At 32.3% G+C, this 72,089-nt stretch overlaps 4 protein-coding genes, 2 long non-coding RNA genes and 1 pseudogene across 8 annotated transcripts in view; 1 reads left to right on the forward strand and 6 right to left on the reverse strand.

Moving 5' to 3' along the window:
• Nucleotides 1-4,806, reverse strand: part of LOC146917274 (uncharacterized) — a 5,313-nt gene extending 507 nt beyond the window's left edge. The window contains exons 1-9 of one of the 3 annotated variants that reach the window (XM_085719069.1): nucleotides 4,382-4,806; nucleotides 4,205-4,268; nucleotides 3,586-3,649; nucleotides 2,658-2,774; nucleotides 1,746-2,110; nucleotides 1,513-1,663; nucleotides 1,120-1,395; nucleotides 925-1,032; nucleotides 1-116 (exon numbers count right to left, since the gene is read on the reverse strand). The exon at nucleotides 1-116 is cut by the window's left edge and continues 507 nt beyond it. In XM_085719069.1, the coding sequence (XP_085575195.1) occupies nucleotides 1-116; nucleotides 925-1,032; nucleotides 1,120-1,395; nucleotides 1,513-1,663; nucleotides 1,746-2,110 (1,016 nt within the window). In that variant the 5' untranslated portion in view covers nucleotides 2,658-2,774; nucleotides 3,586-3,649; nucleotides 4,205-4,268; nucleotides 4,382-4,806. Of the gene's footprint in view, nucleotides 117-924; nucleotides 1,033-1,119; nucleotides 1,396-1,512; nucleotides 1,664-1,745; nucleotides 2,111-2,657; nucleotides 2,775-3,545; nucleotides 3,565-3,585; nucleotides 3,650-4,204; nucleotides 4,269-4,381 lie in introns of those variants that run through there. The other 2 variants (XM_085719071.1, XM_085719070.1) reach the window with 2 other exon arrangements.
• A 2,890-nt stretch (nucleotides 4,807-7,696) lies between these two features.
• Nucleotides 7,697-8,576, reverse strand: LOC146917275 (uncharacterized). Its single transcript, XR_015014145.1, has 2 exons — nucleotides 8,276-8,576; nucleotides 7,697-8,185 (listed from the first exon to the last, which is right to left on the reverse strand). It is a non-coding gene; the product is annotated as an uncharacterized LOC146917275 (long non-coding RNA).
• A 13,224-nt stretch (nucleotides 8,577-21,800) lies between these two features.
• LOC146917276 (homeobox protein knotted-1-like 1) lies at nucleotides 21,801-26,342 on the forward strand. The gene is made up of 3 exons (XM_085719073.1): nucleotides 21,801-22,144; nucleotides 23,217-23,321; nucleotides 25,967-26,342. Exons 1-3 carry the CDS (start codon nucleotides 21,941-21,943, stop codon nucleotides 26,156-26,158), a joined length of 501 nt encoding a protein of 166 aa, XP_085575199.1. The 5' UTR covers nucleotides 21,801-21,940; the 3' UTR covers nucleotides 26,159-26,342.
• A 5,752-nt stretch (nucleotides 26,343-32,094) lies between these two features.
• Nucleotides 32,095-37,895, reverse strand: PYD1 (pyrimidine 1). Its single transcript, XM_085719074.1, has 7 exons — nucleotides 37,503-37,895; nucleotides 35,129-35,392; nucleotides 34,689-34,859; nucleotides 33,780-33,892; nucleotides 33,501-33,687; nucleotides 32,555-32,664; nucleotides 32,095-32,430 (listed from the first exon to the last, which is right to left on the reverse strand). The coding sequence occupies exons 1-7, from the start codon at nucleotides 37,773-37,775 to the stop codon at nucleotides 32,274-32,276; spliced, it is 1,275 nt and encodes a 424-aa protein (XP_085575200.1). The 5' UTR covers nucleotides 37,776-37,895; the 3' UTR covers nucleotides 32,095-32,273.
• Nucleotides 37,896-39,717: 1,822 nt separating this feature from the next.
• LOC146917278 (uncharacterized) lies at nucleotides 39,718-43,869 on the reverse strand (annotated as a pseudogene).
• Nucleotides 43,870-46,669: 2,800 nt separating this feature from the next.
• LOC146917279 (uncharacterized) lies at nucleotides 46,670-48,986 on the reverse strand. The gene is made up of 2 exons (XR_015014146.1): nucleotides 48,882-48,986; nucleotides 46,670-46,972 (listed from the first exon to the last, which is right to left on the reverse strand). It is a non-coding gene; the product is annotated as an uncharacterized LOC146917279 (long non-coding RNA).
• Nucleotides 48,987-66,402: 17,416 nt separating this feature from the next.
• LOC146917280 (mitogen-activated protein kinase kinase 9-like) lies at nucleotides 66,403-67,650 on the reverse strand. The gene has a single exon (XM_085719094.1). It carries the CDS (start codon nucleotides 67,531-67,533, stop codon nucleotides 66,556-66,558), a length of 978 nt encoding a protein of 325 aa, XP_085575220.1. The 5' UTR covers nucleotides 67,534-67,650; the 3' UTR covers nucleotides 66,403-66,555.
• Between the last annotated feature and the right edge of the window lie 4,439 nt (nucleotides 67,651-72,089).

Genomic DNA, 72,089 nt, shown 5'->3' on the forward strand with positions numbered 1-72,089 from the left:
TTTACTCCTCCAACAACATCTAAGAAGATAATGTTGTCACTTTCATGTCTAGAAACATCATCCCCTAGTGCCTCCTCATGTGAATCCCTCTCAATAATTCTTTTTTCAAACTCATCCTGCAAATTAATAATATTTTACTAACAAGTAATAATTTCATACTTCATTCAGTCAACATAAACAACTTTTTTTTTTAAAAAAATATTGAATACATGAATAATTCCAAGTAAGTATATGAAATATTTTGATAACTATTCTCCCCTGGTCTTAAACGGGACATCAAAACAAAGAATAAAACCCCAAGAAAAACCACAGAAACATGTTGTGAGGCCGACGTATACAAGCCATAAACTACCAGCATACTCCTGCCTCACACCCGAACCGGCCACCAAGAACCACACCAGCTAAACAACAAAGTGCTGTAACAACAGAAGCTGCCATTTCAGCACAGAAACTAGCTCAGCAAAAACTCCCTAAGAGGCAGAACCGAAGGCAGCAGGGAAAAAAGGGGAGGGACTCAGCTGAAGGCCTCACAAATAGCCAGCACAGACCGCTATACCAGCAAGAAAACAGCAGCTAACAGCGGCCCAGACTACTGATTTTTACCCGGTATGCTATCCTAAAAACTTATACTGTGTTCACTGCTTGCCTATATCAGTTTCGCAGAAGCATCAAACAAACTAACATTATGATATATCTTTTTGTCAAGACAATTAATTATTTTTCTCAATCTGCTTCTAAAACATACACTTACAGACTGCTACATATCTGCTTAACAATTAGCATCAGTGCAGAACCTCCATAAAAATAGCATCAGTGTATAACTAGTTCCCAACAACTAGCATCAGTGAACAATTATTTCAGCAATATCCCAACAAAATAGACTAAATATTCATCGTTCAATAAGGTCATGAAGTAATAACTTACAGCAATATCCTTTGATTTTGAGGAAACCCACTTGCTTGGATCACCTTTCAATTTGTGTGTGTATTCAAATATTTCCCAAGATGTTGGAGTCACTTCTGGAGATGTTTTCTAAAAACAAAACGGATCAATCAATTTTAATTGAAATTAAAATGCTTAACCTAACAAATACAATTAAACTCAAATTCAATTACTTACTATTCTCTTAGAAATCTCAAATGTTGGAATCGACCCTCCAGTGTGGAGTGGAGCATCAGAAGATTTTCTGTTTTTGCTGTTAGTTTGTGCCTTGCTTTTCCATTCATCCTCACTCCATTTTTCATCCAATTTCTTACGCATTTCAACTGGAATCCAATCACCATCATCTTCCCCTGTTCTGACCCTATACATTGCACTTGAGTATAACTGAGAGGCTTTATGGTCAAATGACTTCTTAATCTCTCCATTAAGTTCAGGTAGCCACTTAAACTTCCTCTACAATATAAAAAATATAGGTTAATAACAGAATAAAGCAATATATTGAGAATAATCTACATGAAAAAAATAAATATAACTAGTAAGATACGTAAATATTCATGAATACTTTCATACATTAAACTCTCTAAACCACATTGCAATCACACTATGTTTCCCGTTTTTTTTTTCTTCAGCCTTTAGTTCTCCATACGTTGTCCAACATCCATCAAACTTTTGCTTCATAATTTTTGTTATCACACGTGTAGGCGCAATAGGAGGGTCAAACCTATTAAAACAATATTGAAGAAATTGTAAGATACGAGTATGATATATTTAAAGTTAAAGGACAAAAAGTAATAAAAGCATACGTGCTCTCTGGTCCTGGACGAATCCAAATACGATCATCAAGAGGGTCCTCACTCCCACTGTTTGGAGATGAATCCACATCATTTGATGATACATGTGGATCAGCAGCAGATGCATTAGATGATGGGATTTGTGGCAAGCTTGTTGATTGAGAAATGGGAGGGCTAGGAGTAGAGTGGGGAACTTGTGTATTTGTTGTTGTATGAGATGTGGAAGGATTTGTTGCTTGCCCAACAATAGAGTGTGATGGAGTAGTGGCAGCCATACCTCTCCCAGATGAAAGTGTGGTACCCCTAACTCCCCTACCTCTACTGATACCTCTACCAGTACCTCTTCCTCCACCCGCCAGAGTATCATTTCCTGCCATCTATATATACATATAAAAAAACATATTTGATTAACACATCAAAATCTGGACACATCTAAAAAACATACAACGCGGATGTCAGAAAGTTCAATTGTTATTTGTAAGAAAAGCTTCTTATCATGACGGTATGAGTATTTTGATCCAGAAATCAACATTTACTTGATGCATCATTTACAATAGAAATAATAAATAAATCTAAATTTCAAACTTTGATCACAACTTTCAAACGAAATGACAGCTGTTTTATGATAATAGTAAAGGACCAAGGTAGTTTTCAATTAGATCTTGGCTAGTAGCACCAAACATGAAAGGTGAAGAAGGAAAATAAAGTAATCAGCAATATTCAGCTATAGCTATAGAAAATATCCTACATATTAAAATTTTAAGCATATTGCTTGAACCAAATTGTAAACATAAGGTAGTCAAGTTTAGCCAAACTAATGCTCTTTACCTTTAAAACAAGGGAAAAAGTAAAAATAATATGATATGACTAAAAAAGAAGCAAAGTCAGAGAGAAAAACACAATAATATGACTAATGCTCTTTACCTTAAGAAAGAAATTTGCTCCTGCCACAAGAAAATTCCTTTAATCTTCGTTGTCAAGACTAACACCAAGTATTTCTTTGAAAAGGTTGGTATACTTGTATGCTCCACCTCCAATAGCCTTCATCACAAAATTAATGCATTAGTCTAGTACCTCATAGCATCAAAGCGGAAGACATACGGAAAAGGGGTCAAAATTAACCATTTTGATAGCTTTCTAAAACAGATAATGTTACAATTAGATATTTTATTTTGAACAGCAATCATATTAACAGCCAAAAATCCTCTCAAGCAGAGAAAGATCATGCGAAACTGAACCATAACACAGGCCCTGAACATGAAAACACTGCAGGGAAAAAACGCAAACAGCAACTCCTACAACTACTGTCAACTGCTGCTAACAGAAGAAGCAAAATACCAATAACAGAAGGCGAAAAAAACAGGCCTAGCCAATGCGCACAGGCTGAAGGCAGCAGCCCCACCCTTACCCCCACAAAAACACCAAGAAAACTAACTCTCCCTATGTTACAATTAGATATATTAATACCAATAACAAATGAAATGAACAGAAAAACCATCGACGTTGGTTTTTAATTACGAGAGGGCAGAGGAGATCAGATATCATTTTTACTGTTGAATTGATAGAAAATATCACATAAGATTAATCACTCTTTAAGGCTCCCTGCACAAAATATCACAGAAAATATCACATAGTCATACATACTCCTTTTCTATTGTCCATTTTTTAAGAACTTTGTTATCATTCATCTTTTTTTTTTTTTAAACAGAAATATTATTAAGGCTCCCTGCACAAGATAAACGAAGGAGACCAAAACTGCGATACAAGGTGCCGTATATAGGCGGCACCGCAACACCCACAGAAAAACAGAACCTGAATAAAAAAGGCCACGCAACTGACAGAAAACACTAACAGAAACTGTGAGGAAACAAAAGCACAAAATCCCCAACCGAAGTAGCAGCACACAAAGCCAGTACCTGCAAAAACAAAGCACAAGACTTCTATCAACACTACAAAACGGTTAGCAGCACCTAAAAGACAGTCATGCTAATATGTGATGTGAGGATAGATTTCAAGAGCATCGTCTTCATATGACTTAGACAGTAAAAGCAAAGTACATAACTCCAAATGTTAGCCATGTAAAACAATAAAAACAAATATCACAAGTAAAAAAATCATACAACATCATCCAAGAAAGGTTGTAAGAATATCCTATTGACCTCAAATGTTCTGAATTTATATAACATAATCTAAAATTTACAAACCCTATAACTCTAAATGTTTTCAACAACATATCATATAACAGAAAAATTTGAACCCAAAATCCAAATGTAAGGTCCCCTTCCCTTCATTTCAACAAGCTTTACTTCAAATATGGCCATGATAAAGATAACAGTGAATATATAAATTAAAACAACATCAGAAAAATAATTATCACAAACATTAACTTCACTGAAGAGAAAAACTATAAAAAAAAATATTAAAAAAATAGTAAAATAATAAATAAATTCTAAGATTGAGAGAGAGGTTACCGTGATGATTTTGGGAGTCAGATTTAGTGAAGATCTACAAATTCAGCTTCAAATTTAGAAGAATCTACAAATTGAACATATATATTAGAAAAATTAGCTTCAAAATCAGAAGTGATGAGAATGGGGAGAAATTTCAAATTGAAACCCTAACAAAGAGAAGAAATCGCTGAAACTGACCGATGATATTTTGGACTGAGAAGGAGAGAGCTTGCGATTCAGAACTGAGAATGGAAAGAGCTTGCAATTGGGAAAATTTGTTCTCTGAGTCGATTCAGTTATATGATATTTGGAAAGAGCTTGATATTTGTTCTAAGATAGTGATTCAGTTTTGAGAGAGTAGATTGGGAAAATTTGTTCATCTGAGAGAAGAGTGAATGAACGTTTGGGGAAAATTTTGGGTTAATTTTATTTTAGGGTTTGGATTCATCTTGAGTTTTTGGGACTGAGAAGTTTTGAAGATGAGTGTTTGGGTTTGTGAGTATTGAGTTCATCTTGAGTTTGTGGGTATAAAATTTGTGGGATAATTATTTTGGGGTTTGTGAGCCAAAAAAAGAGGGGGAATATTTCAGTATGAGAGGAGGGAAACCAAAACGTGAAAAGAAATGAGGGGGAAATAATTTTGTTTTGGCTAATGAATTTAGTGAGACTTTTAGTGAGGGATACCTTAGATAGTGATATGTAATTGATATTAGTGAGGGTTTTAGTGAGGGATACATTAGATAGGGATAAAGTTCATGACAAATTTCGTAACAAACATTCAACTAATGAATTTAGTGAGGGATTTATTGACGGAATTTTTGTGACGGAATTTTTGTGAGGGATATTTAGACAATTCCGTTACTAATGTTTGGCAACTCAACTTTTATGAAAAATACAAAAATCCGTCCCTAAATCCGTCACTATTAGTGAGGGATTGTGTTCCCTCCCTAAAATCCGTCTCTAAATCGCTTTTTTCTAGTAGTGATACACACACATGCATAATGGTATATAAGAAAGCAGCTTCAGCATGATAATAACAATGAAGTTTCTTCCCTTATAACTTGTTGGAAATCATTATTACATATACACTTGGCCACATGCATTTTTTTTTTTTTTTTTGAAACAACTAAATTTATTGAAAGCATACCCAACACAATATGTTAATAGGCAGCACAAAGATTACAGACCTTGGTCACATGCATATGGAATGTATATATATAGTTTATAAATTTATTGAGGATCTCGAGTTTGTGAGGTAAGGATATTGGATCTATGCATGGAGGTGTCCTCTCAGTTTCTCCCAACATTGGAGTTTTTAATTAATCGTACCAATGCACATGCATTATGAAGAAGTGAAGTAGGGGCCTAAGAAGGAAGAGAGAAATAAAATGAAGAAAGTAGCTTTTGATCTATGGCATAAATGGGGAAATACTTCCATGACATAGTTTTGGTGCCATTGGGGAAATCCTGGCCATTGATGTGTGTGGATGTGTGTGGGGATGTGTGTGTGATGTGTGTGTGTGGTGGAGATGCAAGCTATGACACCAATGGCACCAAAGCTATGGCACCAAAGTGCTACTCGCATAAATGTTACAAGTTCATATGCTTGGTTCCAATAGTCCAGTATATTCAAATCGAATATAGTACTATACTGGTTCCACAAACCCCCCAAAAAAAATATCACATTTACAATCTTGTTTAGATTGATTTATTTGAGTTTATCTATCTTTTATGATATTATTTGAGTTAATATATGTACTAACAAAATATTTGAGACTATTTTAATTTGAAGAACTTATGAAAATGTTCATGTTCAAATAATTTATTTTCAACTTATTTTCATAAGAGTTTGACTTTATTTATTTTTTTCTTATAAAAATAATTTATCCATAAGTACTTATATGATAAACATTATACCATAATCACTTAATTAAGTTTTCTTATATAAAAAGAGTCTAATTCAAGCTTCATTTCTTTATCTTATTCTATGATCATAAATTGTTTATTTTAGTTTTTATAAATATGTTTATATGTACAAATACCAATGGTTATTTAACAGTAACTGATCCTTGTAGGGCAACAATTTTCAACAAAACTGGATTCTCTGCATGCAACCTGGTTTCTCCATACGCACGCAAGGGACTACCTTATCTCCTTGTCTTCTGGAGGTACTTAATTCTACTCATTATGTTAATATGATAGCTTAAAATACACGACTTTGGGCTGACTTTTTCATTATCAGTTTTAACTTTCATTTAAACTATTTTATCTACTATTTTATCCTTTAATAATATTATTTTAAGTTTTCATTAAAAAATAAATCTCATTAAAGTATGAAATATCCCACTACAATATGAGCAATATTATATATGAAGGGGGATGAGATTTTGAGCTGAATTTTTTATAATTCCAATTATATCATTAAACAAATTTTCCTATATTAATATTATATTGTTGGTGGTATTAAAAAATATGAGGATTTATAATATATTTTTTAAATATTGTTATCATTGAAAAAAATAAACATGTTTTTTGGGTTTGTTACAATTTGAAAGTCATAAATATTTGAACTTATAATTTTAATCAAAACTAATTTTTTTTTATAAAATATCATTCATAATATACACACGTTAACACAATAAAAAGAGCAGAAAGACGGACACGTGAAATTCCGTTTTTAGTTAGTTATAATAAACCCTAAAATGTTGACATTTGTTTTAAGAAACCTTAATGATTGTTGTTTAATGACCTTTCTAGCTTTCCATATAGCCTAAACACAAGTTACCATTCAAATAAATTAAAGATCCCAATAGATATTGAACATAATCCACAACACTATTCGGTAGGGCACAACGAATATCCAACTAACTCAACACATACTGAAAAAATGATCAGCTCACACATAAATGCTGTGATGTTTACTCTAGTACACACCAATACAAAAATGTGAGTTCAAATTATATCTTCCTCTCAAAGACAATATATCTTATCTAAGACTCAAATCAAATTTGTTCTACAAATAAAGTGAGTTGATCAATAGTTTATTAATAGATGTACATGATTGGTTTCTCATCAGTTGATAGTTATAGTTATGTAACTTTGTATTCATTAATATTTTACTCTTAAATTGTGAACCCTCACTTCATAGAGGCCAAACCCCAATCATATTTGTTGTGAACTTGAACCCTTTGTCAAAACAAATAACGAAGACCAATCATCAAAGAGTCAGAGCATCAACTAGAAACCATGTGTAAAGCTAATTCACAATCAAACTAAACAACAAAAATATTGTTAATATCAGTTCGTCCAAATTTAACCTACATATGCACATGAGCAGCGGCGAAGCTAGCGATAATTCTATGAGGTGGCCACATATAATTTTTTTTTTTAAACTAATCTAATGCAGTAGGCAAAAAAATTCACAATAACTATTACTTATATAAAATGTTCTTAATAAAATATACACTTGATTCAACAAGAACAGATTATACCAAAAAATGCGGCAATAAATTATTTTGTACCAAAAAAGCCACATTAGAATAGCGAATTGTACCAAAAAAGCTACAGCAAAAGAAATAAAGACTAATAGTAGTTATTTATGAAAATTGAACTCGACGGCCCTTCAAAGACTCAAATTCATCCATAATTGCATTTGAGCTAAACTGACTTGCAATGTCCTTTTCAATGTAGATAACCAAGCTATTTGAAAGAAAATCATCACTCATTTTGTTTCTTTGTTTTGTCTTGAGATTTTTCATTGATGAGAAAGCTATCTCTGTTGTCGTTGTGGAGACTGGGAGTGTCAAAACAAGACGAATCAATCTATCAATTAAATGATAGCGCTTTGACTTCCCAGATTCTACTAATTTTTTGCACAACTCAGAGAGTGTTGTTATATTTTGAAAAGACGGAGGTATATCACCAATGTAATGACTTAATTGCAACCTCAAATGAATTCTTTCTTGCTCAGTGAAATCATTAGAATAGTAAGTCTCTGCTAACCTACAAATATAATTAATGTAACATATTAGTAAATAAAAATGAACTCTTTTGTAGTCAATGAAGTCAAGACAATAAAAACAACATGCTAACCGGCAAATATTATCAATGTTGAATTCCTTGTAATTGTTGCTAGGATCCAAAGCAGTACTTAAACTTAGAAGTTCCACAGTTTGTTCATTAGATCTATATACGACACGATTAAATAATTTGAAGTTCAACCGGAAGTTAAATAAAGATAGAAAAAAATTAGTTCACTTAAAATAAAACTTGGGGTAGCTAAATATATATTATTAGGGGTAGCTAAATATAAAAATATACCTACTCACTCAAAAAAATATTTTTTTTTGGGGTAGCAAGGGTTACCCCTCCCTTATACTACCATTCGCCCCTGCAGATGAGAGCAGGTCAAGAATCCACTATGAATAAGTTTTTAGAATAGAAGAGATATAAAGAAGTTAAAATAAATTAGCTGCAAGTGCTCTCAAGAGAAAAGCCTCACTTTTACCCTTTTCTCAAGTCTTTCACAACCCACAATAACATCTCTCTAATGAAATCTCATTATTAAAGGTGTTTAGAAAGTGTTTATGAATAACAAATTCGGTAAGTGTACTAAATCGTTTACAAGTAATAAAGACTAAGTAAGATCATCTCCATATGGATTGTCGTTTCAGCTTGACAACTAGAGTAACTTATTAGATGCAGAAAATAAAAACAATAAAATAAAATAAAAAACTGGTAAGTTTGGGGGGGGTTGCAAGTTTGATTTGATTGCACAAAGTAGTAGTGAGTGAGTAACCTGATTTGATTGCAAAATGTTAGTTGTAGTTAGGATTCTTTGAATCCCCTCTATTCTTATGCTGGATTTAACAAACAACTTTTCATTCAGTTATACGAGAATGGTTCTATTTGATTAAGTTATAAGTTTGTGGGACAGTATGTCCATCCAACAGTCAAGTTTCACCAGCAGATCACTCTAAGGTTATACGCCACGCTAAAGAGTGTAGAGTCATCAGGCCTACATGCGTCAGTAGGCGTACGCAAAGAATATTAGACTAGGGACTTATTCTATCAGGGGTAATTAAAACATAGGTGAATTGGTATTCCTAAATTGTCAGCTAAAGACTCCATCTTCGTCTACGAATCTTAGAAGTTCATCGCATATTCAATATTACCTTAGTAGTTCTACAAATGAGCAACCCTATCTCGTCTATCTTACCAAGGGGGAAGAATAAGATTAATATGCAACGTTCAGAGGAGAGTGTTTGCTCTATTTCTATGTTCAATCACAGGATCTAAGTATGTCACACTCCATAGTCCTAGTGAAAGTATTAAGACTTTTGCATGATAAAATTAAATAGAGATTTTAACATAAGTGAAAAAAATATTGAATTAAAAAGATCCAACAATTAAAAAGAGGTTCATCTCAGAATCTTACCCAATTAGGTTTAGTTACTCATGGTAACCAAAGACAAAATTACAAAAGGATATAGACTAAGGATAAGGAGGGAGACTTCTTCCTTGAAACTACTAGTGTTTGCCTTACCGTTTCATTTTGAATGAGAATTTGGGAATGAGAGGAGTTGTATTTATAGGCTAATTTCTGAGTGGGTTGGGCTAAAAACTTGGTTTTTTCCTCAAACCCGCAGAAGAAAAACAGAAAAAATCTATTTTCATTCGAAGGCGTACGCCCCTCACGCATGTGGAGGCGCGCCTCACGTGGCAGTGAAAAGTTTTCTCACCAGGGACACTCAACAGCACACTCAGGGTGCGCCACCAGCACTTGGCAGTACATTTTTGTCTTTTTCTTGGTCTTTCTGAGTGTTTTCTTCTTTAAATATTGTCTTGAGACTTAAAATAGAATTTCTCCTCTTTGTAATGTCTTTAGAGTTCTCTTGAATTGCCATTCACTGTCTTCCCATAACCTCTTGAGATTCTTTGTTTTACCCATTTGCATGATTTTGCATTGAATTACATCAAAAACATTGAAGAACAACTTGGTTTCGGGAAAACTAGAATTACATGACTCGAAATGAAAACATTACAAATTATCCCAAAAACCATATGCAATTGTTCTAAAACTCCTCTAAATTGGATCAAAATCTAATAAAATGACTGAAAAAAATGTTGAAAATAACGTAAGATGACCTGTCATCAAAACCCTAAACTGTAAATGTTGTTTGCCCTCAAGTAACCAAAAAAAAAATACAAATATCCATATTTTTCAAGGAAAACATACATTTATGAAGAGGTTGCTTAAATCATCATCTTGTCACATTTCCAAACTTGACTAACTTACCACTTCCATGCATGCGAGACAGACTCGGAGAGGATATTTCATACGCTAAGCCACATTCTTGATTATTTTTTTTGTATACCCATATTTTGATATGGTTTATCTACAAGTTTTTATTTTGATAACCAAGTTCTGCTGGTACCCTACCCCAAGCTTAAAATGTTGTTAATTCCAATTAACAACCTCAAACTTAGTTTCAAATCATACCAAGTTATAAATATTCTATCTAACTCCAATAAATCAGATAGATGACATTATAGCTCAGAACTTCTGACATGACTCGTCACTTACTAACAACAAAAGAAATTATTATATGAAGACTCAAATGGGTTAACATATGATAATAATAATAAGGGTGGCTTGAATAATCACAAGGTACCAAATAAAATTGTCTCGTGTGTAATATAAGACCATAAAGTTACCACAAATTCAAGCATAAATAACATTCAAATAGAACATTCAAAATAGAAAGAATTATAGTAGAAGAATGGAATGTATATTTGGCTCAAACTATCACTGGTTATGCTATACATAAAAGAGGTGGTGACTGATTAGTATCTTCTGCAGAAAGCCCTAATAGTAATCGTGTTCTTGATCAAGTATGTTGCAGTGATAAAAAATTCACCTCATAAACTCTTTGGTAACCCAACTCTTAGACCCATGCACCTCACTTGCTCCAAGATGTTATTATCCATGCATTTAGCTGTTGGATTTTTTATGTTATAATTTATTTTAAAGTTAATTACTATATAATTATTATATTAATTAATTATTGTATCAATTGATTTTCTCTATTGACCAAGTCCTACAGCCACGTTTTTTCTACTCCTAGTTTTACCGTTACAAGTTTTGACTAAATAGCAATTACTCTTAGTTATTCTCCTATCTTTCGGTTTCTATTTCCACTTTAATAGGAGGTTCATTTTACATGTATATAGAGCTTTTTACGTGGGTTGTGATAGAGGAGAGGATGAGAGAACATACATGTTAGCTGCATCTCTACGTACTTTTTACTTTCGGTCTCTAATAACAAATATATACTAAGTTCCCATGAGCATCCAAAAGTAGTTCCTGAGACCTTGCTAATTCACGTGCGGTGCTAGCAAGAAGTGATTGTTGTATCCTGGAGAGTATTAGCTATGAGACCTATCGCATCGGGTAACTTATCCGGGGTGGCAAAATACTCTTAAGCCCAGTGCTTTGTGCACGCCTCAGTCAATTATCGATAAGTTTTCTTTTCTCTGTTTAATTTTATTCAGATTCAATTTATTTGTGTTAATATATCTCTTTGATTTATTACTTATAATAATTTTATGTCTAATTTTTCCTACAATCTTAAGAGTATTTCGGCATAGAATTATTATTGTAAAGAATACTTGTTATTAATTCTAATTTCAGAATTCTTTATACCTTTGAATGAGAAATTACTAGCACTGACCCGTTGTGATTATTTTGATGACCAGGAGTTTAATTAGTGAACTTGATGTACATGGAAATGACTAATAAGCATCTACAAATGTTGTTGATTTTGAAAGTCGGGAATGGCGAACATAGAGTATGAATCTTGAAGACATGTTGTGTTATTGTTGCCCTTGATTGAGGAATCCTTTGTAGATGTAGAATTGTCATCAATTTTAGTTTGGAACCAATGGGCTGTTAAACTCAACTGTTGGAGTATGGAGTGATCAAGTTCTTGTAAGTTTAAAAATTTTATCCCCATGAAATCATCCACGAGGGTCAAGGTACATACCCTAATCTCTAAACCTCACACTTTGTTTCTTGTGTGATTGAAACTAAGACGTGAGTTGAATTTTTAATTATCTATTGCCACAAAATTTGTTTGTGATTTATTTTAATAATTATTGACTTATTTTAGAATTGGAGTTTTTCCTTAAGCTTACATGATACCTTTTAATCATGTTGAACATGTTTGTTTCATTTGTTTTAGAATAATTTTTGTTGTCAATATCATGCTTAGTTGTTTTGAAACTATGTCACAACATGCAATTTGAGTATAGACCATTCACAAATTTATTTGAGAATGATAGAGACTTAGTTTACATGACTTATAATTTTAGCAGAAACATGTATGAATTTGCTATTTAATTTGAAGGGATCATTCTTTATTTTATTGATTGATTTTTATATGTTTATGGAATCATAAATTTGTGAAAATTGGATATGAATATGAAATATTAGCAAGTGTCACGTTTTTATAGCTGCACAAATAATGTGATGATTTTATTGTGGGGAAATATATATGTATAATGAGAATTTATTTTGATAACTTGTGTTTATGTCAATATCATGATTTGAGATATTTTATTTCTTGTGAAACAATATTTAATTTTATTGTTGGCTAGCAAACTTGGATTCAGAAATTTATGAAGATATTTGAAAAAAAGTGCAATATTGAGACGTTGTCGCTTAGAAATAATCTAGGTAGACCTGTATATTGTTATGGCACTTGATATAATAATGAAATACTTGAGAGATATCATGTATTATGGGTTAGCCATTGTATTAAAATAATGCAATGATGTTTGATTTATCTATGTGTGGATTTATTTTCCCCAATGTGGGGGTGCCGTCACTTGAAAAATAATTCAAGTAGACTTGAATAAAATTCACACAAGGATTTATATTTACCCAATGTGGGGGCGTTGTCGCTTGAAAAAAAAAAAAAAAAAAAAATTCAAGTAGACCTGTGGAATAAATCTAAATATGTATTAAATTTTCTCCTATGTGGGGGCATTGTTGCTTAGAATTTATTTAAGCAAACCTATGATAATATATCATAGATGATGATTTGATAATATATATGAGATATTGACTGAGAGACGTCTTGGTCAATGTATTATTTGTGATTTGTTGATACAGCTGCTGTATAGTGAAAAATATATATACATCGAAGGGGGATGAATTATGTCCAATACAAAAATTGAGAGTGATGGTAACCCAACATAAATTGTGAAAATTCGCAAGGTTATGTTCATATGGGTAAGAACAAGTCGCTTGTCAATTTGATGAGACACTATCCATTTTATTTTTGAGAGTTCATCCCTATGGTGTAGGATAGTGTATACTACAGCGTTGTAGGTTGAGTTTATAAACTCTTAATAAATCTATAGCTCATATATTTGAGTGGTGTACTTGACTGTGGTGTACACTTGATAGATTTACCTATGTGAGTGTTGGAGGTGGGGCCGCCTCTATGAAAGCTTGGGCAGACTTTCTAGAGCCACTCATGAAATCCAGGCATAGGTGCAAGGCCAAAATGCACCACACCGCGTTGAACAAACTTTGGACGAGAGATCAATGTGAGTGATGAGGTCACTGATTCACATACGGAATGAGGTTCATAGAGGTTATAATCTCACCGACATTCTAGTGGGTCAAATTTCATTTGCTCTATGTGCTAGTTCATAGTCCAAAAGACACTAGTGCTTATGCATTGATTTTTCACGCTCTTGGGAACACCTAAAACTTTAAAATAAATTGTGGGGGATTGTTGGATTTTTTATGTTATAATTTATTTTAAAGTTAATTACTATATAATTATTATATTAATTAATTATTGTATCAATTGATTTTCTCTATTGACCAAGTCCTACAGCCACGTTTTTTCTACTCCTAGTTTTACCGTTACAAGTTTTGACTAAATAGCAATTACTCTTAGTTATTCTCCTATCTTTCGGTTTCTATTTCCACTTTAATAGGAGGTTCATTTTACATGTATATAGAGCTTTTTACGTGGGTTGTGATAGAGGAGAGGATGAGAGAACATACATGTTAGCTGCATCTCTACGTACTTTTTACTTTCGGTCTCTAATAACAAATATATACTAAGTTCCCATGAGCATCCAAAAGTAGTTCCTGAGACCTTGCTAATTCACGTGCGGTGCTAGCAAGAAGTGATTGTTGTATCCTGGAGAGTATTAGCTATGAGACCTATCGCATCGGGTAACTTATCCGGGGTGGCAAAATACTCTTAAGCCCAGTGCTTTGTGCACGCCTCAGTCAATTATCGATAAGTTTTCTTTTCTCTGTTTAATTTTATTCAGATTCAATTTATTTGTGTTAATATATCTCTTTGATTTATTACTTATAATAATTTTATGTCTAATTTTTCCTACATTAGCTAGGTCATTTTATTATGGTGATCTTGCCACAGTCATATACCTCTTAATTCACCATTTCTTGCAAAATACGTCAAACTTCTCTGGAACAAACTCCATACCATTGTCCGTCTGTAAAAATTTAAGTTTAGCTTCCACTTGGTTTTATATAAGAATGTGCCTTTCCTTAAAATTTTCAAAGGTGTCATTTTTATGTTTTATAATATGAACACATACTCTTCTAGAATAATCATCAATCATGGTAAATAATGATGATGATGATGATGATGATGATGATGATGATGATGATGATGATGATGATGATGATGATAATAAGAGCCTCCCCATGAGTGGTCACCTTAAAAGGACCCTAGAAATACAAGTGACTTTACTTAAAAGGCCTACTAGGATGATGCTTGTTACTCCTAAACTTAACCCTATATTCTTTGCCTCATATGCAATTATCAATGAATTCCAATTTCTCCAATTTATTTTTTCCTAGCAAACATGCTTTAGCTAGTTCAACTAAACCCTTTCACTAAGATGCCCTGCCTTTCAATGTCATAATTTGGTTTTAACGTAAGAGTCTTGACTAGCTATAAATGCATGACCAATAATAATAGAACCATCTAAAATGTATAAGCCACACATTTTAAGACCTTTAGTAATTCTTAATGCACCATGTGAAATTCTTAACATGTCATGCTAAATTATGGTGCAATAACCTAATAAATCAAACATACTCATGTAAATTAAATTTTGCTTAAGTTCATATATGTACATAACATTTTGCAAAAGAAACCCACAAGTATGAAACATATTTAGACGAATGGAACTCATATTTTGGACAATACAAGCTTTGTTGCTTTTGAGGTGAATGACTCTGTCCTTTTTCATGTCCAAAGTCTCGACGTATCTAGGTTCATAGTCTCAAAGTATTCTTTGTTTAGACACATGTGATATGAGAAAACATAGGCCATGACCTAGCTTTCCTTTAGTTCCCAACTTCTAACACCTAGTGCACCAACACTTTCATAACCTTTTTCATCTGAGGGAACCGTAACTTTAATGGAAGAACTACCATTTTGCCTTGTCATCTAGTGCACCAACCCTAATTTGTATCGCGCTCTAACGATCATCAATATAGGCGTCTTGTGTAACATCCCAGACTGCTTTTAGGATTGCCGATTGACCCCTCAAACCAACACGAGTCTTTTCAGTGTGTTTTGTCCTCACTCGCACACTTACCGGGAAACTTCCCGGTAGGTCACCCATCCCAAAATTGCTCCAAGTCAAGCACGCTTAACTGTGGAGTTCTTATGGAATGAGCTACCGAAAAGAAGATGCATCTTGTTGATAAGTACCAAACAATTCTTATAAGCCTTCCTTCAACCATGTAGTCTCATACCTACACAGCCTTAGGATCCCTCTCATTCCGATGTGATTCGGTTCCTCTAGAAACTGTCGGGAGCCGCTCATTGTCATGCCTTGTGCACCGGCGATCACTCCCCCTCTCTCGTCAGTCGTGGGTGTTACATCTTGTGCCCATTACTACCCATCTCACAGGTAAGAAAGTGCCTAAAGACACAGTAAAGCTCTGCAAACCCGCCTCGTGGCTAGGACAATGACGAACCAACTTCAAGACTTCCAAACAATTACATTTATAAGATTAAGAGAATGTTGTCATGAATAGAATGGGGGAGTTCAAGAAATTTGACGTCAAAGTGAAGTGAAACACAATACATTTACTGTTCAATCGATTTAAAAAGTTTCAACTTACTTATAACTTAATGAGGTACTAATTTATTTAGGATATCACATTGTTCTCATATTATTTTAATTTCAATATGGGTTTACGAAACAACTTACTGTCCATTTGTCTTCCATTCCCCTCTAATTATTATTAAGGAAAATGTTAATTTGTGCCCAAGGCACAAGTTAATGATTCAAATATAGAAATAATTTATTGAAATGTGTGCAATACATTTAATCTTTAACTTTTTAATCATTTAAATGCACAAAATTTTAGAGAATGTTTCTTCTTTTGGGTTTTGTTTCGTAACATGTGTTCTAAGGGCACAAGTTAACACTACCCATATTATTATCATTTTCAAATTTAATATATAAGCTTTTTGATATGGAACTAATTTTTGTCGGAATAATACATATGCGAAAAGTAATGTTGGGTCTATATACATAATTGGGACTGGTTATTATTACTCCTTACAAGGGCCTAGCCCTAATCCAAAATAGTTTGCAATTGTCACGTACGGCACAATCACGTACCATTGGACCATTAACCACCTCCACTATCTTGATCGCTAAATGTAGTAGATACACTATCCGGTCACTATTATAAGCAAAAAACCACATTTTAGATTCATTCTCTAAATGATGTATGTGGTCTTTATTATTAACCACATACATCATTTAATAAATGAATCTAAAATGTAGGTTTTTGTTTATAATAGTGACCGGAGGATATATATGATAACATGAATTAAAATTATATGTGGTTACAGAAAAGACTAACCTAGTTCCCTTTCTTAAAGAAAAAAAAAAAACTAACCTAGTTCCCTGTGGCCCCTCTTCTTGTACTTATGTTTTAAGATTATTAGTTAATGAGTTTTGTTAACGAGTGTCTCTGAAGCATTTTTTAAGGATTTCAAAAGAAAAAATTAATTTATAAAAAAAGTCAAATACTTTGATTTTCAATGCATTGATTATAAATGTTTTCATAAAATGTTATTCGTACTATTTAAAGATCTTAAAGAATATCCGGAAATATTGGTTAACATTATCTTACCATTCGACTCGAGCCTTTATTGAATGGTAAGGATTACTGCTATTTATTTATTATTATTTTTGACAAAAGGCTATTTATAAATATGAAGTCATGTCATATTTTTTTATTTTTTTTATAATGTGAGTTTCTTAACAATAAACTAAAAATATTTTTTTTTTTAACAATAAACTAAACAAAATTGTTGAATGAAAAAAAGATCCCTAAAATTTTCTTAACATAAAAGGCGAATAATTTATTAGAGGTAATAGTTCTAAATAGTAAATACACCATGAGTCAGAAGTGTACATGGTACTAAATACACCATGAGTTAGAAGTGATAGTTCTAAATAAATGGTACTCCCTCAGTTCCTTAATAGATGATATATTTGACAATATACATTATTGACTTAACATACTTTGACCATATTTTTTTAGTAATTCACAAAGATAAATAATATCATGCAAGATGTTGGATTCGTCTCGATGAATATTTTTAAAATATTAAATTTTCATAATTTTTTTAATAGAGAATTGAAGATATCAAAGATAAAACATATGCATTGGTTATCGTAGTCAACTAGGTCATCTATTTAGGGACGGAGGGAGTAATAGTTCTAACGACACCATGAGGTAATAGTTCTAAAAATTGTGTAAATACTGTACTAAATACACCATGAGTCCGAAGTAATAGTTTTCTGTAAATTAAATTAATGCAAAAAAAAATATCAATCATTATTTATATGCATAGTATCAATTTTCTATCAAAAAAAATGCATATCGACTAATTCCTTCGTACTATTAACTCAATAATTTTTTTTAAGGCTAACTCACTATAATATCGATGAGCAAGAATTTCTTGCCAAACATATTTAAAAAAAAAAACATGTCAAACAAATTAACCCAAGGAAAGAATATGAAAAAAGAAAAAGAAAAAAAAAAAAAGGAGTGATATTATGGAGTATATATATGGTGCGTGCAGTGTAATAATGCCATTAAAAGGAGTTTCCCAACACAATCTTTTGCTTCTTTTAGTGGTAAAAATGAAGGTGTAGTCTAGTCAATAATAAAAATCTCAAACACTGAAACCATGGAAAGCACATCGTACATGGCCCATATGACAATGATTTTTCAAGGCAGCCATTCCAAAGTTATCACCTTCCTGCCATCAGATATAACCTTCTAAATCCTTATATTCCTAATAAATTCATTTATTAAACTACAACATATATGTCCTAGAAAAACTGTAATATTTCATCCTATGTAATTTTTTTTTAAAAAGCCAAAACATCCTATTTATTAAGCATATAAAAGCAAGATTAATGTTCTTTGAAGCAGCAAAAAATATTTATCAACGATGGAATAGGAAGAGATCAAGAATTACATTTTATAGGATTCACCTATAGAATAAGTTCCTCAAAAAACCTATAGAATAAGTAAAATGAGGTCTTTAAGCAAACCAAAAACAATTTTGATGTTTACAACCACCGCGCAATTAATCATGATATAATAAAAATATTCTCATCTCTTAGATCAACCATACGGTCGAACCTCAAATCAAGGCTAAGACATTTTGGCCTCCGCCAAAGTTTAATGTGTCGCGCATCCTAGGGCAAAATTATACGTAGTCGTGCTCCAATCACTCTTGTTCCAACTACATGTTTCAAACAAAGTGTGATTAACATTGAATATGATTCGATCGATCCAGATCGAAATGGCTAGGATGCGCATTTGCATGAAATTTTGGCCATTTCTACCTATGAAATATAGGTTAGAGGAAATGGCTATAACCTTTATATATTCTAATGGAAGATGAACTATCTGGTGAATGTTGTAAATTATGAAGTATCGAGTTTGACTCCTACCGATAAAAAATCTAACGGAATATGAGACAATTTTGATCAAAGAACTACAATCACTTCCCAATTTCTAAATCGCCTTTAATACATAGTGTCAATGCAAAGCCAAACCTCAACCAAAAAATATTTTGAACTAGATTTTCATGCAACATTATGCCTAACCATTTTAATCGATATTGCCATGTAGATAGGATTCCATATATATCCACTAGTCTTCCTACTTTGTTTGATAGTAGATCTAGAACAAAGTAATAATTAACCACACTAGTATAAGGTTCATTCCTTATAAAGTATGATGTATTACATGAAAAGCATAAACTTGTTAAATAGAGCTTAATTACTAAGCTTGAGACATAATCATCTTTGCAAGTGGCTCGGTGACACAATGATCCTCCTACTTTTGTTAAAAGACAGACCAACAAGATCAAACCTTAATGAAGTTGGATCTTGTCTGTTAACTAATTTGGTGGCATAATCAAATGCTATTATGGACTAAACAGATTATATTCTTGAGAAGCATTTTCAATAGTAAGTGAAACCTAAAATGAATTTTAATATGTGGGTCTTTTTTTATTTGCATGAGGCATTTTTATTAATAAAATCTAATGAAAATTAACTTTTTGTTTGGGAGCCTAAAGCAAGAGCTATAATAGCCCTACTCTTGGACCGGTTTTGTTGAGTAGTTATATAGCACTTCAATTTTACTTATCTTTCTCTAACTTAAGTTAAATGAATATTCATTAAAGTGCTATATAACATTAGTCATTAGGGGATCAAAACCAAATTTTTATCAAATTTCTCGTATCGAATTTCTATCTTTAGTATACAAACATGTGTTTTAGGGCACATGCTACATTTTCTTTAACATTAAGTGTCGCTTAAAATCACGGTTGATACTGGTATCTTAGAGTTTGAGTCGTGATTAACCGCAATTGTAGCTGCAATATTGCAGATTTTGAAGTCTTCAAAGAATCATCACAACCGCAATTTTGACCATATCAATTGCCATTTTCCCACATTTTACCACAATAAAATAATTTGCAAAATAACCACAAGTGTAGTTCAAAATCATGGCTAGAGTTACATACTATATGAAGCTTGACCAGCTTTCTAAACAAATGATCTTCCATACACACAAGTCTTGGACTATGAAGTACACAAATACTCTTTGGATTAGGCTTGTCCAGGTGTTGGACAAGTGTCGTGTCTGACACCGACATATATAATTACACTGAATTATATGAATTTCTCAAATTATTAACGCTTTCGCGAGTCGATGTCCAATATATGTATCTGTGCTTCATAGGTCATAAATCAACACCATGTATGATCATCTTTAAACCTCATGTATTTGTCGAATTGTGCTAAACTAATTAAAGAGTATTAAATTGAATGCAGGTATTCTAAAATGGAACATATAATACTTTACCCTGAAAACTGTCCTTTTCTATTTTTCTAGTAAACATTTGTCCTATGGTTTTGGACCACACAACAGTAACAGAAACAGGAATAGGAAGAAGAAACCAAAAGTGAACAGTTTGGCTTTTGTCTGCTTTCTGTTGTGTGGGGTATAGAAGAGAAACACTTGTGTGGACCTGAACCAAGAATTTTGGTTTGGTCACACACACAAGATTTTCTCCTTCTCTCTCTTCTCTTCTCTCTTCTACATTTTCTCTCTCTTCTCTCTTCTCTCTCTTCTCTCTTCTCTCTTTGTGTGTGACCAAACCAAAATTCTTGGTCTTGGTCCACACAAGATTTTCTCGGTATAGAAGGGAAGAGAATGAATTGAGTTTTATCTTTTATTTTAAAAAAAACTCTATCAGGTTTAAGGTCCGATTAATCTGTTGATTTCAATTCTACCGGCCACTTGTGGGGATCTTTTTTAAAGAATAAATAGAGTTATTACGTATGTAATATCAACACTTTTGAAGAAAGACGTGTTTGAACACCGACACAACATTGATACATACATATAATTAAATAAAATAATACATTTTTTAAAATTATTACCTGTAGTGAAATGTTTGTATTGTATTTGGTGTTTGGTTTTGTGTTTTACTCAATAGATTAGAGTCCGTTAATTAGTGTCCTAAAAATATTGGTTAAAGAAGAAAAAAAAGTTTTAAATTGAAAGTGATATTTTTTAAAATTTTAGAAGAGTTGATTACACAAGATCTGATATAATTATTACTATATTTGATTCTTTAACCTGTGCCTCAAAGTATTTGTTAGCATTTTTCAATAGATTATTAGTAAAAAAGTGGAAGAAAAAAAGACAGAAAATGTAAGGAAGCAGTGTACTAACAAAAGGGTCACACCATTGCTCGAGAAAACTTTGAAATGTTGCTTTCATTAGTGGAAAAAGACAGTAAATCAGAGGAAACAAAAAGACTACACCCCCACCTTAGGCCCTTACACCCCCCTCCACACACACTTCAATTTTTTCATACATGTTCTGAATAAAAATCTAATATTTTTTTCTTCTGACTGATTCTCTCTTATTATTACCACGTATGCATGCAAGGGTCATTCAATTTGTTTGATTACTTCCAAAAGTAGGAGAATCTCAATCTCACTGACCTTATCATATAGTACAATATTATTATATATGTTTTTCAATGTTCTGAGATAAATAGTATATATGAGCAGTGTTGTAGATGTGGTATATCAAAGGTTTTATTTCATCTACTCAAAAATAGTTATATGGAATCTAAGATGAATAGTTTTGTTGTTGATAATGAGAAGTACAAACAAGAAGAAGATCAACAAGAATTGGAATTAGAACATAAAGAAGGTGGTGTTCATGAACATGATCATCAAGAGGAAAATGATGAGATTCTTAAGACAAGAATCTCTAACCATCCTCTCTATGAACTTCTTGTTCAAGCCCACTTGGATTGTTTGAAGGTCTTTAATCTCTCTCTCTCTCTCTCTCTCTCTCTCTCTCTCTCTCTATATATATATATATATATATATATATATATATATATATATACACACACACATATAAAATCATTTTGTTTTGTTTACAATATATTGAATTCATTCTCAACTATACCTATAATTGAATGATATAAAATCAAATTAAGGTGTGGTTCAAATTAACTAACTTGTTAGGCTTTTATTTAGAGATATTAGTATAATTTAGTGAATTCATTCTCAACTTTCTGCCTCCAATTGATAGATGTTAAAAGTGAATGTGATATAGATGTATAGTATTGTTTTCTTTTCCTTCTCTTATGGAAAAATAAAGATTTTGTTTTGTTAACTTTTGTTAACACTCATTGTTTTGTAAATGTGTTGAATATTAAATAATGATAAAAAATAACAAAAAGATTATACTTTGGATTTAATTGTATATACCAAATATAGTGATCTGATCATATATATGAAGTCTAAATATATACAATTTGGTAAAGCTTAACTTTTTATTTAATATATAAAAGTTGTAATTTTTTTAGGGTTTATGACAGTCGTGTTGATATGAACTCCAATTTGTTCAAAGAGCAATCAAAACTTATAAATGAAGATTTACTCCTCAGATTTAACCTCTTTAGCCATTCAAAAAAAAAAAGATTTAACCTCTTTAATTTTATGAATTAACTTATATAATTTATAAATTAATTAACTTATATAGTTTTTTTTTTAAAAGGATTAACTTATATAGTTGATAACCAAGAGTTTGTTTAACAATTCAAGCATGAACAAACAAGATATATATACTTTTACTCATCAAACAAACTCTTAAGCATAAAAATTAACCTTTTGGTGCACAGTGTATCTAAACACAATATATCATGATTCATAATACAAGAGCTCATTTTTTGGTAATAAATCAAATATCTCATCTCAAACTTTTCCTCAAAAATAAATAAAGAGCTCATTTATTGATCATTTTTTCCACAAGTCTTATAATTTATTCATTTAATTTAAGCATATGAAAAATTTGAAATATTTTCTCTATATGTCATGTTTTTAGGTTGGAGACATTTCTAACTTGGAGATAGAGAAATCAGATAAAAAGCAGACACTGAAGAAACAAAACTTGGATATGTTAAGCCAATCTGAGCTTGATCTCTTCATGGTAATACTTTTCCATTTTTTCTCTCTCTTTTTGACACAAACACCAATGAATGAATGAATGTTTTTAACAGAATAGTTATTTATATATCTTTGTGATGGATTAGATGTGTCAAGTACTGAAAAGTCAGTCAAATATAACATGAAAGATGACACAATATAGGAAATTAAATCCATTGATTGATGGATACTTCATGGTTTTGGTTAAAGGATGTGTCTATTCCTAATATTGAATGAGACTCTACACTGTGAAAATTTAGCATAGTTTTTTGTTCCAATTCCTTGATTGTGACATTTTTTCTATTTGTCTCTGTGTTTGTGCATGCTAAGTCTTCAGATATCATATCATGTCTTTTCACATTTACTTTAGGCCGCAACGGTTTGCAGAGGATATTTAATTTCTTAGCATCTTTGTTATAAATCCAAAAAAAAAAAAAAAGTAATCTACTTCCTTATTGATAAATTTAAAAATTTTCAATATTGTCTTTTTAGTGTTATAAATAATTAGACTTATAAATAGTCAAGTGATTAAGCTCAATTTTTTTTTTAAGAAGCTAAACTAGCTCATCCAAATTGATATCATAGAGAATCGTCGAACCTGCAACCTTGAGGAGGAGCATACTCCCATGTCTCAAACCAATACCACATGATTAAGCTCAATTATTTAATAAATTTTCGTTAATTAGACAAATCATTCAAGAAAATCCTTGATCAAGTCTTGGTTAATATAATCCTTTGGTCAGTTTATATTTATCATCAATCAAATTCAAGATTTATCGAGACCTCATCTTCAAAAAAGATTTATCGAGAGACCTCTTTCACTAAAAACCGAAGGGTTTCAGATAAAGTAAAATACTAAGAAATGATTTTACCAAATAATATTTTATAAACTATGATGTAAATCCAATTATATTAACATTTACTTTTTTGAATGGCAACATTTTGTTGTTTCAATCAATATCAATACATGGCATATTTACTTTTTTTTAAACTAGTTTCTAGTTGGGATCTAGTTAGATATTATGTTTAAAATTTTCTAAAAGGATATGCTTAAAAGTTTAATACTCCCTCCGTTTCAAAATGAGTGTCGCTTTCAGTTTCCAATGCAATAATAACTTTTTCTTTTCAATTGTACCCTCCAATTAATACTCTGCACACTACTTCCAAAGTATTACTTTTAAAACTAACCAATAGTTAATAAGGATAATTTGGTAAAATAATCGTTCTCTTTCTTTTAATCATTGCATTTCTTAATATGTGTGTAAACACCTAAAACGACACTCATTTTGAAACGGAGGGAGTATTTAATATATCAGAATCTTTGTTGCTAATGCTGGTCTTAATTAATTATAAACCTTTAGATTTTCAGAAAAGTGTTATTACTCCTGAAACATTCTCTTTAAGAATGTACACTTTTTGAAACAAGTAGTACTATCTCTAATTCACTATGCTTAGATGTTATAGAACTTTAAATATGCAGCATCATTACTTTAAATTGCACATTTTAGGAGAATCATTTGACCCATCACAACAACTTTTATGATTTTTGAAACAATTTGAAACAATTGAGCTCCAAAACTTTGTAATATGGCAAGTGTTTGATTTTTAATTCCTAGTTCATCATACTAATATTAGAGGTCTATTAGAAAAAATTTGTGCAAATAGATATAAATTAAATTTCATTTCATTTGTTATTTTTATCTTTATTTTACTAAAACAGACATAATACATTTTAGAAAATAAAACTCATAATATAGTAAAATATAAATTAAATTTTACTAGCTATTCATTTTCACTAGCTTCTATATTCATCTCTGCTGCCTAAAAACAAGAAAAAAAAATTATTTCCACCATGTTATGAATTGAACCAATCAAAAATTTCGACCGAAAAATAAAAGACCTTTTTTTCTTTCAAAAAAAAAAAAACTCAATCGTCTAATAAAAATCATATGACTTGTATTTCAAGTTATCAGATCCTATAAATAAAACAGTTTTATCAGAAGTTAAACCTGAATCATCTGATTTTCATCCAACCATTATGATTGACTGAGTGAATGTGTGAGTGCATATATGATTCTCATTCTCATGACTACAAATCTGTAAAACGCCAATATTAGTATTTTTCAAATGTAAAGCCTATAAAAATAGTAGTTTTAAAAATTACAATATATATCTGTATAGAAAATTGATTGGTGATTGTAGTTGATATGTTGAATCATAAAAATGTTGGATCATTAATTAAACATATGATTTTAATTATATCTACTTTGACAATGTACATGTACAATTAATAATTATATGGTTTTCTTCTTTTTCTACCAAAAAAAATAAAAATAAAAAAAAAATGGTTTTCTTCAACAAAAAAAAAACAATGTACATGTACAAATGATAATGTATGATTGGTTGACAATGAAATATGTTTTACACGGCAATGAATCAAAATTAATCTTGTGAATTTGATTTAACAAAGCACATGTACACCCTCAATTGATCATAAAAATGTTGGATCATTAATTAAGCATTTGAATTTAATTATATCTACTTTAAAAACCATACAAATGGTGATGTATGATTGACAATGAAATATGTTTTATACGGCAATGAATCAAAATTAATCTCATGAATTTTATTGAACCAATATGTATGCAGGAAGCATATTGTTTGGCACTTAGTAAGCTAAAAGAAGCAATCAAGGAACCACAACAGAATTCCATGGCTTTCATAAACAACATGCATTCACAACTTAGGGAACTAACTCAAGCAACTTCATCTCAATCTACTGAATCAGCTGCTACTACATCTTCAAGTGAGTGCACATTCAGAAGAAATCCAACAATTTAGAGTTTGATGACTTGATTTTCAGTAGTGTGGTTCTGCATGTAATATCCTAAGATAGGTTAATTAATTAAGGTTTCAATTATTGTCAAATTGTCATGTCCATGTTTGAAATGCTATTTTATGTAAAATTAATGGGCAATGAATGTTGCTATAAATTAGTTAATCTATAGTATTTCCCCTTATTTCATTAATGATTTGCAGTTGTTATCTACTCTTTCCTTCCCTTTTAGTTTATGGATTATTATTTATACCAACAGTGTTGTAAACACTCTCTTTCTAACCTTCACTCTTTTATTAGATAAAATTCATTTGAGTCTCACCATTTTATGAATAACTCGTTTTTAATGTGTGGTACATACATAAATTTCACAAAATAAAAGAACGATTGTTAGAAAGTGTTAGATAGAGATTGCCCTTTTTTTTAAGGAAGATAGAGATAATCCATAGTACCTTTCTTTATACATATGCCTAATACTATTACATTTTATTACTTTTAATGAAAAAAAAAATCCGACCATAAAAAAAATAGATTTTTTTTTCATATAATAGACTTAACTATTTTTTCTTTAGTTTAATTGCTAAAATTTCATTCATTGAGATGAATAAGTGTGAAATTTGTAATTTATGGTTAATTTGAACCCCAATCCTAACATATTGCAATGCATTATTTCTACCAACTGAATTATGTTCACGGAGACACACTTACTACTTATTTCTTTGTAATAAATATACCTAGTATTTGATAAATGTGTTTTGCAGTATCAAAGATAAGTATTGGTGTTTATCACATCCACATGAACTCGTGCCATATCAATGTCTTTCCATAATTATTACTACTCATGTTACTTATAGAATTTTAACTCTTCATGGAACTATTATCATAGGTAACAAATTTTTGTTTAAATTTGAAGATAACAAGAAACAAATTTTGTTTTAAAACAAAACAAACAAACTTTATTTAAAAAAACAAACTTTAGTGTTCCAAATATATAGCATTAATTTGTTTTGTTGAAAAATATAAGAATAATTGACAAAGGGTATAAATGACAAATCATACCCTTAAAATATCAAAACGACAGTTAAAAAGAACGAAAAATTCAGCCTAAAAAAACACTTAAAAAGGAACAGAGGGAGTATAGTTTAAGTATGGAAAGATAGTAGTTGTTATGAAATTATTTAGGCTTTAAACATAAAACAAGAACTGGAATTTGATATTGCTGGTATTATGCTTTCTTGGTAAATTCTTGAATGTCATTTCGTGATTGATTCTATACTCCAAATATTTCAACTATGCATTCCTATCATTCTTTGTATATCTCGATGTCTCATAGCTGGATATTGGGGGTATAAACAGCGACAAATAAGTATGTGATATGTGATCTAATTAAACATTTGTGACAATGATCATCTTTATTATTATCCTTTTGCCTTCACGTTTATTTGAACACAAGACATAGTTTGTGTCGCACTTGTCTAATTCAATATTGGGCCTAGAGACATTTCACCTATTATGTAGGAGGGACAATTTCTGCATAGGTCACTCATGTCCCATAGTTAACATGATTTGCGGAGTACACATCAACCGACTTTATAGTCATCCTTTTACGAACAATGTTTAAACGACAGTAAATTACTTGACTCCTACCTTGCATCTAAGATACATAGTGGTTTCAGGTCGAAGGTAACATACACCACTATCATTATGAGAATATCCTGTAAAATGTTGCTTAACTCACTACGTTGTATTCGCATGTCTAGTCAATCCAGTAACAAATATTACTCTTGAGATTTAAAGGTTTAACTTTCCATATTAATGGTTCATTTTAAATTTAAAGGTTTAACTTTCCATATTTGGTAATTTCAGAACGTTAAACAGTTACTTGATTAAGTTCAGCTGGTGACATCAAAATGTTACTTAAAACTCTATTCATTTAATAAATTTTGACGTACTATAGTATTACTCCCTCCGTCCCATTTTAAATGACCTAGTTTTAAAAAGTGTACTATTCATATAACATGCCTTGACCTCATTTTTCTATTAATACATAAATACAAAATATAGCATATAAGATCTTGTTGGATTCGTCACGATGAATATTTTCAAAATATTAAATTTTCATAATTTTTTCTAATAAATTATTAAAGATATTTAAGTTCAAAATTGTGCATTGGTATACGTGACATGGTCAACTAGGTCACTTAATATGGGACGGAGGGAGTAATTTATTTTATATCCACTATTTTGCAATGGAATATTTTCAATCACATCATCACTGCCATGTGAGGGAAATACTTCCTTGACATAGTTTTGGTGCCATTGGTGCAATTGGGGAAATCCTGTCCATTGATGTGTGTGGATGTGTGTGGGGGATGTGTGTGTGTGTGGTGGAGATGCAAGCTATGGCACCAAAGTGCTAGTCGCCATGTGATATGTGTGTCTTTGTGAAGCTTTTCTAACATGGGATGGCACTATTGGGGTGACATATTGGTCACGTCAGGGGTAGTGTGCGATCATGTATGTTAACCAAAGTCAAGGGTGGACTTTGTATTAAAAAATTGGCTTAAATACGATTTTCGTCCTTGTAATTTGAGTCAGTTTTGATTTTCGTTTCTGTAAAAAAAATTTGAAATACGTCCCTGTAAAAAAAATTTGTTTGAAAAAGGTCCCTGACCCCACTTCCGTGATGATTTGGCATGTTTCTTGCCACGTGGCAGTTGCTGACTGTGCAACTTTGGCCACGTGGCGATGACGTGGCATGCCACATAATAAAAAACATTTTAAAATTTTGAAAATAGTTTTTAAAAATTAAAAAACTGAAAATAAATTAAAAAAATCATAACAAAAATTCAAAGTAATTTTTTCGATCATATAATTTTTAAATATATTTTTTTTTAAATATGAAAAATATTTGAAAATTAGTTTTTATTTTTAAATCTAGAAATAAAAATATGATAAGAAAATTTTTAAAAATTATATAATCTCAAAATTCATAACTTTTGAAAATATAATTGCAGTATTTTCGAAAAAAAATTAATATATAATTTTCAAATTAAAAAAAATTATTTTTTCGAAAATTTAATTTTCACATAAAAATTTAATTTTAACAGTTTTTTTTGTCAAAAAAATAAGTTTTTGAAAATTAAAATTTTCGAAGTTTTTTTCAGATTTTTTTTCGGAATTTTTTTTTATGATTTTTAAATTTATTTTCAGATTTTTTAATTTAAAAAAATAATTTTCAGATTTTTATTTTTTTAATTACGTGGACTGCCACGTTTGCCCCACGTGGCAAAAGTTGCACAGTGACGTATTTCAATTTTTTTTACAGGGACGAAGATCAAAACTGACCCAAATTACAAGGACGAAAATTGTATTTAAGCCTAAAAAATTTGACACTGTCCATTTAATGAATATTTAGAATTTCCTCCCTCCAATTTTAAATATAAGAAGATATTTCTTTTAATGTTCATTTAATAGATGATGATGTTTTTGATTTATACTATAAATCAGATATATCATTTATTCAATAAACCTGATAAATGAATCTTTTCTTATATTTGAAGTCGGAGGAAGTACTTTGTATGAAGTAAAAATGTGTAATATGTGTAAACCAGTTTAACACGTTGGTTTTGTTATATATTTATATTTTCAGACCTTGAACTCTGCACGGACCAACTTTTAGATATATTTTTATGTAATTTTAAAGGTGAACCTGATATGCAACAAAAAAAATATTTTTAAAGGCAACAAAGGTTGACTCAGTTGGTAAAGAGTTGACTGTTATGTTATGTTAAAATATTTTTATACAAAGAAGCATTTCTAAATTTAAATTGATCTATTTTTTATGTATTTTTTTTTATTGTTATGTAAAAATTATTAGTAATCAGGGGATTTCATTGTTCTACATCATATGCATATGAAAGATTGAGAGTGTAAACCTCTAAAGATGCATTATAATTGATAATACGTTAATTGTACAATAAATTAACTTTTGTGTTAACTAACATCTTAACTTTGTAACCAATTTACTAAACTAATTAACTAACACTTGCATAATATTTTATCAAATTTAAATGCTACTTGGCATGATCTAATCAATTTTCGGTATGGAAGGATTGAGGAAAAGTAAATGAGTCCGGAAGGATTAAATAATGAACGACTCGATTCCTTATGTTCGAACAACAACCGGTCTAGAAGTATAAAAGAAAACGAAAAAATCGAAAAACAATGAGACACGATCTTTGTTTATGCAATTCGGCCAATGATGCCTATGGAGCAGCTATAGTCCCGTTTATTTCTACGTTGAATTAGGATTTACAGTGCTGCAGCCAATATATATAGTACAGCGGTTCAGTTTACAATAATATCCTTGAACCTCCTTCGCTTGCCCCTCATCTGTTTATATATGAACCATACTCAACACATTGGTTTTCGATGGTAATTCAAAGAGAGCTTTGTAATGGGGAGAATACTCTTTTCTTGAAGGATTTGTGGATCAGATTTTGTTAGTTATACCGCGCTGTGATAGACAAAACGGTAACAGTTGCAAAGGGAAATCAGAGTTGCAACAGCTGTGAATTTAATTGGTCTTGACAGAGGGAATTGGAGCTGCAGAATTATGCAGGTTGCTACTGTATGTTCGGCCTTAGGCTGCAATGTCGGATTCTTTCGTTTGGTTGCTGGAAACGTCGAAAAGATTTAATGTCAAAAAGCTGCTATGAGTTGCTGTCCAGTTTTTGGGCTGTTGAGGCAGCAGAAGGTGTTTTCTTGTCAGCGGTTAATCAACTTTGTTCAATATCGGCGCCATCAAAATTGTGTTTTCGGATGGAGACTACTTCAAGACAAGGTTTCAACAAGAGTGGAATTATGGAGAAGAGGAGTGATCAATGACATTCATCAACAAAGTTGTGTCTTTTGTTTCAATGAAATTGAGACTACGGAACATTTGTTTGTGAACTGTCCAAAAACAAAGGAGAATTGGAGATCGGTTTGTAATTTGATGAAGTGGAATGCAATAAGTTGAGGGAGAAGAGTTGATAGATAATTTATTGGTTTTCAAACTCAGTTTGTAAGGGGAAGTGAGGTAGTAAAGTATCGCACTTGATTTGGTTAACAACGGTGTAGTGTATTTGGTTGCAACAAAATGACGATCTCTTCAATGGAAACATAGCAAATATCTTAGAGTTGGTGGATCGCATAATTCATTTGCCGTGGTCTTGGTTTAATAGCAGGGAGGGAGAGAAACAAATACTAAACTTTCTTGGATTGGTTGAATAATAGCTAAAAAGCTTCCAGTACTGTCATCAGAGAGCGGTTTTTCTGAGTTATTTTCTGCATAGTTTCGCTGAATTAGGCGTATGGCAATGTATTTTCTGCAGTTTCTACATTATTCAAGCATCTGCAAGATTGTGAAGTTTCTATAATCAAAGGGATGCATATTGTTTTTGTTTTTATTTGGTTCAATTTTGTGATATGTTTTGATAGTACCACACAGACAATTATGGCGCCAAACTTATCGAGCCATCGATAACTTACCATAGAAGTCAAGGCTATAGGTAAACATATATACGAAAAATGATTGATCCAACAAACGGGCGTTGATTCTAACAAAAGGGACTCGATTGAACTCTCATAGTATACCAAACTTCAACTCCCGGTTGACAGAGGTGTCTACATTTAGTGTCCGACAAACTTTAAATAAGATTACCTTTTGTGGAAGGAAACCGTGAGAAACCAAAAAAAAAAAAAAAAATGTCCGACACACTTTGAATAAGATTACCTTTTGTGGAAGGAAACAGTGAGAAAACAAAAAAAAAAAAAAAAAAAAAAAAAAATCACCTAAGCCTTGATAACAGAAAAAATATATCCAGCTTAAAAATCACATATTTGAGGATGCCATGAAAGTTGATGATGATGGTAATCTTTCAACAATTTTATACACTTTTTTCAAGAACACACTTTTATTGCTTCCTAATATAAAACAATTCACAATATTCTTAGAAGGACAAGTATCAATTTAATGATAATCAAAGAAAATAAATATCCTTCACCACTTCATTTGCAAGAGCTATATATAATCATACAAGACAACTTTATTAATTTCATTGCATTTTTTTTTTTTTAATTAGAAACCATGCTTTCACTTTCTTTCACAAAACCATCTCCTGTCCAGTCTTTGTCAGATTGCAAGCCTTTCTTTATGGCTTTCCTTTGCTTAATTGCTTCTTGCTGCCTATGCACCAAGTCAGTGTGTGTAGTAAAATACTGAAGAGAGGCCCTGAGATTTTTATTCAAAAAATGTAAAAAAATAAATAAATGGGAGTAAAAAATTCAACATGTTTTTCTTTATTGTTTGTATGAGAAAATTGGAAAGGATGTATTTATAAGTTTTGAAATCATACCCTCTGAAATCTTCTATTGATGTGAAATTGTGCTTTTTCATGAAGTCTTTTAGCTCAAGAGAAAGCTTCTTCACAAGACCATAGCCATGCATCATAACACCAGTGCAGACCTACAATTTAAACAAGATCATCTACTATTAGATAAATTCCAGATATATCCTCCTACCAGGGACAATACTATTCAAAATATTCAATATCGAAGAGCTAAATGCTATGAAACACTGACACGGACACTGACATGTAGAAACCGGTAACAATTTAAAAAGCGCATGTACTTTTAGATGTAATCCACAGATATCCTCCTACCAGGGACAATCCTAATCAAGGCCGAAGAGCAACAAACTATGAAGCACTGATGCAGACACAATCGGACACTGTTAATGATTCAAAATAGAAGTGATTGAATGTAACCACAAATGTATGCCTGTATGCACATATCTTCCCCACTAAGCATGCTTTCATTAGGTCAACCCTATTGAGTGCAAGAATCTCATCTACTTTAACCTTTTTTTTTTTTTTTTGACGTATATTATTAAGCAATTTTAATCAATGTAGACAACTTCTCGAGAAATCTTTTAACAAAGTTAATCAAAACTTAAACTTGTCTTGATGTTTTTGTCTAAGAAACAGATAGCATGCAAGATACCACTATTCCCAAGTAACCAGGCAAAGAATCAGGGAATCCACGTTCAAAAATCAATGATCAAATAGAGAAGGTATTTCCTTTAACAAGGAGAAAAGGGGTGGACCAAAGGATAGAATATCCTACCATTGTCAGTATCAAGACAGACTAAAAATATAGGAAGCACTGACACAAACACCAAGTGATTGAATGTAACCACATGTGTCGTGTCGGTGTCTGAAACTGACACGTGTCGAACAACGAATACGCCTTTAATATAAAGTGTTGGTGTTACAAGGCTAAAAGGTGATTCTTTCATCATACCTGGACAGTATTTGCACCAAGAAGAATAAACTCAGCAGCATCACCACCAGTCTCAACACCACCAATAGCAGAAAGGGAATAGTTCTCACTATCAAACTCTGATTTCATCATTTTTGCAATACTCATAACCTTCCCAAGTGCTATCGGATGAACTGCTTTTGCAGAATAACCACCTGGAGTTGAGTACCTAACAGAATTTTTTTGACAAATTAGATGCTTTATATATATGACTGAACAAACAAGCAGGACTATGAATTTGGTGTAAGTGAGATTGCGAACCCCTCAACACAAGGCTCAGGACGTAATGTATTGAGATTGATTCCCATGACGCTCATGATTGTATTTATAGCAGCTACTCCCTCGCATCCTGAACTTAGAGCAACCCTTGCTGGCTACAAACAGAAACATCCTCGAAATAACTAACACGATAATCATGAAAGACTGAAAGTGTAATTCACATCTGCTAACCAAAGGGAAATCAGAACAGTTTCACATGCAAAAGGGTAGTGAGAAGAACATAAAGCCCTGTTTGGTTGAGGGATTAGGATTGCCTGCACTCAGCAATCTCATGCATTCATGCAGTCGACACATCGGTATCGTTGGATCGAGATCGGCCAATCCAAATTGTATGGCAGATTTTGATTTTATTTTTTTTAATCTAAAACATCTAGTTGAAATATCCGATCTTGATTTTTCTTTTAACAGAATCATTGTGTAAAAAGTCATTTTTAGCAACTCTTGAGGCATTTGGGTAATCTGTTTTTAAGAATCAGAATCTTGAAATAATCAGTTTCCAACTTATTTTGAGAAACTGTTATGAAATAGTAAACAACTTCACTAAAAAATTGTCCGAAAAAGTAATCACTTTTGTACACAATCTAAATATGACTTGTTTAAAGTTTAAATGCACAGGCCTTTAATTTTTGTGAAAAACAAAAATCATTTTTGGCTTGAAACCAGTTTGCATGCTCACATTAGTCAGAGAGGCTTCTTAAAACACAGTTTTCAAGTTTTTAAGTATGTGAAATGTCAAGCATGTAGCTTAAGTATGTGAAATGCTCAAATAAGTCAGAAATTTCAGTGATATTATAAACCAAAAATTTGATAATTATACAAGTTTCCACTTCTTAAACATCTTAAATATGGTTAAAAGTATACAATTATAAAAGGACATGATTCAATACCAACCTGTGAAATGTCAGTTATATTGGGAGTCATCTTAGCCCAAACAGGAACTGTAGCTTTTGCATTTATCCATCCACAAACTTCTTCAAGAAGAGCACAATCTTGCCCAACAGCAGCACCCATTTTGCGCTCCGGCATACCATGAGGACATGAGAAGTTTATTTCAATTGCATCCTAAAAGAATATCAAAAATTTCAGCTATCAGGTTTTTCAAGATAGAAAAAAACAGTGATTTAAAAACTGAACCAGACAGTTGAACTTTGAACCAGCTTTTGCTACGTTCGGTTATTTTGACAGTTCGATCGCGGTTTTATCCTTGTTCAGGCTATTTAAAGAGGTTGAACCATGACATGGAGGTCTCACTGGATCGATGTCTAGTTCGGTTTTTAAAACATAGGAAGAAATATTCAACTTCTCAAACTCGACCAAGAAACACATCTTACAACTCCAGTTTGTTCGACCCTATCGATAAGCTCCTCCCATGCGGCTTTATTGTACTCTTCCATGATTGAAGCGATGAGAATTCTATCAGGGTACTCCTCTTTTAATTGCTTAAACTCTTTCAGCATGGTTTCAAGCGGTCTATCACTGATAAGTTCAATGTTCTGCCACCCGATAATTTCTCCTTTTGCAGATCCATTTGCATTAGCCCGTAGCCGGGCATAACGAGGAGTTACATTTATAACTTTTGCTGCATCAAGTGATACCTAACAAAACAAATAATCAAATCTTATTGCAATCTTTCAAATTACAATTACTGAATAATATTCAGATCAAAAACGTTGAAAGTGAATCGCTTCCAAAAGCAAACAGAACAGTTATAACGGAAAGAAATTGAGATATTTCATATTTCATTATAAGGTCAGGTTCTGTTTCGTAACATAGTAGTGTAGTCAAATAGCAGCGCTCTAGCACTATAGAGTAGCGGAATTAGAGCAAATTGTTACATTTTTGCAATACACTATTTAGTAAACAGAGTTGTCAAATTACAGATATAGTGGCATTATAGCACACTGCCGCACAGAGGAATTTGAACAAACCGCTATTTTTGCGATCCGCGGTTGAGAACAATGTGTAATACAACTGAATGCACAGGAGACGAGGATTTCAAAAGAGAATAATGTTAATTATGCCCCAACCGAGATACAGCGAGTTGTTTGCTGCAGGGCTGGTTGATTAAGGAAAAAACTGTCTTTGGAATAAGAATAATGCTTGCAACACACTCTTTAACACATTCTTTCCAACACACTCTTTTATTGGTTAAAATTCATATGGGTCCCATCCCGCCAAATTTATATGGGATTCACATGATTTGATGGGACCGATGTGAAATTTAACTGATAAAAAAGTGTATTGGAAAGAATGTGTTTGAAAGTGTGTTGGGTTTATGCATCAAGAAAAAAATTCCATAGCAAGAAGCCAAGAACAAGACTCCTTTACAACTCACTCTCACATTGTTTAGAGAAAAAAGGGCTATTCTTGAGTATCCATTTTAATAGTCAGAAAAGCAAATATAGCCACATTTAGCATCATACAGATCCTCAAGAAACAATACATGAGTATACAATTACCAGTTGCATGTCGCATGACCCTTTCCTAATCGGTACAAACAAAATGTCAAAAAATGACCCTTTCAACATAAGTCATGCAAAACAAAACCACAAAAGATGGAAATACCAACCATTTAAGCACTTTTGTATTGATAAACTGCTTAATTAAGAACTTATAGCATAAATGCTTATCATAAAAGTGTTGATGTTTTGGTGGCAGGGTGGTTTTGTTTTGGCAATCTTCCTCCTGCTGTCTCGGTGGTGACAGGTCGGTTTGTTTTTCAAAGGGTTTGGCTGCTGGCAGGCGCTGTTCACATGTGTCTTGGAGGGTTTTGATCTTGGCATCTGTTTTTGTTGTGCGGGAGGCTTCTGATGGGCTCTTGGTTGTATCTTCGGCTGCTCTTTAGACGGTTGGGGCGGCCTTGGTGTTGACGCAGGGGTATGCATGTGGTTTGTCATATGTATATGCCAGCGTCATTACTCTTTTGTTCCATTTTTGTTTTTTGGGTGGTTTTTAAGGGGTTTTTGTTCGAGCCATGTTTGTACGGCAACCGATTTCCCCTTGTGTGTATTTTTTTTCCCACCCGAGCTTATTAATGCGTCTTGCACGGGCTTGTTGGTTAATAATATTTGCCAATTCAAAAAAAATAAAATAAAAGTGTTGATGTATAATCTATTTTTATAACAAACAATAAAATAAAGCTAAATTGCTTTCATATAAGCTATAATATATCTCATAGAGCTTATGGAAATAAGCTGAAAACAGCTTATGGACATGTCATAAGATGCTCCTGTAAGCATTGTATCATAAGTGTTTATATCATACATAAGCTCAACTAAGTCAATCACATTAACACATTAATTCTATTACTAAGTTCCATGCACATGTATTACTAATAACAGCACAAACTCACTCCCACCAACAAATCAAGCACTCAACTTTTGAATTAAAAACTCATAGTTTTAGCAATCACAACACCCCAACATTATGAAGAAACAATGAAAAATTAAGCTATAATACATTATATAATGTAAATAGTTTTAACAAGATTTGTACAATACTATAAATAATTCACACCGCAAAGACCGCAATCTGCAATGCAGTATTCGCAACAGCCAAATTCGCGAAATCATTAACTTGACCGCGACCTCCACCGTTATTTAAAACCATGACAATTATATTAATCAAGAACTCAAAATTCAAAACATGTCTATAAACAAATTAATCAAACACATCACACAACTAACTTATAAATCAAAAACTCACAGTTTTAGCAATGACACCGCCCCAACCTTCATCAAAGGCTCTTTTCATAACAGTATAATTAGTCCCAGGTGGACCTGATCCAATCACAAATGGATTTGGCATATGCAAGCCATTAACATTCACACTCAGATCAGGCTCTGAAGCTTGACTCTCAGAAGCAAAAACCTTGAACCCAATTCTACTAGGACGTTGATAAACCTTCTTGGACCAATTCAATGAAAACCCAGATACAGAATTACGAGTTTTCAACTGGGTCATCGTTAAATTTGCCATTTTTTAAGAAAAATTTGAACTTTCAGCAAAATCACACAAGGAAGAGGAAAAAACAGAAGAAGAAGAAGAAAAAGAAGAAGAAACAGAGGAAGAATAAAGAGTGATTCTGAATCTGAGTTTGTAATATTATAATATTGTATGGATTTTGATTATTGATTGGAGAAAACGTGCAATTATGAATCACCGTTTGGTTGAGTAAGCATTTGGAGGATTATCTGAAAAAATGGTAAAGAATTGGACTTTTGCATGTGACGGTGACTGTCACAATATTATAGCAAGATTATAATAAGAGTATGATTAAGGTTAGGGGTGTTCGCGGTGCGGTTTGGTTCGGTTTTGAGCATAAAAGTCATCCAAACCACGAGATAAAAAAGCATGCGGCTTGGTTTGGTTCGGTTGATTTTTAAAAAGTCATCCAAACCAAACCAAACCAAACCAATGCGGATTGGATTGGTTCGGTTTGTGCGGTTTATCGTGAGATAAAAAAAAATATTACATTAACTATAATATTGCCAACTTTTTACAAAATAAACATAGGACATTTTATTTGTTGTTTACATGATAAAATATTAGGTAAAACTTATATTAAAATAGGTAAAATTAAGAAGAAACATAAGCATGAATCAAATTATTGGGAAGAAAAGGAAACAAATTCATCACTGGAAATGAATTGAATAAGATGGAAAGGAATTAGAATAAAATCTGATGGTGCAACAATGGAAAAATCGAATCAAAAGAGATTATTCTTGGGCTATGTAATTGAGATATTACATGTTTAAGTAATATTCATTATTCTTGCGGTTTGGTTTGGTTTGGTTCGGTTGCTGAGATGCAAACCGCAAACCAAACCGAACCGCGCGGTTCATTGCAAAAGTCATCCGAATTCATCCGAACCAAGTGCGGTTTTTTGCGGTTTCGGTTCGGATTGGTTTGGTTGGCGGTTTTTCTATTGGGTTGGTTCGGTTTTGAACACCCCTAATTAAGGTTATGATTTGTAATTTTTGTTGCATATTTTTGTCTGCTAATTCGGACAATTTGATATAGATTTTTTTTTCTGATTTTGACATTTATTTAATAATTAAAAAAATAAAAAATGTATTCAGAATTAAATGAAAAAAATTAACTATTAAAAATGATTTTTAAGATACACTTTTTTAAGTAGTTATTAGATTCCAAAACCAGACACCCTGCCTCATTTTAGTAGTTTATAAATTTGTCCTAATTTCTCTCACACAACCCAAAATCCAAATCATCACATATTGTGTGATTCTTTGAAGTTTTTTTTTTTCTTTTTTGTCTAAATCATGCATTTTCAAACACGAAACATAAGGTAAGGTTGCATTTCTACGATATATTGTTCTTAAGTTTTATTTTGTGTTCTTGGGTGTTGAACAAGTTCGAATTATACAATATGAACCAGATTGTTACTAGTTTCAGATTATATAATTCGAATATTGTTCAAGATGTGCTGAAAACTGGATATTTTGTTGATTTGTATATGATTTTGATTGTTTCAGATATGGACTAACACATGGATTGAGTTAGAAGCACTAAAACTACCATGATTGCATCTGCTAGACTCGAGTGGTTACATCATACCAAAGTCGCAAACAAAGTGAGAAAGGGTAGGGCAGGGGTAGATGCACGATCCCGATTTAAAGATTGTGAACAACGAGAAGAATGTGAAGAATATTCATAAAAATGATGAGGGGAGGATGATTAAGTCATGGTTTAGACAAACCTTAGCTGACAGTTGACAGTGATATGGTTGTCAAAATCGAGATTCCACTAAAGATCATTGGGGTATAGAAAGAGCGTAGATCGTAGGATCGTAAGATCTCACCTAATAGACAAAATTATAAAAGAAACTAAAAAAAATAACCTTTCATAAAAAAATCATTAATCATCAAATCAACACATTGAATGATAGGATTATAGAAACTCAAATAGTGATAATATTTTCCTTTTTAAAAACAATAACTAACTTAGTAATTCTAATGACTAACAATACAAAACAAAATCCAAATGTTTCATCTCCAAGTCCTTCAACTTTTTCATCAAGATTGTGGATCTCCAAGTCATTTTCAGCAGAGGCAGCTCCACTATCTCCTTCATTTTGGGTTCCTCCCTCCAAATCTTCACCTTTTATTTTAAGTTCCCGAATTTCATTTTCAAGTGAACATTCATCATTGTTCACAATCCACTCATCATCAGAATCAATGCCATCAAGGCTATATTCTACCATCACTAGCTTTCTTATTCTTTGCCAATTTAGAATTAGTCATCACAAACACAACATCATTCATGCTCTTTTATTTGAGTCTAATTCTTCTCTTTGTATGCACCTAATAACATCTACCTATATTAGTATATAGAAATTTGATATATTATTTTCACAACTTAAATTTGAATGAAACTAACCATCTTAAATACATTCCAATTTCTTTCACATCCGGATGAACTACAAGTCAAACTTAGCACACAGATTGCAAATCTTTGAAGTTCTGGATGCTCATCTCCGTATGACTCCCACCATTGTGCTAGAGTTTTGGTTTTAAGAGCAGCCATGCTACATGATAATTATTTGCGTCAAAACATATAAAAAAGAAGTTTCACAACCAACCAACAAAATATCATAATCTTGTACATCAATGACAATAGGACGCATAATCTATTGTTGAACAAAATATTTGGGCATTTAAAAATAACAGTCCATCATTTCCAATACGAAATCACACACGGTTTAATTGCAGTGCCACTAGCATTTTCATCATGTGCAATGTTTAAGCCAAGAATAAAGTATTAAATTGGGTTTAAGAGGAAAAGGATTCAAGAGATATTTTACATGAATAAAATTAGATAGTAGATTTACACACTCTTATCAACCATAAGTAACAAGCTTGCTATGCATTATCATCCCTTGAATGCATTATGCATTGTTGGAGCTGGAAGAAATGAAAGCAGCAGTTGACCACTTTCACATGCATGACAATTGACAATTGACAATGATTTTTATTCATTTTATTCATTTATCAATTTATGAAAAATATATTTTAAAAAAATTGGCTTGCATATAATGATAAATAAGCTTCTAAAAGGCATAAAAGCTAATAATCTATTTGGTATCGAATCTAATAATTTTAATTGGCGACTTATATTTCACATCTTTTGGATAAGGGTGATGGTTATCCTTAATGTAGTACGTTATTGTTTATGAAAGATCAAAAACAATTGGCAAATAATAAATACATCCCTTTCGGAGGTAAAGTAATCGTTTTTGGTGGAGATTTTAGACTGATTTTGCCGGTAATACCTAAAGGCACTAGACAAGAGGTTGTTCATGCGACTATCAATTCGTTATACCTTTGAAATTTTTGTGAAGTGCTTACTTTGACAAAAAAAAAATACGAGGCTTTTAAGTGGTGCGTCCCAAGTTGACATCGAAGGAAGAAGATTATTTTCATGAAGGTTTTTTTTGTGTATGTCTATATCATGCATTTTCAAACACCAAGCACAAGGTAAGGTTGTATTTCTACGATATATTGTTCTTAAGTTTTATTTTATGTTTTTAGGAGCTGAACAAGTTTGGATTAAATAATATGAACCAGATTGCCATTGGTTTCAGACTATATCATTTGATACATGTTTAGGATGTGCTGAAAACTATTTTTATTTTAGGAGCTGAACAAGTTTGGATTATATAATATGAACCAGATTGCTACTGGTTTCAGATTATATCATTTGATACATGTTTAGGATGTGCTGAAAACTATTTTTATATAAAAAAATGGATATTTTTGTTTATTTGTATATGTTTTTTATTGTTTCAAATATGGACTAACAGACACTAAAACTACCATGACCGCATCTGCTAGTCTAAAGTGGTTACATCAAACTGAAGTGGCAAGCAAAGTGACAAAGGGTATGGAATCCCAATCCCCCAACCCCATGCTGAGGAGGAAGTTTTAGATTATGATGAGGCTAAGGAGAATGTCGATAATGATGTCCACCCAAATGTTGAGGAGGAGGAGTCAACTGAGTTTGATTCATATCACGGTCGGACATCAAACTTGTTTGTCGTCTCCCAATATGCTCAACATGTGGTCGCCTCCATGAGAAAGGCATATGTAAGATATGCATTTTTCTTTGTACTGATGTTTTAATATTCTAAGTAATTTTTTTATTATTTATATGTATTACTAATATTTTATTTTTGTTTGTTGTTGTTCCGTCCCAATTTAAAGATTGTGGACAACGAGAAGAAGGTGAAGAATATTCATAAGAATGATGAGGGGATGATGGTTAAACCATGGTTTATACAGACCTTAGTTGACAGAGACATGGTTGTCAAAATCGAGATCCCATTAAAGATCGTTGGCCAATTTAGAATTAGTCATCACAAACACAACATCATTCATGGCCGTTCGTTTGAGTCTATTTCTTCTCTTTGTATGCACCTAATAACATCTACCTACATTAGTATATAGAAATTTGATATACTATTTTCACAACTTAAATTTGAAAGAAACTAACTATCTGAAATGCACTCTAATATATTTCCCATCTGAATGAGCTACAAGTAAGCTTAGCACACAGATTGCAAATCTTTGAAGTTTCAGATGCTCATCTCCGTATGACTTCCACCATTGTGCCAGAGTTTTGGTTTTAAGAACAGCCATTGCTATTGGACTACCAAAAAACTTTTCTCTCTCTTACTAATTTCTTGAACATCTCCAATCATCCTTTCCAAACAATTGTATAGTCCATGTTTCACTTCAAAATCAACATTGTAATGTAATCGAGGATTTAGGTAATAATGGGTAGCATTCAAAGGCCTATGCATATGTCTATCCCACCTCTCATCAATGATATCCCATAAAGGCTTGTAACTAAAAAATGAAGAAGAAAAAAAATAAGAATTGCATAATTAAGACATAATTGTTGAATGGACAGAAATACATAATGGACAGACTACACATTGAAATATTGCACAACTTAATAGACAGATTGCACATAATTGTAGAATGGATAGAATTTGAAATTAACGCAACATGCATGCTATACAAAATTGCAGAATTATAAGGTAGATTTACCTTCTTTGGACCTCGTTGAAGTTGGTTTCAATTTTCTCTTTAGCTTGATCCATTGATTTATAAATCAATCCCTTTGGTTGTCCATCTGAATCCACTAAACGGGGAACATTAATTAGTGGATAAGCACATTTACAACAAGTAATAGTGTCTTTCAAGAACTGTTTATCCATCACCACTTCTTCAATTTGCTTTCCTTCCTCTATTTTTTTGCAAATTTACTATTTATCCATTCATTAGATGTGAATATTCTAACCAACACCCCTTTGTTTTCATTTAAACACTCTAAAGTTAAATATGATGTTGCAAATCGAGTAACCATTGGTCTCACTACATCGTTTCCCTTGGTGAAATGTTTTATTAAACAAATTGCGAAAGCTTTAGAGTAAATATATTGTGTGAGCTTCTTACCCTTGAAAATGGTATCGTGATGAATTGTCTTTTTTTTTTCTTTCTTTCAAAATCCTCTAAGATCAAATCGATACAATGCGGCGCATATGGTGTCCAATATAGCTTCTTTCTTTTTTCCATTAACATTGCCTCGATAGCTTTATAATTTGCGCATTATCGGTTACAACCTAAACTACATTTTGTTCTCCTACTTCCTCCACAATTTGATCAAGCATGCTAAAAATTTTATTAACAGTTTTTGTAATGTGTTACGCATCTATGAACTTTAAAAATACGGTACCTTTGGGGATGTTTACTAAGAACTTGAATATTGTCTTTCTTCTTTTGTTGGTCCACCTGTCACTCATAATTGTGCACCATGTCTTCTTCCAACTAATCTTGTGTTCTTCCATGACATTTGATGTCTCCTCTAGTTTTTGTTTCAAATACATTGTTCAAATTTCATGATAGGACATTGGTTTGAATCCAAGACCATGCCTGGAAACCTTTTCGAACATTCTGTTGAACTATTCACTCTTTCCTACGTTAAATGCAATGGCATTATTGTAAAAAAAGGATACAATTTCTAAACAAGCTTCTTCCCTCATATTCATTTTGAAGATGATGTGTATGGTGACCTGACTACTCACTCCTCTCTTCCAAAAAATATTTTCAACTGTAGCATTCCCATAATCCTCCACTACCTTTTTTCCTCCCACGTTTTCACCATCAGTATCATTTGCTTCTGATTTTTTTTAGTACGTTGGTTTGCAAGGTTTTTACAATCTCCCACATTTATACTTTCACTTCATCATGAACATACTTATGAAGGTGAGAAAAAACACAAGAAGGGGGGTTGAATTGTGTTTTGAAAAAAAAATTCTTCGTTTCTCCTAAAAACTGAACACACTGATCAGAAGCTAAGTGAGACAGCTTCTAAAGTGATAATCAGAATCTAAATGCAGCGGAATAAAACAGAGAGAGAGAGAGAAGAAGAACGACACAAAGCAATTATACTGGTTCCTTCCACAATCCGGAAGTAGTCCAGTCCCCCTTGCACTTCCAAAGAGATTTCACTATGAGTAATATCTGATTACAAATGCTCAAGCACACAAGCAAGAGACTTCCAATGCTCAAGCACACAAGCAAGAGACTTCCTTTGCTCAAGAACACAATCAAGAGACTTCCTGCTCAAGCACAACTGCAAGAGACTTCCTAACTAAACAAAATTACACAGAAAATTGTTTAAGGTTGAACACTTGATATACAATCAGAGGTGCTCACAATACAAATCAGATACAGACTCAATGAACTTAAGAATTTCTAAGATATGACTTTGAGACACAGAAATTCTAAGTGAATGCAGAACAATTTCAGCAGAGATTTGGCACTTGTAAAAATGTTATGAGTCTTTCGTTCAGCGTTCATGCATTACCAAATCTCTAGGTCTTTACTCCTTTATATAGAGGTGTGAAAGAGACGTTGTGAAATTGCCAGCACACCAAAGAGTCGTTGTTGAAGCTTGATCTTTCACCAATGATCTTTTGCCTGATTTGGTTGTTGTCCTACGAAGAACCAATTTGAAATCCATTCCTTATCCAAAGGAACATATATGCAGGCGAGACCGTATTCTGGAGCTGTTTTCTTGTCTTGTAGCGTGGACACAAAACAGAGTGGTGGAGAACGTGGTTGTACAATTCGTACAAAGTACAATGTCAACGCTTTCGTCCAAATTGCAAGCACAAGCCTTCAAACACCTTTGAAATGACCGTTGCAAAATTCCACTAATCCTTTGTTTGTGTTTTCGAATCCAATAGACAGCTTTTGCATTGATAATTCTTCAATTCTTGAATCTTTTGCAAATCCAGTTGAGATTCAGCTTCTGGTGAAATAGCTTCTGATGAGGCAGCTTCTGATGATGCAGCTTCTGATGATATGACTTCTGGACTTCTTGTCTTCAGGAGCACTATTCTTACTTCAGAAGCGTCTTAACTTCAGGAGCACTATCCTTACTTCAGAAGCGACTTAACTTCAGGAGCGCTTTTTCCCTTCAGTAACAAGTTGCCTTCAGGAGCGTCCAAGCTTCAAATTTTTGTTGTTTCCTTTGCTCTTTATTTGCTCATTCAGAACCAATGATGATGTAACTTTATAATTATGGTCCTGTACACTTGAACAAATATTAGCTAGTCCAATTTACAATTTTTAATACCTTGTTATCATCAAAACTCTTTAAGGTTCATTGTTAAACACACTTTGTTCCAACAACTTACATCCTGCAACATTTAACTGTGTATAAGGCAAATGATGTTTCATCCTGTAAACTCCTCCAAATACTATTTTTGCACAGTAATTACATTTTATACTTCTTGTTCATTCATGCTTCCATGCAATATCATTACAAATATTTTCTTGGGAGTTCAGATAAGGAAACACTAGCAACAAGGATCGATGAAGTCATATTAGGGAATAGGAAAAAACGTGAAAGATGTGAGAGAATTGTTGGATTGGTTTTTTGGAATTTCACAGCGAGATATGAGAGGGAATTGCACTACGAACTGGATTTTGTGGAAGAAATGAAAGATGAGAGGGAATTGATTCATTGAAGAATTACAATTTCAGAGAAGAAGATGAGAAAAATTCCCAATTTCAGAGAAATACCTAATATCCTAAACTAATGATTCAATTAAATACCAACAAGTCCCAAAAATGAAATTATTGATAGATTCTGAACTTTTAGAGTGAAAACATGTTGAATTCTGATCGAAATGCGATGAAATTGCCATAGGCAGTCCATGTCAAAACTGAGTTGGGTCGGGTCAAACGACTTTTGAACTGGGTCGAACCCCTTCACGGATTCAAAAAAAAAGTGACAATTCCACGATTTTGTGATGTTCTTCAGTACGCCGCGCCAATCCATCGTGATCTCTGATCTTCAAACCACAAGATTGTACGATCTCAACACCTAGATCACAATCTCGACAACCATGGATAGTGACCTTTATTAACTAATGTGTGTGATCTATGACATAGTTTACCACAACTTATAGACAACATTTACAGAGAAATGACACAAGGAGACTTCCATCTTCCTTCTTATAATTAGGGAGATAACATTGACAATTAATGATGTATCATGTATGCTGCATCTCCCAATATTTGGATGTCTTCTGAACCACGATGGTCTTGTTCCCATTATGAGGCGGTAGATCTAATGGATGGGTTATTAGGGGTTGAACCGTAGAATGATGAGCAGCAGGTGTCGTCTTTAGATAGAAGTTGCATTTGAACTTAAGGGTGATGATGAGAAGATGCAGCTGAACCGAGACTAGGTTGCCAAGATATATTTGTTGTACTTGCGGGAATTGTAACACCCTATTTCTAATAAGCGGTAAAACGCGCGAATATACAACCATATTCTAGAAATAGATGCTACGTCTTCAAATAAACCACAATACATACATGCATAAAGATCATGTCACATCACATAGCAGCGGAACATATACATATAATCCATAAACATATCTGGATCTTCAAACTAAATACAAATGTATTCTCCAAACTCCAAATAACAAAATAGCTCAACAATTCCAAAGTATAAAGTCAAATAACAACATGCAAAGACTATCCTAGATCAGAGCCCTAATCTAGACTCTTGCATGAAAAAGAGGACTCCACTCCTCGGCATCAACAAGCAACACTAAGCATCCTGCACTCCATCTACCCGTCCATACAGAAAGGTAGGTGGTAAACCACTGAGGGTTAGCATTACATCATCATAATCCATATAAGATTAATAAGAACTTTGGAAATGAAAGATATAATCAAGGATAAATAATGACAATTCATACATAGTTCCACAATATTCACAACATGTAATAATCCAAGATCATTCAATAACATCATATCCAGTTCATATCCTCAAGTGTATCTCACACATATCACAACCTCACCTTGTCAATCAACAATTAACAATTCAATCCGCAAGTACAATTAGCAATAATCAACCATCAAACACCTCTTAATGCAATTCAATCCACCAACAGTTTATGCAATGTCTCTAGACTCATCTAGATGCATGTGGTACCAAAACACCTCAAGGTCGTCACCTTTGATGCAACAAAAACATCGTAATCACCACCATTGGATATATAATCCACCACCATCAGTCATGTATGCATGAACATATGACTCAACTACAAATGCATATGTTCACACAAACAATAGTCACCTCACCATCACCAATACTTGTATATATGCAATCATTAACAATTCACCATTACATATCATATATACAATCACCAACCACATCCAAAAATCACACAACAAGTAGTTGTCACATAATTACAACACCAATCATCTCCATATAACACACAATAACTTTCCATAAAGGATTCACAGTCAATTGATTCTCAAAAGTCATCTTTAGTCAAGTTCGTCTCCCAAAATCACAACATTAAATTAATTGAACATTTGAGTCAAAACCAAGTAAACAAGCTCAATTGCCTATGCCTTGTATTCTCACAATTCACATATGTGTGCAGTAGAGGATACGTAAGCATTTCATCGGCCAAATCCGACGAATTCATAAAAAACTCAAAGTTCATCTCACTTTTCACAAAATTTTCCATTTTCAAAGCAAAACAAGTTCAAACTTGATGGAACCAATCACAACCATTTTTAGAAATCATATAAACAATATACAACTCTAATCCCACTTCAATTTCCGAAGAAAACGGGTTTTTGGAAAAATCAACGTTTGGACCGTTTTTACAAAAGTTAGACGATTTTCACGAATTCAAGTCCAAACCAAATCAAATCATGTTCCAGTAGGATTAAAGGTGTAAACAGAGGTTAATTATGTCCAAAGAAACATTTTAGAAGTATCGGATTGGTCCCCAAGTGCTCGAAAACAAAAATCAAAAATTGCTGAACTGAGGCTAGGACGCGAAAGCGTCCTCTGCACGCTTAAGCGTCCCTGTTCCAGTAGCTCCTGGAACAGCACGCTTTTGGCACGCTTCTGGGACGCTGGTGGGATGCTTAAGCGTCCTAAGCACGCGAAAGCGTCCTACATCAGATTCCCAGAACTCAGTTACGGGTTCTAACCCATTTTCATCCCAAAATCCAATTTTCAATCCCCCAAATCACCAAAACAAGTTCCAGAAAGTGTTTATAGGTCAAAATAGGTTCAATACACTTAAACACATACAAGTTTTGGAATTAAATCACCAACATAACAAAATTCACCAAATTATCACCACTTTCTCAACTTTCAACAATAATACAAAATCTCCTCATCAATTCATCAATCTTCATACCCAAAGCACCAATCCAACAACAACATGTTCCAAATCAAGAACAACAACTAATGAACACAAATTCATGCATAATTCAACACTACAACATCAATTCTCATCAAACTTGCTCAAGAACACAAAGCACCAACAACTATGCATTTAACCATGTTAATTCACAGACTAACATGCAATTATCATATAAATCATGTTCTCAAACATAACAACAACAATTATGCACGAATTTTACAACAATTATATTCAATTCATCAATTTAACAAAAATGGGTAAAGAGAAAAAAAATATGAATTATGGTTGAAACCTAACCCTCTTACCTCTAGCACCAAGAATCTCTAACCCAAGCTTCAATTGAGCTCCTAGATGATGAATCCCCTCTTCAAGCTCTAACCCTTGATCTTGTTGTTGCCTCTAGTCTCTATCTCTTCTCTTCCCAAATGAAATGAAATGAATAATGTTTGTAAAACCTAGTTTCACCCACAACTAGAGTTTATATACTAGCTCTACTCAATTGGGCTTATCTCTTAAACCTTAATGGGCCTAACCCATCTCTATTCTAACACTCAAAATGTCACTACTCACTTAATGGTAATTATAACACTAACGGTCACTTAATGGTAATTAAAATAATTACTACCCTCTCTCTAGTAACTTGGTAAAATAATAACTCTCACTAAACACTAAAAATAACTTTCTGCAAAATTACAAAATTGCCACTGCCCTCAAAATGACCAAAATGCCCCTAAGTCCAAAATGACTAAAATACCCTTCTAACACCGAATTCTACGATTCCCAACAAAAATACACACAGAGGCAAATAATCACATAAGAGCACATATAACACACATAAATAAATAATAAAATAAATCTAGCGAAAAACGGGCTGTTACAGGAATCATGATCTACACTAAAAAGAGTGTAACCTACATTTACGTGACATATCTGAAGTAACTTTGTGGCCTTGAGTTTGTATACGATTTTGCATGAGGAACAGAAATCGTAGCTCACTTGTACAAGGAGTTTGAAGTTGCATGTCATTATGACACCCAACACCTTGCTAGATATGCAACCCTACTTTATGCATAACAGTGAAATTTTATTTAGTTAAATGATTATCATGTTTTGTGTAGTTATGTCGACGACATAGACTAGATGGTAAAGAAAGGGATATATTCCCTTGATATGCTCCAGAGCCCAAGTGTCAAAAAACAAACCCAATTATAAGAACATATTATAAACACAAATATAAAATCACAAATATAAAAATTTATTAAAGTATGATTAATTACTTGCAGTATGGTAATGTATCCATCCATCGAACTATATGGCGGTTTAGTAGATTTAGACAAGTAATGGTAGATGTAAGTTGACGCCATACCACCCCATGACCACTCATTAATTATGTCGAGGTCTCGTAAGCGCTCAAGAAATATAACCTTTATATGCTTGTTTCTATTATCTATGAAGGTTATGCATCCAATCAGATAAAGTAAGAAATCCCGTATATAAGACCTCTGGTGGTTATCTCTGTCATCCTCCCTCCCAGCTACATTTTCCAACCGAGTGTCTTTGGTGAGAGGTTCCTTAAATGTTTCCTTCAGCTAAGAAAATACAATATGAGCACCCCTTCATATTCTTGTGAAGGTCAGAAAAACACAAGAAGGGGGGTTGAATTGTGTTAGCTTTTTCTTCGTTTTCTCCTAAGCTAAAAACACTGATCAGAAGCAAGTAGAGTTCTGCTTCTGAAGTGATGTTCAGGACTAAATTGCAGCGGATAAAACAGAGAGAGAAAGAAGAAAGACACAAAGCAATTATACAGGTTCCTTCCACAAACCGGAAGTAGTCATGTCCCCCTTGCACTTCCAAGGAGAGTTCATTATAATGTAATATCTGATTACAACTGCTCACTGCTAAACTTAGCAAGAGACTTCAAACTGCTCAAACACAACTGCAAGAGACTTCCTATGCTCCTGAACACAATCAAGAGACTTCTAATGCTCAAGCACAACTGCAAGAGACTTCAAATCAAACAGAATTACAAAGAAAATTGTTTGAGGTTGAACACTTGATATACAATCAGTGGTGTTCACAATACAAATCAGATACAGACTCTTAAGACTCTAGAATTTCAATGATATGAAAGTTGATAAGAAATTCTAAGTGAACTTTTGAATGCAGAACAATTTCAGTAGAGTTTTGACACTTGTGAATTGTTGTTGAGTCCTTGCCAATCTCTAAGTCTTCACTCCTCTATATAGAGGTGTGAAAGAGACGTTGTGAATTGCCAGCACATCAAAACAGAGTCGTTTGAAGCTTTGATCAATCACCAATGATCTTTTGCCTGATATGGTTATTGTCCTATGAAGGATCAATTTCAAATCCATTCCCATTGTGAAGGAACATCGTTGCAAGTAGAGCTGTTTTTCTTGTCTTGTAGCAGTGACAAAACAGAGTAGTGGAGGTAGTGGTTGTACACTTCGTACAATTGTACTTTGTCAACGCTCTTTGAAGAACAAGCATCCAATGTCTTCAAATCCTTTCAAAATGACTGTTGCTTCACTCTTCCAGTCTTCTGCAATGCTTAGACGAGTTTAAATCCATTGAACAACCCTTGAAACTTTAAGTCTTGCATCTCCTGATGAACTTCAGCTTCTGGTGATGAATTAACTTCTGATGAGATGCTTCTGATGAACTTGCTTCTGATGACGTCATCACTTCAGGAGCACTTTGTCTTCAGGAGCACTTTGACTTCAGGAGCACTTCTCTTCAGATGCTTTAAGCTTCCTTTTTGTTGATTCCTTAGCTCTCTTTTGTTCATCCAGAACCTATTTAAGATGTCAAATTTTTGTCTATGGTCCTGTACACTTTAACAAATATTAGTTTATCCAATTGACAATTTTTAATACCTTGTTATCATCAAAACTCTCAAAGGTTTATTGTTAAACACATTTTGTTCCAACATCTTGCACTCGGTAACATCATTAAATTCGTCAACACCAAGCAAGTGAGTCATAAGAGTATCACTTTGTTGTATGTAGATTTTAGTAAAGTGATTGATAAACTTACCATGAATAGAGATATGTAGAAGACATGACACATCATTCAGCTTGATCGTTATCTCCCCAACTGGCAAGTGGAAACTGCTAGTCTCTTCATGCAATCACTCAGTCAAAACCATACATAGACTTAAATTAAAATTCTTGAACGTTGTCACAAGAAGTGAAGCAAGACCTAAAACATGCACATGATTCCAAAATTTATCTAGATGCGTTGTTGGGCATGGGAACTCAGTTAGACTTATCTTCTTGTGATTTCCAATGAATGAAGTGCTTGATTGCAACAAAAAACTAAATAAACATAAATAATAAAAAAACACTTGAATTTGACCAAGATAATTATACTAACTTCCCCATCCAAATTGTGGCAGCAATATGATGCAAGAAATCAAGCAATAGAGAGAAATAAGAAGTCCCACCATCAAATGTCATAGGTGTAGGTGCATCAATATGGTGTGGTGCGAGATGTTTGTGGTGGTGATGGATCCCAATGTTGGTCGTCGTCATGAACCTTATACTATTGGTCAAGCGCATACGGTGTAGGGTCAACCACCTGTGGCAGACCTGTTTGCGAGGTTCCCTCTCCATCATGGTTCCTACACCAACCCAATTTATAAGGAGGGCTCATTGCATCATTCGCTCTACGTATGTTTTTGGTCTGGGTCTGTCTTCCCAGTCTAAACCTATATGGGTTATCAGCCATATCTTTACAACAAACAATAGGGAAAAAAATCTATGAAATATTTTTAAGGCATTTCATTAAACACTTGGAGTACAAAATAAACATACAATATCTATAGTGCCATTTCTTATATTAAGCTACCCACATGCACTTATGATAAATCATCAAATACATGTACAGTATAAACAACAATGTAGTTTATCAAGAACTACAAAAAAAAAAAAAAAGACTCTAACATATGAGCAATTAAACAAATCATACTTAAAAAACTAAAAATGTGTATGGATATGGATATTTTTCACCTACTTGATTACGTGCTTGTGTTTGAAGAAATTTGATGGAGTTTGATTACTTGGAGTTTAAAGGGAGTGTGGTTTGAATTTGAGAGTTTTTCATATGTTTAGTGGTTCTGTTCTGGTACATGATCAGTGCGAAAAGACAATTAACAACCGCTGGTAAACGAACGACAAATAACTATCGTTCAGCAGCGAACGATAATTAATTGTCGTTGAGGGCATTTTGAGTAGTTCAAGGTGCCTGAGAGTAAACCATGGGCGCCTAAAGAGCAATTTCTCAAAAAGCTCCTTTTACATAACTCGGGCCTTCTATTTCTATTGGACTTTTTCTTGGAAATTGCTCTTTTATCTCCAAAACTTGATATTTAACCCCCCAAAATTATCTTAATGTCTCAAACTATAGTTAACTGTTGTTTGCCCTCCAACAACAGTTATTCTAAGGCTTTGTTTGCGAGTTTGGAGGGGAAGGGAGGGGGAGACTTGGGAAAAAAAGAATGAGCAAGTGGAAGAAATAGAAGAAAATGGAAGAGGAGGGTTTTGGGGGGTTAACTTTTCTTCTACAAAACCCTCCTCATTTGGAGGAACTAAAAAATTGTATTGAAGGAGGGTTTTGGGGGGGTTTTGGAGGGTTAATAAGAATTCTTCAAATTTAATTTATGTTGTTATAATATTTTTAAAATTAAAAATAAAGTAATCATATGCATTAATTTATCATTCTCTAAAAAACTACTCTTTTAAAAAATTTGTAAGATTTCTCTATTTTTCTTCATATTTTGCACCCCTCAAAGCCTTTCCTTTCCTTCCCCTCCAAACTCGCAAACAAAGCCTAAGTGCCGGTGGAGTCTTCGTAAGTCTACAAATGTCGGTGATCCAGAAAAAACACTTCATGATGATAACAAGGGGTGTGGTTATGGTGCATAAGGAGATCCTTATGCACCTTGCATAATTGCTTTCTACACTCAACATAATTGCTTTCTACACCCTAAGTGAAAGCTTAATTCTAATAAGTAGAGGTGTCAATAGAGCCTCAAATTTCAAAGCCCACTTATAAAAGCTCCAAGCCCACTAAATTAAAGCCCCATATTATAATTTTTTTCTTAACAATTTATTTATGCAAAATAGTTTATTCGAAATAGTTTATTTATGCAAAACAACTTATTAGAATGATTTTTTAAAAACCGCTTATTCAAAACAACTTATTTATGCAAAACAGCTTATTCCGATCTCATTTTAAAAAGCAACTTATTCAAAACAGCTTATTTATGCAAAACAGCTTATTCGAAACAACTTATTAGGATCACTTTTTTTAAAACCGCTTATTCAAAACAACTTATTTATGCAAAACAACTTATTTGTGCAAAACAGCTTGTTTATACAAAACAGCTTATTCCGATTTCATTTTAAAAAACAACTTATACAAAACAACTTATTTATGCAAAACAACATATTTATGCAAAACAACTTATTCAAAACAGCTTATTTATGCAAAACAGCTTATTCGAAACAACTTATTTATACAAAACAACTTATTTGTGCAAAACAGCTTATTTAAACAAAACAGCTTATTCCGATTTCATTTTAAAAAACAACCTATTCAAAACAATTTATTTATGCAAAACAACATATTTATGCAAAACAACTTATTCAAAACAACTTATTTATGCAAAACAGCTTATTCGAAACAACTTATTTATACAAAATAGCTTATTTGTGCAAAACAGCTTATTCAAAACAACTTATTTATACAAAACAACTTATTTGTGCAAAACAACTTATTCAAAACAGCTTATTTATACAAAACAACTTATTCCGATTTCATTTTAAAAAACAACTTATTCAAAATAACTTATTTATGCAAAACAACATATTTATGCAAAACAACTTATTCAAAACAGCTTATTTATGCAAAACAACTTATTCGAAACAACTTATTTATACAAAATTGATTATTTGTGCAAAACAGCTTATTCAAAACAACTTATTTATACAAAACAGCTTATTTGTGCAAAACAGCTTATTCAAAATAGCTTATTTATACAAAACAACTTATTCTGATTTCATTTTAAAAAACAACTTATTCAAAACAACTTATTTATGCAAAACAACATATTTATGCAAAAACAACTTATTCAAAACAGCTTATTTATGCAAAACAGCTTATTCGAAACAACTTATTTATACAAAATAGCTTATTTGTGCAAAACAGCTTATTCAAAACAACTTATTTATACAAAACAGCTTATTTGTACAAAACAACTTATTTATACAAAACAGCTTATTCCGATTTCATTTTAAAAAACAACTTATTCAAAACAACTTATATATGCAAAACAACATATTTATGCAAAACAACTTATTCAAAACAGCTTATTTATGCAAAACAGCTTATTCGAAACAACTTATTTATACAAAATAGCTTATTTGTGCAAAACAGCTTATTCAAAACAACTTATTTATACAAAACAGCTTATTTGTGCAAAACAGCTTATTTATACAAAACAGCTTATTCGAAACAACTTATTTATATAAAATAGCTTATTTGTGCAAAACAGCTTATTCAAAACAACTTATTTATACAAAGCAGCTTATTTGTGCAAAACAGCTATTTTGCACAAAATAAGCTGTTTTGAATAAGCTTTTTATGAGTTAGAGAGAGAAATGAGTATGGATTATGAGTTTCTTTACTGGAACGTTGTTTAACATGTTATACACTGCAATTATTACTGAAACCATAATTATGGTTTAATGGTTTTGATAATCATGTATGTGAAACTAAGATAAATGTGTAATGATTTTTAATGAAATTATTATTGTTAGATGGTTTTGAATAATGATTAAGATGTTATACACTGAAATTATTACTGAAACCATAATTATGGTTTAATGGTTTTGATAGTCTTCTATGAGAAACCAAAATAATTGTCTAATGGTTTTGCTATGGCTATGGTTTCTGTGAGTTGGTTTCAAAACCATTTTGCTGTGGAAATGGTTTCCGTGAGTTGTACTTCAAAACCATTTTGCAGTGAAAATTGTTTCCGTGAGTTGTACTCCAAAACCATTAAGTACATCTAATGGTTTTGGAGTACAACTCACATAAACCATTTTCACAACAAAATGGTTTTGGAGTACAACTCACAGAAACCATACCCATAGCAAAACCATTAAACAATTAGTTTGGTTTCGTGTAGAACACTATCAAAACCATTAAACCACACTTATGGTTTCAGTAATAGTTTTTATTTAAAATCATTTGTCAATATTAATTTTCCCTATTCTTTTATTTTATTTAGCATTTGACAATTACTTTTCTTTCACATACAAGTCTATTAAAACCATTAAAGCGCGATTATATTTAGACAAAGTCAGAAATTCGTTTTACAACGTAAGAAATAAAAGAGAGATGACGAGGCTCTACAAAAAAGTGGTTACTTATTGATTAATTCACATTAGGTTATAAGTGTGTACTATTAAGTGGTTACTTAATAATGATTTAAATGTTTATCACAATTTTTTTACTACAAAACCATTTTCACTGGAATTGGGAAATGATTCGATGTGAAATCTGTTGGTATAAGCTGGAATTCGGATTTGATGAATTATTGAGAATGTTGTGATGAATTGTGTTGTTTATGATCAATCCGGTTCGGATTTGGTGTTAGCATTACTCACGAAAACCATTTTCACTGCAAAACGGTTTTGGAGTACAACTCACAGAAACCATTTCCACAGCAAAATGGTTTTGAAACCAACTGACAAAAACCATAGCCATAGCAAAACCATTAGACAATTATTTTGGTTTCTCATAAATGACTATCAAAACCATTAAACCATAATTATGGTTTCAGTAATAATTTCAGTGTATAACATCTTAATCATTATTCAAAACCATCTAACAATAATAATTTCATTAAAAATCATTACACATTTATCTTGGTTTCACATACATGATTATCAAAACCATTAAACCATAATTATGGTTTCAGTAATAATTGCAGTGTATAACATGTTAAACAACGTTCCAGTAAAGAAACTCATAATCCATACTCATTTCTCTCTCTAACTCATAAAAAGCTTATTCAAAACAGCTTATTTTGTCCAAAATAGCTGTGTGCATGTGCAAAATAGCTGTTTTGCACAAATAAGCTGTTTTGTATAAATAAGTTGTTTTGAATAAGCTGTTTTGCACAAATAAGCTATTTTATATAAATAAGTTGTTTCGAATAAGCTGTTTTGTATAAATAAGCTGTTTTGCACAAATAAGTTGTTTTGTATAAATAAGTTGTTTTGAATAAGCTGTTTTGCACAAATAAGCTATTTTGTATAAATAAGTTGATTCGAATAAGCTGTTTTGCATAAATAAGCTGTTTTGAATAAGTTGTTTTGCATAAATATGTTGTTTTGCATATATAAGTTGTTTTGAATAAGTTGTTTTTTAAAATGAAATCGGAATAAGCTGTTTTGTATAAATAAGTTGTTTTGCACAAATAAGCTGTTTTGTATAAATAAGTTGTTTTGAATAAGCTGTTTTGCACAAATAAGCTATTTTGTATATATAAGTTGTTTCGAATAAGCTGTTTTGCATAAATAAGTTGTTTTGAATAAGTTGTTTTTGCATAAATATGTTGTTTTGCATAAATAAGTTGTTTTGAATAAGTTGTTTTTTAAAATGAAATCGGAATAAGTTGTTTTGTATAAATAAACTGTTTTGAATAAGCTGTTTTGCACAAATAAGCTGTTTTGTATAAATAAGTTGTATTGAATAAGCTGTTTTGCACAAATAAGCTATTTTGTATAAATAAGTTGTTTCGAATAAGCAGTTTTGTATAAATAAGCTGTTTTGAATAAGCTGTTTTGCACAAATAAGCTATTTTGTATAAATAAGTTGTTTCGAATAAGCTGTTTTGCATAAATAAGCTGTTTTGAATAAGTTGTTCTTGCATAAATATGTTGTTTTGCATAAATAAGTTGTTTTGAATAAGTTGTTTTTTAAAATGAAATCGGAATAAGTTGTTTTGTATAAATAAGCTGTTTTGAATAAGTTGTTTTGCACAAATAAGCTGTTTTGTATAAATAAGTTGTTTTGAATAAGCTGTTTTGCACAAATAAGCTGTTTTGCATAAATAAGCTGTTTTGAATAAGCGGTTTTAAAAAAAGTGATCCTAATAAGTAGTTTTGAATAAGCTGTTTTGCATAAATAAGCTATTTTGAATAAGTTGGGTTTTAAAATTAATCGGAATAAGCTGTTTTGTATAAATAAGCTGTTTTGAATAAGCTGTTTTGCACAAATAAGCTGTTTTGTATAAATATGTTGTTTTGAATAAGCTGTTTTGCACAAATAAGCTCTTTTGTATAAATAAGTTGTTTCGAATAAGCTGTTTTGCATAAATAAGTTGTTTTGAATAAGTTGCTTTGCATAAATATGTTGTTTTGCATAAATAAGTTGTTTTGAATAAGTTGTTTTTTAAAATGAAATTGGAATAAGTTGTTTTGTATAAATAAGTTGTTTTGCACAAATAAGCTGTTTTGTATAAATAAGTTGTTTTGAATAAGGTGTTTTGCACAAATAAGCTATTGTGTATAAATAAGTTGTTTTGAATAAGCTGTTTTGAATAAGTTGTTTTGCATAAATATGTTGTTTTGCATAAATAAGTTGTTTTGAATAAGTTGTTTTTTAAAATGAAATCGGAATAAGCTGTTTTGTATAAATAAGCTGTTTTGAACAAATAAGCTGTTTTGCATAAATAAGTTGTTTTGAATAAGCGGTTTTAAAAAAAGTGATCCTAATAAGTTGTTTCGAATAAGCTGTTTTGCATAAATAAGCTATTTTGAATAAGTTAGTTTTTAAAATTAATCGGAATAAGCTGTTTTGCATAAATAAGTTGTTTTGAATAAGCGGTTTTTAAAAAATCATTCTAATAAGTTGTTTTGCATAAATAAACTATTTCAAATAAGCTATTTTGCATAAATAAATTGTTAAGAAAAAAATTATAATATGGGGCTTTATTAGGCCCACAAACAAATAGATTTTATAGTGGACCCAAATAATTCTTTTCATTTGGGGTGTAGAAAGCAATTATGTTGGGTGTAAAAAGCAATTATGTACGGTGCATAAGGATCTCCTTATGCACCATAACTTTTGCCGATAACAAGATATTAATTCACACTGGTCCATTTTGATTTCTATAACACCAACCGTATTTTTTCTTTCTTTGGAGACTTATCTTGCGGGACCAGCTTTTGCAATATATAGGAAACAGGACAGAAAACATTGTCAACCACAAGGATGCTCAACAGGAAGGGGACAATTTCAATATTGTATTTTTCTATGATTTGATTGAATGTTGAAGTGTAAGTGATGAGTGTGTTGAGATTACTACTTAATTTGTGTTCTTATGTCAGGAATTATGAGAACGGATTGCCTTATTGTGGATGTTGATTGGCGAAGGTTTAGAATTTAGATTAGTTATTCAAATGAATGACAATTGTGCTTACTCCAACAACACTTGAGTGATGTTGGAGGTTTTTTTTTTTTTTTAAAAAAAAAATTGTTCATGTTGGTTCAGATTGCATCGACAGTTCATCGCCGTTAAGGTGAGCAGCAGTTAACTGCCGTTGCGGTCAATTAGATATTTTATTAAAGAGCAATTTTTAATCCGAGATAAGCAAAATTCTTTTTCTTTACTCTATTGTGGCTTAGGAGGTTAAAAAAGGTACAAGACTTTTTATTTTGAGAAATGATACTTGAACAATCAATTTTTAACAATTTTTGTGACAACTTTTTATCTCATACTCACATTATGATTTTACTTTATCTTTCTATTACTTTGATTTTTATACGAATACCTCATTTTCTTGGTAATTTTTGCATTAGTAAATAGTAACCGAACACATGCGATAAGATCCCGAGAGAGTCAAGAGTCTTGAGAGTTTTTTACTTCTTCATCTTTACCTATCTTTAAATGAGGAAATCAATAAAATGAGAGAAAGGCTAAGGTATTGTTGATTGCTCATCTTAACCATGGTAATGGGTAAGAATCCATAGGTTCTCACTTTATAACCAAAATTATATGGATTTAATTTATATCGTTTCATTAATAGTGGAGCTCCTCTCAACTGATTATGTATGTCACATTGCAGGCCGTTCCATTAAAATTGGAGGCTCAACTTTAATATTAAAAATGGCGCCCCTAATAAAAATAATTAATGATAATTTAAACAATTGCAAATTAACAATAAGCATTATTTTGATTTTAATTTGTTTTGTTGAATTTTTGTTGTTGATAGATGTGTGTTTTTAACTTAACTTGTCCATTTACTCTTTATTTTTGTCAAATAATAAGTGTTTGATTTAGACATACATAACAAAAGAAAATATTATCTTACATCCTAGCAATTATACTCATACCCCTACAAATAATTGAGGCCCCCATAAATTGAAGGCTCGGCTCCGTAGAGCTCCTTGCATATGCCAAGGAACGGCTCTGTCACATTGGGTAAACCTCGTTACCATTGTGCATATGCATTCTTCTTGTTTAATTTATGCACTTAGGTAAGTTTTCTACTATGTTTTTTTTTTCGTCAGTTTAGTTGAAATGGCTAACTAAACACCTCACACATTCAATCTGATTCATAATTTCTAATAGTGATTTTGCTTCTAAAATATTGTACGTATAGCATTTTAGTTCCTTGCTTTTTGGTATTCCGAAGTTGCCATTGTTTTTCAAAATCTTGATCAATTTGACCTCTCCATTAATCCCGGTTAGTTAATCGAGTTACGATTGTCATGTGTCATGTGTCACGTTAAATCCATCCTAGGAAGGGAGTATTATGTGTGTCATGATTTAGGAAGTACAATCTTCTTACCAATGTCATCCATCTCGTATTATTTTCAATTGAATTAAGAGGAGAGATCAAATTACACCAATATAATGTTATACCATTCAATATCGTTTTACTCGATTCATATTTTTTAAATTTGACCGTTAGATTATAATTATATATCATATAGATCATCCTTGTAAAATTTTATATAAATTTAAAATCATTTGATATGTTTTTGAAAATCACCAAGATGAACAATGTTCAATAAAAACACATAAACGGTTAATGTTGATGAGTCTCAATAGCATATCAAATGATTTTAGATTTATTTAAAAATTTACATAAACGATCTATATGATATATAAGTCGAATTATAGTTTCAAAATCGTATGTTTTACTGAGACCTACACAAACATCAACAGGGTGCTTTGTCTTCCAACAATTTTTATCCTTTTCGGATTATATAATACTTCGAATAGCTGTTCGGATTTATAATCGGAACAAAGGGTATTTTGGGAAGAAAAAAATAAGATGCGCGAGAAAACCATAAAGTGGGAAAACTCCAGATCTCACGAGTGGACATCATCTGCATTGGATCTAACCTGAATCGCCCCATCTATCCACCTGAGGAGAAGTTTGATTTTTTTCGACAGAATGAAAAAGACATATATGGTCGAATCGTAACTATCGAATACAACCCTAATCGAAATGCACCAAACTGTGAAATCCTAAAAATTATACATACCCAGTTGAGATGTGATATGATTGCATCACGATTTGTGAATTGGAATTGAGAATTCTATTTTTTTTTTATACATTTTTACAAATATAGTCAAAATAATATTAGGTTATTACAATATAAATTTTAGATGAATGTATTTTATTTTTTATTAGTTAATGAATTAATCAGTTTAAACTTTAAACACAGTTTAATTAGTCAAACCATGATATCGATTAATAGACTTAGAGGTCCCCGTGAGCTTAGCTCAGTTGATAAAGACAATGCATAATATATGCAAGGTCCGGGGTTCGAATCCTGGCCATGACCAAAAAAAGATTAATAGACTTAGAGGATGTTGACAACTTATTTTGACCCAATTAACAATTGTTAAGGTTACAAATAGATTTATATTAATAAAACTAACACAAATAAAACCACTGAAATTGTTTTTTTAGAACAAATAATGCAGTCTTTTATTGGGTTAATACGTTTTTACCCCCTGTAATTTGGGCGAGTTCTGGTTTTCCCCCTGTAAAAAAGATTCTTTCGATTCCAACCCTATAATATGAGGATTCTCCACAAAACACCCTTGTAATATGAAGATTCTCCACAAAACACCCATGACCCCATCCAGACGCTGACATGACACGCAACTGGGTAATTATTTTAATTTTAATTTTTTTTAAAACCTGACACGTGTGTAATGGACATTGACGTGGCACGCCACTGTGCAATTACAGGGGGAAAACCAGAACTCGCCCAAATTACGGGGGGTAAAAACGTATTAACCCTATTTTATTTTTTATTTTTTTTGAAAAAATTATTTTTAAAAAGATAAAAAAATAAAAATTAATTCTCAAAAATTTAAAAAATAAGAATTTTAAAAAACGAACTGGCTGCATCTTTGAAAAAAAAATCAATTTTTTCGAAAATTTGTGGGAAAAATATATAAAGAAATCAACCCCTTTCAGTTCATTTGGACTGACTGCATCTTTTCAAAAATACCCTCAATTTTCAATACAAAAAACGTATCAAATAGATAAGAATAAATTTAAATATTAAAAAATTTTCCAGATTTTTTTTTATCCTCAATTTTTAAATATTAAAAAATATTCTCAAATCTATAACACATCGTAAAAAAAATTCTGGAATAAATTTTCAAAAAAATCTGAATTTTCCTAAAAATTTTTTAAATAAATTTGTATCCAGATTTTTGAAAATAAATATATTTTTCAGATTTTTTTTGTTGAGAAAATTTAAAAAACTTCTTTTTCGAAAAAAAATCTGTTATAAATTTCCAAATTTTCGAAAAACTTTTTTATTTCTAAAAAAATCTGACCTTTTTTTAAAAAAATTCCAGAATTTTTATTTTTGGTACAAATTTTTTAAATATTTTTTATTTTGAAAAAAACTGAACATTTTCTTAATTTCAATATAATTTAAATTATATTAATTTTCAATAGTATAACATGACTTATATACCGGTGTCAATCAATATTCATTGTATCTTGTTATTCATCTAGATTATATTTTCGAATAAAATAAAATTCTAGAAATAAATTTTCAAAATCAAAATAATTATATAATATTATATTTTCGATTTTTTTGTATTTAATTCAGAATTTTTTATATTTTTTGAAAATTTTGATATATATACATTTTTTTCCAGAATTTTTAATTTTTCCAGATTTTTTAGACTTTTTCATTTTACCAGATTTTTTAATTTTCGGGATTTTTTTGTTAAATTTTCTAGACTTTTTCATTTTACCATATTTTTTAATTTTTCCAGATTTTTTATTAAATTTTCTATATTTTTTCATTACTTTTTAGTTTACCAGAATTTTTTCATTTTATTAATTTTTCATAATTGTTTTCATTTTTTAAAATATTTTAATGATATTTTTCATTTTATTTACTTTTTTTAATTATTTTTCATTTTTATTAATTTTTCCAGAATTTATTTAATTTTTTATGATTTTTTTATAAAAATATATAAATGCCACATGTACCCTTTAAAAAAAAGATAAAATAAAAAAAATTATACAGTCAGCATGCCACATAATCAGATATGCACAGTCAGCATGCCACATCAGTTCGCCACATCAGCAATTCTGCACAGTCACATAGGTCAGGGGCTAAAATCAAATAATCTTATTTTACATGGTTGGAATCGAAAGAATCTTTTTTACAGGGTGAAAAACCAGAACTCGCCCAAATTACAGGGGGTAAAAACGTATTAACCGTCTTTTATTTCGCTAGGTTAATTTTTTCGACATTATTATTTTAGCCCCACCAAAATGATAGTTCATGATCCATCCTTGCATGTTGGAGTAAACCATCACTCTTGTTTCGAGCATGAAATTTCAAGGCATGTTCCAATTATTCTTTGTTTATTCTATCAGCTAACACATTGTAGTAACCAATATAGCCATCAAAATTTTCATCTTAAAATGTGTTTTTTTTTTTTTTTTGTGGGTTTGATGAATTACAAGACTATTTTTGACTTGTAGTAGTTTTGGTTTATTCGTTTTATGTATGTATGCAAGATGCAATGCATTTTGCACACTTATGCATTTTGCACACTTATGCTCTTTCCACGTTTTGTTTCTTGTCAAGAAGATAAGGCAAACACGTGTGGGTGCCCATAAGATGAAATTGGTGAACAGCTAGAGAAACATCCAATCAAGATGACGGCAGCTATGATGACCAAAAAGAGGTATTGCTCAACTTGGCTGCGTCACAAATATGATGATAATAATCACAATAATAGGACCACTAATTTTATTTTTATTTTATTATTATATAATAATATTAATAGTAATTAAAGAGCTTTCCACGATCTTGCTAAACTTCCAAGTTCTAACTTCCCCACACCTAGCTACATCCACATCCTCATCCACTTGGTGACTTGGACCTTTTTGTTTGTGTCCAAAGACATAAGAAAACTCTTTATTCATGTTATGTAGGGATGAGAATAGGTCAGGCCGGCTTACAGGGGCCTACGGCCTAGCCTATGACAGGCTAGGCCAGACTTTTTTCTTAAATAGAGAAGGTCTGAGCTTTTATAAAAGCCTATTTTTTTTTTAATCAGCAAAAATTTATTAAAAATTCGATCCCTGCACAAGACGAACAGAGACCGGTGAAGTACAAACAAAAGGCGTCGTATATAGGCGGAACACCTGAAACAAAACACCAACAAAGACACCCCTGCGATCAATACCCATAAGGACAACACCCACCAAAATAAACATCCCCACCTAAAATTGACTCCTATGCAACCGACCACAGAAAAACGACATCCATAACACCCATCGTCACTACTCACCCCCAAAAGAACACCCTTGTAAAAGAAGACCCAGTCCTCATCACTCAACTGAGCCACATCCACCTTTTCTAAAGATCAATCAGCCTCCACCATCGCACAACCTCCAGTCCACCGAAAGAACACCTAAAAAAAGCCAAAAATCAAACTTGAACCAAAGAACTGGCTCCCGATCTCGAATCAAAAGCGATCGGCCCACCAGACTTCAAGACCAAATCAGAAGGCCACCTCACCCCCGGTCTACCAGAGAAACACCAAAGCCAGTCTAAACAAGATTGCAGGAAGACACCAGCTCCCGATCTCGAAGCAAAATAACCGGCCCACCAGCATCCAGCACACAAAAAGTAAGACAATCGGCATGATTTGCGGTTGTGCAACACGTCAATCATCTCAAAAAAGGAAGCTGCTCAGCTCGAAGAACACCCATCTTCAAAACACTTTAAATACCTATTTAGCTTAAAAGGCCAGACCGGAGGCCATTCAAAAAGCCTCTTAGGCCTATTACGCCGGCCTATTTAAGTAAATATGGATAATTTTATTTATTATTATATTTTGTACTTTGAAATAAAATAAAAATATGTTAATTGTTTCAGTAATTTAAGCTTATTAATCTACATTATTTTTTTGCATATTTATATGTATTATTATAAACTAGAATTGAAATCTGATACAATATATAGTCAAATTTCCTAAAAATTCATGTTGATTATCAAAAGAGAATTTAATCTAATTGATATATTAATTCTCTAGTCTATTTAAACTTAGATCACATTGCTTATTTAAAGATGTTCATATGAAACAGGCTAGCAGGCCGTATCAGGCTTTCAGAAGGCCAGTCTCAGGTCTAAAAAGTAAGCCTATGACAGGCCGCATACCAGGCTTAGGCTTTCAAAAAAATTGACAGGTCAGGCTCAGGCCTTGCAAAACCTAGCTCAGCTTAGCCTATTTCCATCCCTAATGTTATGCATTATTGTGTTGAGAAAACAATTATCGAAGTATCAATAAAAACCAATAAGAACTTGAAACATTTTGTCACATATCCAAGAACGTGAAACATATTTCACTCTAATGCAAAAATCAATTAAAACGCATAATAGATCCACCTTCTAATTTTTTTTTCTTCCCAACACTCACTCGTTCAATGTTTTTATTTAACTTTTTTCTTCAACAACTGGTATGTGATGTGACAACCTATGAAATTTTATACAACATTGATCCGTCAATACAGAATTTTTTTAAAATTTAAGACCGGTAAATCCTAGTTCAACTTGTAAAATATCGAAATTGTTAGACCAAATAGTGTGAACAAGATTCAAATATGTGTTTATAATGTCTTTTGTCATTTCGTCTATCAATAAATAAAAAAACACTAAAGTATCAATAATTATCAATAAAAAATTAATACTTATTTCACTCCAATGCAAAAATAAATTAAAATGCATAATAGGTCCACTTTCTAACTTTCTTTTTCTTCCTAACACTCACTCTTCTTTATGCTCAATGTTTTATTTAACCTTTTTTGTTGCAAGAACGAGTGTGTGCTGTGACAACTCTTCTTCCATATGAAGGTTAATTTATTCCACTCAATTCCTATGTTGTTAGAATTTCTTTGTTTGATTTAATCACATGCTAAAACTAAAATAGTTTCTTAAACATTTTTAGAAATTATCAAATTAAAGACAAAAAAGTTAACTAGAGACCTTGTACTGATTGCATCAGCATTGGTGAACACTATGCTGTGTTTTAATTTTTTTATGGGTCATATAATGTCACATTGTGTCGAGGTATATTCCTTTATGCAAAACATTTTCATAATACTTTACTCATAAAAAATGAAAAGAGCAATAAGATCTTGAAAATGAATAATTCACTTTATTCAGCAGCAATTTTTTGCTTTTAACTGAATTTGGAATTTCCCTTAACACCAGAGAGAATAATAATGTTCAAAGGTGGAATCATTTTCCTATATCCCAAATAAAAGAGATAGAATCTTGAAGAAAGAATATACATTTACTAAAAATAAAATAAAAATTAATCTAACTAAATAACTAACACTATCCACACAGTACTAACAAAAATCTGGGTTAACCCAATTAACAACTTTCCATATCTTTACACAAAAACGGGTGGGTCAACAACTGAGCCGCCGACCACCGTTCACCAGACTCCTTCTTAAGACAACATTCGACAAAGTTTCTAAACTCTGACGAAGCTGTCTCAGGAAGACTTGGTGGGTCAGAGAAACAAATTGCGCACATAAGTGAAGCCCAATCGGGTCGTTGACCCGATTGAAGAAATGGAAAATGACCTACATAAAGTTCAAATAGGGTTAAACCCAAACTCCATATATCAGCTGAAAAACCATTATAATTCCCTCCATAAACTTCTGGGTCAAATCTTTCAGGACTCATATAAGCACACGTGCCAACATAAGAGTTACATGCTTCAAGCGTGCGACCCATAAATTTACTGACACCAAAATCAGCAATTTTAACCTCGTTTTTGATGTTTACGAGGATGTTCGAAGGTTTTATGTCACGATGAGCTATGTTACGCGCGTGAAGGTACGTGAGACCGTTTAAAATACCACGCGCCACCGTTGAGAGTTTTGTTTCGGAGAATGTTCCGGTTGTTTTGAGGGCGGTCTCAAGGCTGCCGGAGTCCATGTATTCCATCAAAATGCAAACGTCGCCGGTGGGTTTCTCGAAGGAGCCGTGGTATTTTACGACGTTGGTGCAATCGGTGGCGCGACGGAGGATGTTTACTTCGGTGAGTGCACGGCGGCGCGTGGTAGGGTCTGAGTCATAATGGTTGACTTTTAGAGCGTAGATGATGGAGGTGAGTTTGTGACGGACTTTGTAGACGGTGCCGCCGTTGCCATGGCCGAGAACGGAGAGTTTTTCGAAGTCACCGGCAGTAATATTGTCACCACCGGAGACGGTGGCAGTGGTGGCTGAAGTGGAGGATTGTTTGTAGATATTTGCAGGAAGGGGAACAGGGAAACGAGGACGGTGGTCGGAGATTTCTGGTAGCCGGAGTTTAGGGCTGTTGCGGCGGTGAACAAGCGCCATATACGGTGGTTAACGGTGGTGGTAAAGAGAGAAGAAAGAGTGAGGTTTTTTTTTTTTTTTTGACTTAGAAAATAAGTGAGTTTTTTTCAGAAGGTTTGTGAGGGTTTTATATGAAGTGAGTGGAATTGAAGAGTGTGATGGCTTTAGAAGGAAAGAGGAAAGAGGGGATATGGGAGTGGGACCCACTTTTTCATTTTTATAATTTTTTAATTAAGATTTCTATGTTTGTACCATTGCTTTATTTAGCATGTGGTTATTTGTATCTAACCTTCTTTCTTACATGGTCACTTTGTCACACTTCCAACTTCCACTTGTTGTAAGATTGTATCTCTATTTAAGGAAATTAATTTACTAGAATTTGAAAGACATGTCATAAGATTCAATCAGAGCTACTGTTAAGAGTCGTCACCCCTTTCGTGTAGAAGCATTTTGAATTTAAGAGTGAATTTAAGAGTACAAGTTATATTACAGGAGTGAAATATATGTAGTAGGAAGTTATTATAGGAGTAAAAATATCGTTATCAACCATATCTCATATAGTAAAAGATTGGATGATCATTTGATATGTTAGAAGCAAGTTTTTATTGATGGAGAGGAGATTAAAAGACAAGAAGAACAAACTAGCCAATCTCTTGTCTAGTTGGATGATATTCAATTGAGAAGGAGGAGGAGAAGTCCACGTCTTTAAAAAGTCAGTATTAGTTACATCAAATTTAACAAATCAGTCAGCATATTTATTTCATTATGAATTGGATATGTTAGAAGCAAATTTGAATCCACAATAGTATGCAAAATATAGAGTTACTATATGTTTACCCATGTAATATTAGTGATTTTTGGTTTACCCGTTGTAAAAAAATTATTTTGATTCCAACCATGTAATTTGAAGATTATTTGGTTTCGGATCTTCATGACATCAAATTACAAAATAACGTACTTTCGCCCACTGTAATTTGAAAGAATTTTGGTTTACCCCTTTGCCATATAATCGATTTTGTACAGTCAAAATTCATGAAAGTACAAAATCAAAAAATCTTCAAATTACAGGGTTGGAATTTAAACGAATTTTTTTCTATAGGATAAACCGAAAATCTCTAATATTACGGGGTAAACATGTATTAACCCCAAAATATATTGCCTTGAAAAAAACAACTTCAATGGAGACATGAAAAAACAAATATCGTTTATCAGTTATCATATCCATCATTTTATGTTGTTCATTGTTAAAGGTGAGTTTTTGAGAGAAGGAGGAGAAGAACCAAGAGAGCTAGGAAGGAATCAATTGCTGTAGCTTTTCGTTTCGTTTTGCTGAATTAAGGTAAGGGTGGGATTCCTTTCACTAATAATATGTATAATTCTGAAATTTGATGAATTGTTGTGTTTTTGGTTTTAGGTTTAGAAGTTTTAGGTTAATTGAGGAAAATATGATGAATTGTGTTGTTTGATGCATGTTTCTATGTGGTTTTGGTTGTTATGTTGTATATAGAACCTGTAAACATTGTTCTAATTCATTTTGGGTGATTGGGGGATCAAAAATTGGGTTTTTGGAGTGAAAACTGGTCTTTCCTGTAAGCTGTGAATGTCCAAAATCGAGCCTCGAACTGCCGACATCGGGCCTCGAATTCTGAGCTGATTTTTCAGCTTTGGTTCGACAAAAATCAGGCCCCGAATTGCCGAAATCGAGCCCCGATTTCCTGTCAGCCAAAACTGGAAAATACTCACTTTTTCGCCCGTTTCTGTTTTGAATTAGCTTTCAGTGTAAACATGAAAGTTGTAGATAATTGAGTTAGCTTTCTAATGGCTTTGGAGTGACTAGAAAATTATTTGTAGATTTTGAGTTATGATGAAAATAGTCCAAGTGGGTCTTCAGAAAACTTTAAGAAAACTTAGCATAACTAATCCCAAGTTAGTCCAAAAACTTATGGTTGGTTTCCCAACTTCAAACTTAAGTGTTAGGGATTTAGTTGAGGTGTTTCTTGGGTATTTGGCTTATGTCCTATTGATCCAAACTTAATTGCTTTTGAAGGATGTTTTGGACCTTGAGATGAATGTAATTGATTTATATATATGCTATGTTGTTGATTTCGGTTGTTGGCATTGATGTATCGTCTAATGTCGAAGTTGGGGAGTGTGTCATAATTGTTGTAGGCACATATGTTGTTGTTGTAGTCGTTGTTGAAGTTGTATGTTCATATACACAAGTCGAGTCCATATGCATACTCATGTTCTGTTGGGGGCTCATGCCCTGGAATGTTCATCATTCAAACCGTTGGGGGCTTATGCCCTGGAATGTTTATCATTCACCTGTTGGGGGCTTATGCCCTGGGATGCTTTAACCATCCAAATTGTTGGGGGCTTATGCCCTGGAATGCTTAGCATTCAACGCGCGTAGATTGGTACCACATGCATGATGCATTAGTTGTTATCGTTATTGCATTTGTTGTTGTCGTTGTCGCATTGTCGAGTTGTCAGTGTCGTTGTTGGTCACGAAGTTGTTGCTGTTGTTGTTCATTGTTATTGAAGATGATTATGTTGTGTTGTATGTATACGTTTATATACATTCTTAATGATGCCTGCTATGAGATGTTGTTGTTTCATTAATTTGATGAATTATATATTATTATTATTGAATGTGTTTCTCACCCCTTCTGCTTGAAAATGTTGCCCTTCGTATGGGTTACTTGCAGGTAATGATGGCTTGTAGGTTGGTTGGCTCTTGTGTCTAGGGCTCTGATACATATTAGAATGGGGATCGTCGCGAATGTTTCTTTCATTCTTTTATGTATCATGTTTTGAAAAGACTTTGTTGTTGGAGTTTATCATTGTTGAGAATAATGTTTATTATGTTGAGGCCTTTGTGCCAAGAATTTCATTGATGTTGCATTTGGTTGAATTATATTTTCGAAAGAATTATTCCGCTGCAGTTTTTAAGATATTTTAAATGTTGGTTTAAATAAATAGCTATTTTCTATTTATGAAATTTTGAAAAGCAGTGTGACTCCCCGTTGTATGATTTACTCTGATTATTATAATTAATATTACGACTGTTGGGAGAACGGAGTGTTACAGTATGATCTTTATTTTGTAACTTGTAGCGACAAAGTTTAAAGCTCATATAAGACAATTATAAAATAATCATTAGTGACATTGAGATAATTGACTAATGATCCTAACGATTTGGTTTTGGCCCGATCTGTAATAATACTTATAAAGAAAAATATAAATGAACATGAACGCAAAACAAAACAATAAATTTCAAGAAAAATAAAAGGAAATTTATATTTAGATTCTTATGAAATTCGACTTTATATATACATAAAATGTGATGTAGAAAGAGAACCAACTACAACACCCTAAATATAAGCTAAAATAAAAGGAACAACAAAAGAAACATAACCAAAAAGAGAAGGCGAATCAATTTGAAAGCCTGCCTCTAGAACGAGTAAAATGAACTGGAAAACTCTTTTGCTTCTTGTTTTTCTTGTACATTATCTCAATGATATGCTCTTCCATAGCAGCGTACCAATTCTTTAAATAATTTATAGCTATCACTCTCTCTTCCTCGCGGTATAAAGCCGAGGCACACTAGCATTAACATCTTTGTCGTTCCAATGCGACTGTAGAATCTCCAAGTCGTGAGATATGTTGGGAGTAAATTCGTATTTTCATATATAATCTAAATCTATCATTGCATCATTTCAAGGGTCATTGATATGCATGTCCGGAATTCTATGATCCTCCGCTTGTTTCTCTGCCTGAGCTAAGTTGTCTTCCATCTGCATTGGTTGCACAAGAAGTGAACTAACAACTATAAGATATATATATATATATATATATATATATATATATATATATATATATATATATATATATATATATATATATATCATGAGTAAAGATACCTCCTACATAACCTGTAACTGTCGTGTCCTTGGACCTTATTATGTCAATAAGAAGAGTGTCCTCTTCTATAACAATTTTACGTGCTGCAATGTTTGGAACGAGTCCTGAAGGTGTAACCTCAATGACCTTCTCAACTTCAACATTTGATGCAGTATGCTTAGCCACACAATATTTGTGCACAACTACTGAACTTAAAGAAGGTTTTGGAATATGATACTTTCGATTTTTAATAGAATGTCTGATTATCTAACATAAGTAGCATAAAAGTAGTCTTTACCTAGTGACACCATGGACCAAGGTGCATTTGTTTTCCAGAACTTTGAAATTCTTGATTTTTAATCTACCATTCGAACCGGAGTGGACCCTTTGGAAGAGTGAACCTTCTGTTAAGTATCATTTGACAGTCTAGAATTCCTGCTATGCATTCTCAGAAATTTTGGTTGAAATTTGATCTCGCTTGATACACGACATTAGAAGTTGAGAAGTTATAATATTGCATGGGTTTGATAAAGCTACTCGAAACGATTTTGTAATCGTTGAAAAGCCAATTGACCGAGATGAGGGATTTGTCATTATAACACACCCATTAACCAGTCAAAAAATTAGACATCAAACAACACAACACGCAGGAGCAAAACAAACCTAGTAGAAAC

This window comes from Medicago sativa, chromosome 6 (assembly GCF_051527215.1).
Source record: "Medicago sativa cultivar Bolivia chromosome 6, Bolivia_mono, whole genome shotgun sequence".
Classification (NCBI taxonomy): Eukaryota; Viridiplantae; Streptophyta; class Magnoliopsida; order Fabales; family Fabaceae; genus Medicago; species Medicago sativa.

What these genes read in the sequence shown, in the direction of transcription:
- LOC146917276 (XM_085719073.1), top strand. Translation starts at nt 21,941, where the DNA reads ATGGAATCTAAGATGAATAGTTTTGTTGTTGATAATGAGAAGTACAAA. An exon ending in CCCACTTGGATTGTTTGAAG is followed by an intron (nt 22,145 to 23,216) that starts GTCTTTAATCTC and finishes TCATGTTTTTAG; the next exon opens with GTTGGAGACATTTCTAACTT. An exon ending in CTGAGCTTGATCTCTTCATG is followed by an intron (nt 23,322 to 25,966) that starts GTAATACTTTTC and finishes ATATGTATGCAG; the next exon opens with GAAGCATATTGTTTGGCACT.
- PYD1 (XM_085719074.1), bottom strand. Translation starts at nt 37,775, where the DNA reads ATGGCAAATTTAACGATGACCCAGTTGAAAACTCGTAATTCTGTATCT. An exon ending in TTGGTGCAAATACTGTCCAG is followed by an intron (nt 32,665 to 33,500) that starts GTATGATGAAAG and finishes TTTAAATTGTAG; the next exon opens with GTCTGCACTGGTGTTATGAT. An exon ending in TCAATAGAAGATTTCAGAGG is followed by an intron (nt 32,431 to 32,554) that starts GTATGATTTCAA and finishes TAAAAATCTCAG; the next exon opens with GGCCTCTCTTCAGTATTTTA.
- LOC146917280 (XM_085719094.1), bottom strand. Translation starts at nt 67,533, where the DNA reads ATGGCGCTTGTTCACCGCCGCAACAGCCCTAAACTCCGGCTACCAGAA.